A 72,089-nucleotide genomic window follows, 5' to 3' on the forward strand; every position below is an offset into this window, starting at 1 on the left:
TCCACTCTTCAGCTAATTTCTTCCACTGCAGCCAATACATTTATTTGCATGTAAACACTCCTCAAAAAGTGGCCTCCGGAATACACCGTCCCTGCTATTTTTTAAGTAATTAGGAGCCAACTTAGTAGACAAGAAGCTGTTCATCCTACACACAATGGTGCCAGAAAGTCAGCCCATCGCTTTACAAAGTCAACAAAATGTCTGTCCACAATGCCGCTCTGTCACTGTCACGGAATGCTAAACTCCTTACCTGTTACTGACTTCCCGTCGCAAAGTATTCTCAGAAAACGCAATCAGTGGCACAAAAAAGTTGAAAGATATTATGGCCTGATGGCGCGCTTGTAAAAATTAAAACTCTACCCTAGCTTAGGGCGTTCGTCATGCTACAATACACGACTTCGGTGAATGTGGGACTGGACCCCATTTTGCGCAGGGCATATTGTGCGGAAAACTGCACGAACGCGACTCTGGCGGCCATGATAAAACTGCATAAGCCAATTTGTGTTACTACCACGGGCGGTCAGTTTGCTCCATCCCTTCACTGTCTCCTTTGAAAGGCGAGATACAAGTCCCAGAGGAATCCGGCCTGGGTCATCACAAACCCAGCTTAACTGCAGAGAATATTAAATGCAAAATAGCCACTTGGAAACAGAATGAATTACTACGAAAGTAGAGCGCTTAATCCTAGGTATCAGTTACGAATAATACATGAGACGTCTCCGAGCGGCAACGGACTGTTACGTATCAAACGCAGACAATTACTTTTGTCTCTCCTCGACCTAACACTAATATCAGCAACGGTTACGCTGAAACAACAGATTCTTCCAGAGCAAGGAAGTTTCCCACCAAACAACAGTTATCACTGAATTATTGTCGGCTGCCAGAGCCTTAATCCGGAATAAATTAGCTCATTGTATCAGAAAATGTATCATATCTTTCGCTTCAAAAGAATGTTAATGACCTACATCCTAACAAACCAATAATATCTCCCCTTTGCCTCAGTTCCAAAAGCCGCTTGATTGCTTTCCTACACTGCTGGCCACCCAAAATGCGCCACCCTGAAGGAAGCATGCAAATCAGATAAAATTTTCAGTATCCGTTAGCGGTAACGACGCGAGAGTCACATGACCAGCATTTCAGCGCAGGCGCACATCACGGGCGCCAGTGGAGCCACCCGCAAGCACTGAATAAGGGAGGAGCAGACGGCCGTGTGGACGTATTGGAGTTATTCTTTCGTGCGGTTGTTTTCCGCAAGCAGCTTCAGTAAGTGTCGTAGAACGCAGCGAACGTCTTTCGAACAGGTTTCGAAGTTTGACCGACGAAGAATAGTTACCCATAGAAATTGCGGACTATTCTTCAGAGAAATCGGTGATAATGTCGTACGTAACCAAGCAATTGTGATGCGGATCTGTAATTGCTGGCAGCAGGAGGTAAAGACGGACTGGCGGAGCCGATTGCACCCACCTCGTTGCACCGCTACACGTAATGACAGGCATGTTGTGAACATGGCAGTAATGGATTGCTCTGCTTCACGAACTAGATCACAACAAATTCGGTCAATTGCGCAACAAGCAGTGTCTGCGTGAACCGTGTGATCGACGACGAACATGGACAACACAATGGAACAACATTGTTTTTACCGACTAGTTCCTATTCTGCCCACTCCACCACGATGGTCGGATTAGAGTTTGCATACACCGTGGTGAGGTAGTGTTGGATTGATGCCCGGTCCTGCACCGGGTATTATGGTTTGGGGTGGTACTTGATTCCACTCCCGCATCCTCCTAGTACACTTTCTCACTACACAAACCGGCCAGCGTTACATCTCCGAAGTGTCGGAGCCTGTTGTCTTCCCACACCTTTGGAGCTTACCGACGGACACGTAGCAACAGGATAATGCGCCACCACACGTGGCACGCAGTGTTCAAGACTTCTTCGTCGCCTTTTGGGTTGTACTACTGCCTTGACCTCCCTGTTCTTCTGGTCTCTCGACACCACAAATGTCAGGCCGATGACTGTAGAACGACTGGTCCGGGATACACACAAGATCAACTGAAGCAATACGTGGAAGCAGCATGGACTGTTATACCAGCCTCTTTGACTCAATACCGAGACGTCTAGTAGTGATTACAGACAGCAATGGTGACCACACTCACTAGTGAATTCATAGTCTTCTTCACACAACAACTTAAGTAGCGTGTTAGCCTAGGGACCGATGACCTCAGCAGTTTGGTCCCATAGGATCTTACCACAAATTTTCAGTTTCACTTCACATGGAATCTTTGTAGAACGTGTTATCTCCAAAATCAGTTTGGCTGTGGTATCTCCGGTCCTTCTTCGTGCTGCATTCTGGATGCATAGCAGTGTATTTGTTGGGAAGCACTATGCCGTAATAACTCAGTTCTCTGCTATTACATAAAACTACGTTAGCTTTTTCTATACGCGCTGTTATTAATTATTCCGTTACTTCATCTATTTTGTTAGTCCACCACAAAGTGAATACTATAACTTACATTAATTACAGTATTGTCCTCTTTTCTTTCGTTCGAGCCGATTCTTTTAGCAATTCACTGTATCTACCAAACAATTCATTAGACAACTGGGCACCATTTTTCCGACTTCTGTTTGGTAAGTCCCGACTGTCATTATAGACGTTTTGCAAATGGTTCGTTTTATGTCTTAAACTGTACAATTATTGTACACTGCCGTTCATGTGCCAGGACACTGTTCTTTCTGCTTTCGAATCGAAGGTCACGAACTTGTTTTTCGTCCATTAGGATTAATTCATTCGTCTAATGCGGCCACAAAAGTGAACTCTAGAGTTTCTTATTGTGTTCCTGTGGTCTTCTTTTAAATAAATTTTTTCTGGCTTCCGTTTCTTTTTATTGAGGTCAATTTTGGTTACAATTTGGGCATGATATATCTGCAAAAGCTAAACAGTCCATTTCAACGCCATTCTTCTTCATCCCAACCACTAGAGATTTGAACCGGTCCAGAAAATACAATTCTGTCTCCATTCATGTATTACACTTTACAATACGCAGTTGAACAAATACGGGGAGATTAATATTCTCTCTCCAACATCTGCTTTCATTTCTTAAGGTCAAAATCAACAAACTTTCGAATGTTACGTTCGATTAGACTAGATATACTTTTTCCCGTAGATCTATAGAGAGAAGATCCCCAAGGCTGCAGGATATTTCGTAAAACAAAAATAAATAACCCATACTTATAGTATAAACACAGATATGCTAATAAACCACCCACGATGAGTGAAATGGTCCTCATGGATGTCGAATAGGTAAAATAACTTTAAACGTATTTTCATTTACGAGATAATAAGAAACTTGTAAGGATACATGTAAATTTAAAACGTGCTAACGTACCTGATTATTCATAGGTTGCTGAAGTCACTTATCATCATACACGAAATATGTTCACAGTATTTCAAAATACTGATCATATTAGTGTACAAGTCAGTTTTTACGTATTCATCATGTTCTCTGTCATTATTAACAACATGTGATTATCAAATGGTACTACTAAGAAATCTGTCGGATGAACAGAAGGAGATGACAATCACTGAATCATTTACGTGCGTTTTAAAGTGAGCTTCATTACTAGCTATATACTCGTCTAGATTTAAATGAATGTTACTGTTTTTATTATAACTACTCTTTCCTTTCTCAGACGTTATGTCTGGTTAAAAATGGAAAGTGACGCGGACCTTGATCAAGTATGGCTTCCTTTTAACTGTACGGTATATGTTACATTGCATTTAGGAACGTTCGGGTAACTGAACATGTATTAATAATTACAGATTTCTGTAGTTGTATATATACATTTGGATGTAGCTGTATTGCGTTGATGTACTGGTGGATATTGTGTGGTATGACTCCTGTAGTTGATAGTATAATTGGTATAATGTCAACTTTATCCTGATGCCACATGTCCTTGACTTCCTCAGCCAGTTGGAGGTATTTTTCAATTTTTTCTCCTGTTTTCTTTTGTATATTTGTTGTATTGGATAGGGATATTTCGATTAGTTGTGTTAATTTCTTCTTTTTATTGGTGAGTGTGATGTCAGGTTTATTATGTGGTGTCGTTTTATCTGTTATAATGGTTCTGTTCCAGTATAATTTGTATTCACCATTCTCCAGTACATTTTGTGGTGCAAACTTGTATGTGCGAACGTGTTGTTTTATTAGTTTATGTTGTATGGCAAGTTGTTAATGTATTATTTTTGCTACATTGTCATGTCTTTTGGTGTATTCTGTATTTGCTAGTATTGTACATCCGTTTGTGATGTGATCTACAGTTTCTATTTGTTGTTTGCAAAGTCTGCATTTATCTGTTGTGTTATTGGGATCTTTAATAATATTCTTGCTGTAATATCTGGTGTTTATTGTTTGATCTTGTATTGCAATCATGAATCCTTCCGTCTCGCTGTATATATTGCCTTTTCTTAGCCATGTGTTGGATGCGTCTTGATTGATATGTGGGTGTGTCAGATGATGTGGGTGCTTGCCATGTACTGTTTTCTTTTTCCAATTTACTTTCTTTGTACATGTTGATGTTATGTGATCTAAAGGGTTGTAGAAGTGGTTATGAAATTGCAGTGGTGTAACTGATGTATTTATATGAGTGATTGCTTTGTGTATTTTGCTAGTTTCTGCTCGTTCTATAAAAGAATTTTCTTAAATTGTCTACCTGTCCATAATGTAGGTTTTTTATGTCTATAAATCCCCTTCCTCCTTCCTTTCTGCTTAATGTGAATCTTTCTGTTGCTGAATGTATGTGATGTATTCTATATTTGTGGCATTGTGATCGTGTACGTGTATTGAGTGCTTCTAGGTCTGTGTTACTCCATTTCACTACACCAAATGAGTAGGTCAATATTGGTATAGCATAAGTATTTATAGCTTTTGTCTTGTTTCTTCCTGTCAATTCTGTTTTCAGCATTTTTGGTAGTCTTTGGCTATTTTTTTCTTTCAGTTCTTCTTTAATATTTGTATTATCTGTTCCTATTTTTTGCATGTATCCTAGATATTTATAGGCATCCGTTTTTTCCATCACTTCTATGCAGTCGCTGTGGTTATCCAATAAGTAATCTTCTTGTTTAGAGTGTTTTCCCTTGACTATGCTATTTTTCTTACATTTGTCTGTGCCAAAAGCCATATTTATATCATTGCTGAATACTTCTATTATCTTTAGTAATTGATTGAGTTGTTAATTTGTTGCTGCCAGTAGTTTTAGATCAGCAATATGTAGCAAACGTGTGATTTTGTGTTGGTATGTTCCAGTGATATTATATCCATAATTTGTATTATTTAGCATGTTGGATAGTGGGTTCAGAGCAAGGCAGAACGAGAAAGGACTTAATGGGTTTCCTTGGTATATTCCACGCTTAATCTGTATTAGCTGTGTTGTGATATTATTTGAATTTGTTTGGATATTAAGTGTGCTTTTCCAATTTTTCATTACTATGTTTAGGAACTGTATCAATTTAGGATCTACTTTATATGTTTCCAATATTTGTAATAACCATGAGTGGGGTACAGTATCAAAAGCTTTTTGGTAATCAATGTATGCGTAGTGTAGCGACCTTTGTTTAGTTTTAGCTTGATATGTCACCTCTGCATCTGTTATCAGTTACTCTTTACATCGTCTTGCTCCTTTGCAGCAGCCTTTATGTTCTTCACTTATAGTTTTGTGTATGTGTCATTAATTTTTATGTAATGACTGAAGTTAATATTTTGTATATTGTTGGTAGGCGTGTTATGGGGCGATATTTTGCTGGGTTTTCTGTGTCTGCTTGATCTTTAGGTTTCATATAAGTTATTCCACGTGTAAGTGTATCAGGGACTGTGTATGGGTCTGCAATGTAACTGTTAAATAATTTAGTCAGATGTGAATGTGTTGAGGTGAACTTATTTAGCCAGAAATTTGCTATTTTATCTTTTCCAGGGGCTTTCCAATTGTGCATAGAATTAATTGCTCGGATGACTTCACGTTGCAAAATTATCACTTTAGGCATTTGTGGTATCATCTTGTATGTGTCTGTTTCTGCTTGTATCCACCGTGCATGTCTGTTGTGTTGTACTGGGCTTGACCATATGTTGCTCCAGAAGTGTTTCACGTCTGTTATGTTTGGTGGATTGTCTATTTTAATGTGTGTCTTATCTATTGTCTGGTAAAATTTCTTTTGGTTTGTGTTGAATGTTTGGTTTTGTTTCCTTCTATTTTCACTTTTTTTGTATCATCTAAGTCGTTTGGCCAATGCTTGTAATTTCTGCTTCATTTCATCTAATTGCTCTTTCGCTTCTTGTTGTGAGATTTTACCTAACCTTTTTCGTTTTTTGTCTGATATTTCATTTCCTATAAATTGTGTTAGCTGTCCGATGTCTTTTCTCAGTTTTCCTATTCTGATCTGTAGCCTGTGTTGCAATGCTGGTTTTATGGGTTTCTTCTGTGTGTTGGTTGGTTCTGATCTCTGCCTAGTGTGTATATTTAGTGCAGTGAGTGCTCTTATATAAACCAGTAGTTGTAACTCTTGCATAGTTGTATTTTCATTTATTTTGTTGTGTATGATTGTGTTGATAGTAGTTATTGTTGTTTCGACTTGTGGGTTATTTGGGGGTCTATTCAAGAATGGTCTAAGATCTGTATTTGTGTCTTTGTATTCTATATGTGTCAGCTAAAATTTTGCTTCTATATCTAACATGCGTGTCCCTTCATGTTCTATTTGTGCTTGTTCTGGTGGCTGTCTTAAATTTCGTTTTCCTCTGATTGCTTAATTGATGTGTGTTGTTCTTTGTTTGTTTGCTCTGGGATGTTTGAGTCTTATTACTGTATTTTCTTCTTCTTCTGATTGCACATTATTTTGTTCCAGTATTTGTTGTACTTGTTGTTTGATGTTTTCTAATTCTGACTGGGGTATCCTGTTATTTTTGATTACTACACGGATCTGATCAGCTAGTCGTTGTTCTGTTAAAAATTTTAATTCTGGGTACCTGGTAATAAATGTTGTGTATACTTGTGATCTGTATCCGGTTGTGTTGGTTCCTAACTTTGTTGCTGGGTAATAACAGAACAAGAGGTGTCAGTTAACGTCATTTGACCAACTCATCCTCTGTCTTTGTTTTCCTTCTAGGGTGGTTGCAGGAAGCATATCCTGCAAAACACCTCTATTTGGATTTTAATCATTTTCCGTGTGGCTAGCAATGTCGTTACCACTGTGGACGGGAATAGGGTTCAAGCGTCGTCCCCGACCATGACAGCGTTTGTCCGACGCTTCATTAGTTCTGTCCTGAACCAACTAATCACACTAAAAGGGGGGTTAGCCCTATTAGTGGTTTGTTCTTTTCGTCACCTTTTACGACTGGCGAACATACCGGAGGCCTATTCTTTTCCCGGGCCTCCACAGGAATTATTATTATTATTATTATTATTATTATTATTGCTCGTAGTAGCAGTGGCAGTAGTCGTAGGAGTTGTAATGTTGGTGTTGTTATTAGATCTTAGTAAGTACTGTAACTCCAAATATTAATTTTTACACTAATATTGACATTGCTAATATTGCTTCTTCGTTAGAAACACACAGATATTGTTCATAACGTCGTTTCACTATTGTTGTCATTATTAATGATATTTACAATACAGCAGCAATTATGTGCACAAACAAAAGTGAAAGAGGGTACTGGAATATAGTTGAATTAAATCAGATAATGCAACTGTGTTACAAAATGCCAGAATTCCTATTTGGGTATTAAAATAACTGATGAAGTCCGAAGTAGAGAGGATACAAAATTCAAACAGGTGATAGAAATAGAAGAAATTGGTTAAAGGAGCAATCTATTAACATCTAATATAAATATAAGTGTTAATACGTCCTTTGCGGAGGTATTTGTGAGTAGTTTATCCTTGTGTGTATGTGTGTGTGTGTGTGTGTGTGTGTGTGTGTGTGTGTGTGTGTGTGTGTGTGTATAAAACTAGACTGAAAGAAGAGACTGGTTGGTGGAATACGTTCTGAGGCGTGAAGGATCACCAGTTACCCGCTGGAAGGAAGAGTGTTGGTTAAAATTGTAGAGAAAGAGTAAACGCAAGCAGGTCTAAATGAATGTACATTGCAGTAGTCAGTCAGAGATCTAGATTCCTGAGCGGCATATAGCAACATGAAAGCTGCAGCAAAGTATTCTTTGTACTATAGAGAACACCGAACTATAATCATATACAGGGTATTCGGAAATATCGATACAATCTTCTAGGAATAGTAGAATGCCCAGAGTACATAGTATTTTGAATAGGGACCCATGTCCGGAAAGGCGCCACTTCCGTTGTTCCACAGTTTCACGTCAGGTGTAGAATGCCTCCACTCCTCTTGAGGGAAAGAGAAAAATCTGAGACTTGCTTGACGTGGTATGCAATAAGGTAGAGCAGATGACGTGTACTATGCCAGTCACCTTGTGTCACTTAATGTTGTATGCAAGGTTAATTTTCGAGACTCATAAAGAGACTGAGGAAGAACTGCTGGGACGAGTTCTGGCTGTTGCACTAGAAACTGAAGAGATGGCAGGTAGGATGCAGAATGTGTACCAGAAAATGGTTAGTACGTACAATGTCTGTAACAACATTGGTGGTTATCACGTCGAGCTGCTGTTGTAGTGCATCAGCACTGTTCTGTGCATGCTGTATGCTGGGTTCTTCTTTACTTTGGAATAATGTAAATATGTGTTATTTAAGTGTTAGTAAAAAAATGTGCGTAATTGATAAGTGGGTGTTATGTTATGTTTCCGTTCGTATTGTCACCTAATAAATGTAGTTTCAAGCCCAATTCAGCTCCTCAAGCAGAACTGGATGAGTTAAACATCTGAACAGAAACCGTTGTAGAACAGGAACTGTAAGTTTACGTCCATTGGTTCCTCTTCATAATGACATATAGTTATTACCCTCTACAAGTCCTAGAAATTTGTTACGGGAATTTCCAAGTACCTTGTATTTTAATTACATGCAGCGTAAAAAGTCGCATGATGGAACCGATGACGTGGCCGGTGAAGGTGCAGTTAAGAAACGTCGTAAGTAATCAAGTTATCAGATACCATAGGTAAAGGGTAGTATTTATCAGTTGTTTGAATCTTCGACGTCTCGGGTGAAAAACTAGGTCATAGAACATTGAGGGTTTCTTTTCCCATCTCTGCATCCTCGGCTAAGATACTAACGTCCGAATGCTCCCCCGCGGACCTTCCGCAGCTTATCCGATACGGCCCACACTCATGGCCTCTCCACCTCATCCATCCGTTTATAGTTAGTCAGCCATGCGGCGCCGAGATATCTTGGGCGTAGAAGCTACGAAGGGGTTGGGTACGAGGGGGTTTGTAAGGCAGTGGAGGTGGGGCGCGGGGCAGTGTAAAGGTGAGCCCCCACGACCACCCGCGCTGTAACAGCGCCGTCATCGCTCAGGGCCACATTTCTCCCGGGCAGCCGTGAAAAGGGCCGGAGAGCCATCGGCGGGTTACACACCCCCCGCCCGGACACCGCTGTCGGCTTTTATGATTACTGCTGCCTACCGGGGAGGAATCGGGGGAAGGGCAAATTTGTCCCCGCCGAGGCGAGGCACGGAGCGGCGCAGTGAGCCGCCTGCGGGTAATTGGCTGGCTTTGACGGCTGCGCCCGCGGAACGGCGAAAAGTGATTCCATTTAGTGGCGCCGCCATTCATCCATCTGCAGTCGCACCGGAGGCCTGTGTCGGCGCGGCCGGCATTAATCGCCAAAGATGGAAAGCGGCTGCGGCTGAATAAATGGCTCTTCTCCGATATGAGAAATATTTCGACCAATAATTTTATATGTGCAGCATAAAACATTTTTTCGGCCCTTCGGTTCCTATAAGTACTTTATGCGAGGAAGTTCGATTAGGAACTTCGTTACTGGCGGATACTCATTTGGTAATAATGATATTATTTGTTGGTAAATCCCAAGGAAAATTTGGCGAGTGCTTGTTGGACTCATGTGACCAATCATTGTCATTGAGCTATTTTTGACATCATTACGAAACACAGCGATCATACTAGATATCTTAATAAAAGTAGCAGTACACGTTATGAAAAAATTTTATTTTTAATTGTGGCTCTCGGCCTCTGCCCTTTATGTCATTCGCAGAACAGGTCTCCGAAGCATATAACATTAACAAAGGATTACGTATGACACAAGAGTGAAAAATGCTTCTATCATAACAAAAAAAACGGCCAATATGTCCTGAGCAGAGAATGGAATGCAAAAGGACGAAACAAGGACTTCGACTTGTCTGGTAGTTTCAAATACATTTAAATCAAAACAATTTGGCATATCCACACATTTTAATATATTTTTTTGTAACATAATGCATCATGTCAAGAGAAGTAAAATAATGCATGATGTTAGGTCGTATAGCATGACATATGCCATCATGTCATTCAAAATTTGTCGTGTCGTGCAGTATGACATAACATATCATTAAAGCTTAGCACACATGCATCCCTACTCTGGAATACTTCCTTTTACAGATCCAACGCCCAGTCAGATTCTTCTTATTGTAGGGGCTGCACACTCTCTAGAACCACATTAATTTGTTTCTAAGTGTTCTTACACACCTCACCATACGTGTAACAGGGAGTAGGTTTGAGAAGAAATAGTCCCTCGCGGAAATAATCAACCTCCCGCAGCCAGGAATTAAAAAAAATGCATTAGACTCCCACCAGAAACCAATTCATCACCACAAATTTTATCCCCCCCCCCCCCCCAGAAAAACTTTTCTAGATGCTGAATTCTTAACAGCAATATGATGTTACGTATAGTTTTCTATGGTTGGCGAATCATCTGAATTTTGGGCAGGAAAATTGCAAGATGCAGGTGTGCCAATTCATTGTATCTAAGAGAGCTCATTGCGCTGGGAAAGAAGAGTTAATTCATAAAAAAGCGCAAATGTATCAAGGTATTTTGTTTTACATGTCTTTGTTTCTTTATGAAGATGATGTGCAGTCCGCTTACGGTTTCTCTACTTCTTGTTCATATATTCGGCAAATCTCTGCTTTTTCCTTCGTTTTAGGAGAGGTATAGATAGAAGGAAGCTTGGTTGCACATTCACAATTGGAAATTTTCTCAGTTTTGTAACAACTCTTTTGACGCTGCATTGGCATTATTTTCACTTCAGATCACATTGTAGACCTTCCCAACAGAAACAGAAACGCAGTTACATGAGTTCTGCACTCGCATTAAGCGTTGCCAACCAGTGAATACAGTTGTTTTTATACTTGCGTGTGCGTGTGTGTATGTGCGCGCTTGCGTGTGTGCGAAAGAGAGAGAGAGAGAGAGAGAGAGCCGGCCGAAGTGACCGTGCGGTTAAAGGCGCTGCAGTCTGGAACCGCAAGACCGCTACGGTCGCAGGTTCGAATCCTGCCTCGGGCATGGATGTTTGTGATGTCCTTAGGTTAGTTAGGTTTAACTAGTTCTAAGTTCTAGGGGACTAATGACCTCAGCAGTTGAGTCCCATAGTGCTCAGAGCCATTTGAACCATTTGCGAGAGAGAGAGAGAGATAGAGATTAGAATGAGACGAAGACAGAGAGAAAAAAGGAAAGACATCTCTGCTGATCGTACGACTATACGACAAGTTCACTAATTTCCACTCACTCACTCACACCTGTATTTACACACACACACACACACACACACACACACACACACACACACACACACACAAAAACCATGCATTCATAGGATGGTAATGTTGACAACCGACGTGGAAAGCAAATGAATAAGCATATACACTGTGCTAGGTGCGGAACATGCGCAACTACAATGTGAGGTGAAGGGGTAATAACGTCATTGCATCATAAGGAAAAAATGTTTCAAAAAAGAAAAAGAACCAAGATTGAATGTCCAACCAATCTTGTTTCGACCCCCAACCTCAGCAAACAAAGAAGGACGAAGCACTGATTTGAATATTACGTAAACAAGAGGCGTAAACACAGTTACATAAATGCTCGCCAACTTTATAAAGAAATACTGTTTTTAACTTACAAAACCAAAAATATAAAAGCCTATTATGTACCAATGTTTACAGAATAACCGTAGAATATGCTTCGTAAATAAAAGCGAAACGCATCTGGTAAAAAATACTCGTTAAATAATTGTAGTACACTTAAGATGAAATAAACAATATTAAAAGAGTTACGATGTTTTTGGTATTTGTAATAAGAAGACTGCCGACGTTTGCTAATGGACGGGTTTGTGACTAGACACTGCTTAATGCCAAGTAATGTGCGAAACACATCAGTACGTGACAGTCCCACTAGCTGAAGAAGGTACAGCAGGGACAACTATATAAGCTGACTTGCGTCTCCATGGCGACCGTTGGCTAGTTAGTTACATCTCGCATGGGCCATTTTGAGCGACAGTTCGTACTGATGCGGAACGAGTCACTTTACATTCAAACAGCGAATCAGTTTGTGCATTTGGCTACGTTACGAACATTTATAATGGTGTATTTTCTTTTTTACATAAATAATATATATGTACGGATGGAAGATACTGGTTTCTAGCTACAATATTTTGCACATAACAATGACAGAAATTTTTCGTCGGGATAGAAGGAACTTTCAAGGAGAATCTTTCTGTTTCTCACAAAATTTTACTCTGCTATCAGACATTTTATACCACCGGATAAGTGATCAAAAAATTTTGTTGCAACATTGTCCACCCCTTTTTGTGCTAAAGATAACGTTAATTTGGAGTAATGAGTGTCATTTTTCCTTCTCGTATTGTAGTTATGTACATAATTGATACTTTTGAACTGAGGTTGATTACTTATAACAAATTTCATGAGGAAATAAATATACTGTAAAGCAGTAGTCAGAATGCCCAACTCCTTAAACAGATATTTAGAAGATAATAATAGGTGAAATTCTTTTTGGAAATTTGTGGTAAGTACCTAAGGGACCAAACCGCTGTGGTCATCGGTCCCTAAGCTTGCAAACAACTTAATCTTCAGAATGAGATTTTCACTCTGCAGCGGAGTGTGCGCTGATATGAAACTTCCTGGCAGATTAAAACTGCACTTGCCCGCGAAAGGCAAATTTCCCGAGTTCGAGTCTCGGTCGGGCACACAGTTTTAATCTGCCAGGAAGTTTCAACTTAATCTTACTTAAACTAACTTACACTAAGGACAAAACACGCAAACACACACACACACACACACACACACGCGCGCGCGCCCGACACGGGTAGCCGCGCGAGCCGTAGAAAGGCGTCTAAGACAGCGCGGCCATCCAGAGCGGTGATAGTAGGCAATCACCACATAATTTTGTGCAATGAACACTTTCTTTCTTCAAGATGAATTACCGCTAATCATTATTCCTTATTGAACGAAAATGTGCAAAGCATGTAAGCTTACCGATTTGTCTCTGCCCAAGATTTGCAATGATTCTAAGTGGGGCTGAACTCAGTTGTTTTGAATTGTAAAATGTGTTTTTTTTTCAGTGTAAATGTTCATCAATACGGGCCCTAAGGACTTTGAAATTTCCACCCTGTTTATTATTTCCTCGCTGTAGTACCTCTAGATATACAGAAATGAATATGTTGTGTCTTTTTAAAATTTGGGGTGAGACCATTCGCAGAAAACCAGTCAATGATACTTATAAGAATTTGTTTACCATTTCTTCTGTTTCAGCACATATGCTTGGGTTCACTACAATACTCATGTAATCTGCAAAAGAACGAAATCTGCTTGTTGTAAACTAGACGGAAGATCGTTTACATAAATGAAGAACAGTAGTGGGTCTAAGATTGAGCCGTGGGGTATCCCACACTTGATATCGCCCAAATCAGAATTATTGCTTGAATTACGTGGTACAATTTTCTGCATTCATTTGGTCAGATATTAACCACTGGTTGACTGTACCATCAGTTCCATAAAACGTCAATTTATCACGGAGAATAGCGGTATCCGCAGAGTAAAAGCCTCAGAGAGGTCGCAGAAAATACCACCCGGTGCTATTTTATTACTTAATGCTTGTAAAATTTGATGAGTGAACGTCTAAATTGAATTCACAGTAGATCAACCCTTCTGAAACCCAAACTGTGATTTACTAATAATACCAGAAAGAAGAAATACTTACACTATCCTTTACTCAACCTGTCTTTGGCACAGAAAGGGGTAAAATATGCTGCCATAAAAATTTTCGACAAGTTACTGATGAAATAAAATGTCTGACAGACAGCAATAATAGCTTCAAAAACAAACATAAATCATATCTCCTTGACAACTCCTTCCATATAATAGATTAATCCGTAAACAGGAATAAAAAAATATATAAATATAGTATATGCATTTTGTCCCATTTACAGGAATGGGGTAAATAATAGAAATATTTATCTTTAATTCTGTATGATTATATATATATATATATATATATATATATATATATATATATATATACTAAAAAGTCTTGTTTCATATGTGCATTGCTTGTGCACTTGACACGATCCACATCGTAACGCCCACCGTACGGTGCGATTGATCAATGGAACGCGCAACCAACTAACTAACTAACTACTGTTGCTGTCGATGTGAGATACTATTCTAGACTACATCATCTCGATAACTTTGGAGGATGATATCAGCAGTGAAATAGGTTGGTAGTTATTAACATCTCTCCAAAATGTGCTTTTCCTATTTACATTCTCATCAACATTGGACGTAATAATTTTTTTAAGTTTCGTCCTATGTAATGTTTCCTTATCATGTGTTACACTTATCATTGGTGTATACCCTTAGATGTGGAGAAATAAATACGGTGTGTCTTTTTATGACTGGGGATGGGACCACTTGCAGAAAACAAGTCAATAATACTTTTTGTTTACCATTTTTTCTGTTTCTGTCTGTGTGCTTGGACTGAGAACAAACTAGTGTCCTCTGCAAAAGTAACTAATTCAGCTTATTGTATGTCAGATGGAAGATCGTTTACATATATGAGGAACAATAGTGGACCTAAGATTGAAATCTGGGGAACCCCATACGTGATTTTCTCCAGTCGGAACTGTCTCCCTAGACTAAAATGGCTGAATTACTAAGTACAGCTTTCTGCATTCTTTTAGTCAGATATGACATTATTCATTAGTCGGCGATACCATCAGTTCCGCAGAACTTTAATTTATCTAGGGAAACACTGCGATTCACACAGTAAAATGCCTAAGGGAGCTAGCAGAAAATACCAACAGGGTCTTTTGTATTACTTAATGTCCGTAAAATCTGATGCATGAACATGTGAATGGGAGTCTCAGTAGAGCAACCGTCCTGAAACTCAACCTGTGATTTGCAGAGAATATTATTGTTGCTAAGGTAAGGTACTACTGCAGAATACATTACTTTCTCAAAAATTTTGGAAACTAATTTCAGCAGATAAACAGGTTGGTAGATATTGACATCTCTCTTATCATCTTCCTTATAGGTCATTTTAACAAAGGCACATTTCAGTCTCTCTGGAAAAATACTTTGAGTAAGTGATGATTTCGTCTTCCGTATAATACTGGGCTTATTATATGCGAACAGATCACTAATACTGTACTGAAAACCCCATTAAAACCAGATGAGCTTTTATTTTTGATCCATAGAATGCATAATTTTCTTGATTTTGGAAGGAGAAGCTGGTGATACCTTCATGTTACTGAATTTTATGAAACCTACATTTTCAACATACTGCTGTGATTTTGCTCTTCGTCCGTTTGTCTTGCATGCTTGCTACTATGTTTAAGAGCTATTTATTAAATGCATTGTCTACGTGTGACTCACTTCATCTTACATACTAGAACTTATCAACAGAAATAGAACTGTAGTTGAATGTGTTCAGCATTTAGCAGAACATATGTGTGGTATATATATACATATGTGTGGATATATATACATATATAGATATAGATAGATAGATAGAATTTGGATCTTATGCGGGACTTGCAAGGGTAGCCGTGCAGTTGTGATGATCACAGTGTTTAGGATGGCTTAGTGGTAGCCGGCACGGCCCCTCAGCGTGTTCGGGCAGAGGGTTAGCTGCCCTCTGTAAAAATAAAAAATAAAAAAACTGAGTTAATGGATCAACGACGAACTTAAACGGATGTCTTACAACGTCCGCACCGAACAGATGAAACGAACCAAATGAGATTGGAAAAAAAATTAAAAAAGTGGTCAGTGCCTCTGCCTGGTAAGCAGAAGACTCAGGTTCGAATCCTCATCCGTCAATAATTTTCAGTTTTTGCTCCATTGACGTCAATCAATTCCCACTCGCAGTAAAAGTCTCTAATTAGTTTGTGTCTTAGTTCATCGTAGCTACTGGATGAAGTAAGGGTTTCTGATCTTTCGTACATGTCCGAAACAACAGACGTTACATATGAACTGGGTGAGTGTTAATAAAACCGACACACTGGAGGGACGTATTCCCACTGGGAATGGGGGGAGAAACGCATTATGAATATGTATCTGGAAATGCGTCATTACCACGGTGTATGGTGCTGATGAATGAAAGTTCCCCTGACGAAGTGCATTGACTGTAGCCCACGGAAGACGATTATGCAGTTTGATGATGCAAATTCTGGAAAAGGTTGCTTTGTCGGTAAAGAGGTCTGATAGGCATCTCATCATTGTGATAGTCTGGCGCGAAAACCATCCTTCCCGTAGAGGAAAATCCGCAACTGGTTATCCTTGCACTCGTTTCACATGGCCCGCATCTCGTGGTCGTGCGGTAGCGTTCTCGCTTCCCACGCCCGGGTTCCCGGGTTCGATTCCCGGCGGGGTCAGGGATTTTCTCTGACTCGTGATGGCTGGGTGTTGTGTGATGTCCTTAGGTTAGTTAGGTTTAAGTAGCTCTAAGTTCTAGGGGACTGATGACCATAGATGTTAAGTCCCATAGTGCTCAGAGCCATTTGAACCATTTTTTGTTTTTGTTTTTTGTTTCACATGATGGGGATAGTAGTTGCTGTCATACGGGATACACATAATCGCACTTGGGCTCACACCATCTTGTCATACTTGCCTGAAGCTTGTACTGCGCATCGTCTCAATATCCAGTAGAATGCGGTCCTCCATCTGTGACGTAAGAACAGTCCGACGCCTCCCTGCACTTTCGTCTGTGTGTAAGGGCCTGTGATCAAACAAACGCCGAAAAGGACTTGAAACGTTGTGTAATGTTGTAGGTATCTGTGAGGACACTTCTTTTGGTATAGGTGTGCTGCCTCTTGACCGTTTCCACCTGCTTGGTCGTACACAAACACCATCTCGTCTTATTTCCGACATGAATACTGGACCATTCTGCTGCTTACAGTACGCTACGTCAGTCACACAGCCTGAAACACGCATTAAACACACCGCACGTGGCAACAGGAACTTTAATTCGTCGGCACAATTTACTGTGGTTATGATGCATTTCCGGACACATTTTGATAGGACACTTTCTATTCCATTTACAGTCAGGAATCAATCCTTGCTGTTTGCCGGTTTTATTAATATTCAGCCAGTGCAATTAAGGCGACAATAGCCTGTGATCTCTTCAGTGCAGATTCACAACCGTCTCGAACCTTAACGGGATCCGCGACATGCCGCAAACAATGAGGATAGCGAGCAAGGGGCACTACATTTGTAGGGTGTGGATGAGGTGATAATTTGGCTCTGACGGGAGCAGTGCCAGGATAGTTCGTTGAGCTGCGATGACCACTGTGTCCGGATAGCTTAGTGGTCCGAGCATCTGTATAGTAAGCGGGAGGATGGATTTTGTTTCCCGGCCCGGCACAAATTTTCGGCTATCCCCACTGATTTAAATCAACGCCCAGTCGTACCCCATGTCTTTAATTCTCTTGTGCCTTAATTCATAGTGGCTCTTGGATAAAAATATGGTGTCTGTTCATTAGGACGTTTCCGAAATAATGGATACCACGTATACACAGTTATGGTTGTGTTTCAACCCTACGTCGCAGAATCACTACCGACACCTAACGGTAAATCATGACACTAACGCCTTTCACAAATCCTGCAGCGCACAGTCTGAACACAATTCTTATGAAGTTGGGTACTCACACGGTAAATAATTTTCAGACTACACTGGCTCAGGTACCGAAAGGTTCATTATAAACACTCTGTATGTTAGCGATCAGATAGAACATTATTTCAAACGAATGAAGTTCTTTGTCTTTAATTCTACATCTACATCTACATCCATACTCCGCAAGCCACCTGACGGTGTGTGGCGGAGGGTACCTTGAGTACCTCTATCGGTTCTCCCTTCTATTCCAGTCTCGTATTGTTCGTGGAAAGAAGGATTGTCGGTACGCCTCTGTGTGGGCTCTAATCTCTCTGATTTTATCCTCATGGTCTCTTCGCGAGATATACGTAGGAGGGAGCAATATACTGCTTGACTCTTCGGTGAAGGTATGTTCTCGAAACTTTCACAGAAGCACGTACCGAGCTACTGAGCGTCTCTTCTGCAGAGTCTTCCACTGGAGTTTATCTATCATTTCCGTAACGCTTTCGCGATTACTAAATGATCCTGTAACGAAACGTGCTGCTCCGCGTTGGATCTTCTCTATATCTTCTATCTAGCCTATCTGGTACGGATCCCACACTGCTGAGCAGTATTCAAGCAGGGGGCGAACAAGCGTACTGTAACCTACTTCCTTTGTTTTCGGATTGCATTTCCTTAGGATTCTTCCAATGAATCTCAGTCTGGCATCTGCTTTACTGATGATCAACATTATATGATCATTCCATTTTAAATCACTCCTAATGCGTACTCCCCCCCCCCCCCCCCCCATGAACCATGGACCTTGCCGTTGGTGGGGAGGCTTGCGTGCCTCAGCGATACAGATGGCCGTACCGTAGGTGCAACCACAACGGAGGGGTATCTGTTGAGAGGCCAGACAAACATGTGGTTCCTGAAGAGGGGCAGCAGCCTTTTTAGTAGTTGCAGGGGCAACAGTCTGGATGATTGACTGATCTGGCCTTGTAACATTAACCAAAACGGCCTTTCTGTGCTGGTACTGCGAACGGCTGAAAGCAAGGGGAAACTACAGCCGTAATTTTTCCCGAGGACATGCAGCTTTACTGTATGATTAAATGATGATGGCGTCCTCTTGGGTAAAATATTCCGGAGGTAAAATAGTCCCCCATTCGGATCTCCGGGCGGGGACTACTCAAGAGGACGTCGTTATCAGGAGAAAGAAAACTGGCGTTCTACGGATCAGAGCGTGGAATGTCAGATCACTTAATCGGGCAGGTAGGTTAGAAAATTTAAAAAGGGAAATGGATAGGCTAAAGTTAGATATAGTGGGAATTAGTGAAGTTCGGTGGCAGGAGGAACAAGACTTTTGGGCAGGTGATTACAGGGTTATAAATACAAAATCAAATTCGGGTAATGCAGGAGTAGGTTTAATAATGAATAAAAAAAATAGGAGTGTTGGTTAGCTACTGCAAACAGCATAGTGAACGCATTATTGTGGCCAAGATAGATACAAAGCCCATGCCTACTACAGTAGTACAAGTTTATATGCCAACTAGCTCTGCAGATGATGAAGAAATAGATGAAATGTATGACGAGATAAAAGAAATTATTCAGGTAGTGAAGGGAGACGAAAATTCAATAGTCATGGGTGACTGGAATTCATCAGTAGGAAAAGGGATAGAAGGAAACATAGTAGGTGAATATGGATTGGGGGAAGAAATGAAAGAGGAAGCCGCCTTGTAGAATTTTGCACAGAGCATACCTTAATCATAGCTAACACTTGGTTCAAGAATCATAAAAGAAGGTTGTACACCTGGAAGAATCCTGGAAATACTAAAAGGTATCAGATAGATTATATAATGGTAAGACAGAGATTTAGGAACCAGGTTTTAAATTGTAAGACATTTCCTGGGGCAGATGTGGATTCTGACCACAATCTATTGGTTATGAACTGCAGATTAAAACTGAAGAAACTGCAAAAAGGTGGGAACTTAAGGAGATGGGACCTGGATAAACTGAAAGAACCAGAGGTCGTACAGAGTTTCAGGGAGAGCATAAGGGAACAATTGACAGGAATGGGGGAAAGAAATACAGTGGAAGAAGAATGGGCAGCTCTGAGGGATGAAGTAGTGAAGGCAGCAGACGATCAAGTAGGTAAAAAGACGAGGGCTAATAGAAATCCTTGGGTAACAGAAGAAATATTGAATTTAATTGATGAAAGGAGAAAATATAAAAATGCAGTAAATGAAGCAGGCAAAAAGGAATACAAACGTCTCAAAAATGACATCGACAGGAAGTGCAAAATGGCTAAGCAGGGATGGCTAGAGGACAAATGTAAGGATGTAGAGGCTTGTCTCACTAGGGGTAAGATAGATACTGCCTACAGAAAAATAAAAGAGACCTTTGGAGAGAAGAGATCCACTTGTATGAATATCAAGAGTTCAGATGGCAACCCAGTTCTAAGCAAAGAAGGGAAGGCAGAAAGGTGGCCCGCATCTCGTGGTCGTGCGGTAGCGTTCTCGCTTCCCACGCCCGGGTTCCCGGGTTCGATTCCCGGCGGGGTCAGGGATTTTCTCTGCCTCGTGATGGCTGGGTGTTGTGTGCTGTCCTTAGGTTAGTTAGGTTTAAGTAGTTCTAAGTTCTAGGGGACTGATGACCATAGATGTTAAGTCCCATAGTGCTCAGAGCCAGCCAGAAAGGTGGAAGGAGTATATAGAGGGTTTATACAAGGGCGGTGTACTTGAGGACAATATTATGGAAATGGAAGAGGAGGTAGATGAAGACGAAATGGCAGATAAGATACTGCGTGAAGAGTTTTACAGAGCACTGAAAGACCTGAGTCGAAACAAGGCCCCGGGAGTAGACAACATTCCATTAGAACTACTGATAGCCTCGGGAGAGCCAGTCCTGACAAAACTCTACCATCTGGTGAGCACGATGTATGAGACTGGCGAATTACCCTCAGACTACAAAAAGAATATAATAATTCCAATCCCAAAGAAAGCAGGTGTTGACAGATGTGAAAATTACCGAACTACCAGTTTAATAAGTCACAGCTGCAAAATACCAACGCGAATTCTTTACAGACGAATGGAAAAACTGGTAGAAGCCGACCTCGGGGAAGATCAGTTTGGATTCCGTAGAAATGCTGGAACACGTGAGGCAATACTGACCTTACGACTTATCTTAGAAGAAAGATTAAGAAAAGGCAAATCTACGTTTCTAGCATTTGTAGACTTAGAGAAAGCTTTTGACAATGTTAACTGGAATACTCTCTTTCAAATTCTGAAGGTGGCAGGGGTAAAATACAGGGAGCGAAAGGCTATTTACAATTTGTACAGAAACCAGATGGCAGTTATAAGAGTCGAGGGGCATGAAAGGGAAGCAGTGGTTGGGAAAGGAGTGAGACAGGGTTGTAGCCTCACCCCGATGTTATTCAATCTCTATATTGAGCAAGCAGTAATGGAAACAAAAGAAAATTTCGGAGTAGGTATTAAAATTCATGGAGAAGAAGTAAAAACTTTGAGGTTCGCCGATGACATTGTAATTCTGTCAGAGACAGCAAAGGACTTGGAAGAACAGTTGAACGGAATGGACAGTGTCTTGAAAGGAGGATATAAGATGAACATCAACAAAAGCAAAACGAGGATAATGGAATGTAGTCAAATTAAGTCGGGTGATGCTGAGGGAATTAGATTAGGAAATGAGACACTTAAAGTAGTGAAGGAGTTTTGCTATTTAGGGAGTAAAATAACTGATGATGGTCGAAGTAGAGAGGATATAAAATGTAGACTGGCAATGGCAAGGAAAGCGTTTCTCAAGAAGAGAAATTTGTTGACATCGAGTATTGATTTAAGTGTCAGGAAATCGTTTCTGAAAGTATTTGTATGGAGTGTAGCCATGTATGGAAGTGAAACATGGACGATAACTAGTTTGGACAAGAAGAGAATAGAAGCTTTCGAAATGTGGTGCTACAGAAGAATGCTGAAGATAAGATGGGTGGATCACGTAACTAATGAGGAGGTATTGAATAGGATTGGGGAGAAGAGAAGTTTGTGGCACAGCTTGACTAGAAGAAGGGGTCGGTTGGTAGGACATGTTTTGAGGCATCAAGGGATCACAAATTTAGCATTGGAGGGCAGCGTGGAGGGTAAAAATCGTAGAGGGAGACCAAGAGATGAATACACTAAGCAGATTCAGAAGGATGTAGGTTGCAGTAGGTACTGGGAGATGATGAAGCTTGCACAGGATAGAGTAGCATGGAAAGCTGCATCAAACCAGTCTCAGGACTGAAGACCACAACAACAACAATGCGTACTCCCAGTTAATGTATGGAATTAACTGCTTCCAGTTGCTGACCTGCTATTTTGTAGCTAAATGATAACGGATCTATCTTTCTGTGCATTCGCAGCACTTAACACTTGTCTACATTGAGATTCAATTGCCATTCCCTGCACCATGCGTCAATTCGCTGCAGATCCTCCTGCATTTCAGTACAATTTTCCATTGTTACAACCTCTCCATACACCACAGCATCATCTGCAAAAAACCTCATTGAACTTCCAATGTCATCCACAAGGTCATTTATGTATATTGTGAATAGCAACGGTTCTACGACACTCCCCTGCGGCACACCTGAAATCACTCTTACTTCGGAAGACTTCTCTCCATTGAGAATGACATGCTGCGTCCTGTTATCTAGGAACTCCTCAATCCAATCACACAATTGGTCTGATAGTCCATATGCTCTTACTTTGTTCATTAAACGACTGTGGGGAACTGTATCGAACGCCTTGCGGAAGTCAAGAAACACGGCATCTACCTGTGAACCCGTGTCTATGGCCCTCTGAGTCTCGTGGACGAATGGCGCGAGCTGGGTTTCACATGACCGTCTTTTTCGAAACCCATGCTGATTCCTACAGAGTAGATTTCTAGTCTCCAGAAAAGTCATTATACTCGAACACAATACGTGTTCCAAAATTCTACAACTGATCGACGTTAGAGATATAGGTCTATAGTTCTGCACATCTGCTCGACGTCCCTTCTTGAAAACGGGGATGACCTGTGCCCTTTTCCAATCCTTTGGAACGCTACGCTCTTCTAGAGACCTACGGTACACCGCTGCAAGAAGGGGGGCAAGTTCCTTCGCGTACTCTGTGTAAAATTGAACTGGTATCCCATCAGGTCCAGAGGCCTTTCCTCTTTTGAGCGATTTTAATTGTTTCTCTATCCCTCTGTCGTCTATTTCGATATCTACCATTTTGTCATCTGTGCGACAATCTAGAGAAGGAACTACAGTGCAATCTTCCTCTGTGAAACAACTTTGGAAAAAGACATTTAGTATTTCGGCCTTTAGTCTGTCATCCTCTGTTTCAGTACCATTTTGGTCACAGAGTGTCTGGACATTTTGTTTTGATCCACCTACTGCTTTGACATAAGACCAAAATTTCTTAGGATTTTCTGCCAAGTCAGTACATAGAACTTTACTTTCGAATTCATTGAACGCCTCTCGCATAGCCCTCCTCTCACTACATTTCGCTTCGCGTAATTTTTGTTTGTCTGCAAGGCTTTGGCTATGTTTATGTTTGCTGTGAAGTTCCCTTTGCTTCCGCAGCAGTTTTCTAACTCGGTTGTTGTACCACGGTGGCTCTTTTCCATCTCTTACGATCTTGCTTGGCACATACTCATCTAACGCATTATGTATGACGGTTTTGAACTTTGTCCACTGATCCTCAACACTATCTGTACTTGAGACAAAACTTTTGTGTTGAGCCAACAGGTACTCTGAAATCTGCTTTTTGTCACTTTTTCTAAACAGAAAAATCTTCCTACCCTTTTTAATATTCCTATTTACGGCTGAAATCATCGATGCCGTAACCGCTTTATGATCGCTGATTCCCTGTTCTGCGTTAACTTTTTCAAATAGTTCGGGTCTGTTTGTCACCAGAGGGTCCAATATGTTATCGCCTCGAGTCGGTTCTCTGTTTAACTGCTCAAGGTAGTTTTCAGATAAAGCACTTAAAAAATTTCACTGGATTCTTTGTCCCTGCCACCCGTTATGAACGTCTGAGTCTCCCAGTCTATATCCGGCAAATTAAAATCTCCACCCAGAACTATAACATAGTGGGGAAATCTACTCGAAATATTTTCCAAATTATCCTTCAGGTGCTCAGCCACAACAGCTGCTGAGCCAGGGGGCCTATAGAGACATCCAATTACCATGTGTGAGCATGCTTTAACAGAGACCTTCACCCAAATCATTTCACGTTTCGGATCTCCGTCAATTTCCTTCGATACTATTGCACTTCTTATCGCTATAAACACGCCTCCCCCTTCACTGTCCAGCCTGTCTCTGCGGTATACATTCCACTCTGAGTTTAGGATTTCATTACTATTTACGTCTGGTTTCAGCCAATTTTCTGTCCCTAGTACTATATGAGCGTTGTGACCGTTTATTAATGAGAGCAGTTCCGGGACCTTTCTGTAGACGCTCCTGCAGTTTACTATTAGCACATTAATATTGTTATTCCCTGTTGCATTTTGCCTACTCCTACCTTGCTGCGTCTCAGGAGGCGTCTTGTCGGGCCTAGGGAGGGGATTCTCTAACCTAGTTCAGTTTGGTCTTCAGCATAAGAACAGTTGCAGATTATTGTTCCATTTCATATTAACACTATGAGTTTTGGGTTAATTGATTTTAGTGATGAATTAAATAGAAACACCTAGGCGTCCAGCATACTTTTAGCAGAAGTTCCATCTGTAAATCGAAGAAAAGGTACGTAAAAGAGAATTAGTGCTTTTCACATTAATTTTGGCTTAATGTGTAACGGCCTGCATCTTACAAAATTAAGTTGATTTTAGAAAGAACCCAGCCACAAGCCTTTTCAGCTCCTGCGTTTTTCGACTGATAGACGATATGAAAACTGCTTCTGAATCGTAGATAAAGACAATCAGCTTGTTATGTATACAAATGTCTTCAAAGTATTTTGTCAAAAATAACACAGATTATAAATTTAAAATGCAGGAAATCGTTTCTGATAGTATTCGTCTTGTGTGTAGCCTTGTACGGAAATGAAACATAGTTGCTACGCAGTTCAGACAGCCAAAAATAGACCTTTTGAAAAATGGCGCTGTGGAAGTGGAGCGTGGTACAGGACCATAGGATAGAGAAAGGTGGACCGAATGATTGAGTTCAGTATTATTTATACAATTACACATGTCTCTTACCTCATGGGTTAGACTGGGGTAGGAAGTGGGTTCAAGTCTTTGAAATACAATTAAAATAAATACAAGGATGACCACTGAGATTTTTGCAAAGAGTTGAAGAGTGACTTAATCAAAATCAAAGGCAAGCTACCTCATGCCGAAGTTTTATCTTGAAGTTATTTAAAAACATCTTATTACTTTTAACCAGAGCAGGATCACATGTAAAACAATCAATTCCGACCTGCGCGTTTGGACTAACAGGTATTCACACAATGCTCAACACGCAATATTTAACAGGGGGCCACAGCCAATGGCTATAAGAAGCGGTTCCTTCCGTTGTTTGTCAATGGCCTTTACATCCATTCCTTTGGTATCTACCTCAGAGCTACTCTCAGTATGTCGCACATGAAGCAACCCAATGTTAGACGCAAGCAACACCCAACATACTAGCACAGGCACTCCCAGCAATAAATAATGACCCTGAAATCAAGTCAGCCATCACACTGTACATCAATGTCAAAATGGAACTTCACCACAACAGAAAGGGTAGAAAACAAGGAACGTATTAATAACACAACCACTTTCTGCCGATGTATGAGACTGGCGAAATACCCTCAGACTTCAAAAAGAATATAATAATTCCAATCCCAAAGAAAGCAGGTGTTGACAGATGTGAAAATTACCGAACAACCAGTTCAATAAGTCACAGCTGCAAAATACTAACGCGAATTCTTTACAGACGAATGGAAAAACTGGTAGAAGCCGACCTCGGGGAAGATCAGTTTGGATTCCGTAGAAATGTTGGAACACGTGAGGCAATACTGACCTTACGACTTAGCTCAGAAGAAAGATTAAGAAAAGGCAAATCTACGTTTCTAGCATTTGTAGACTTAGAGAAAGCATTTGACAATGGTGACTGGAATACTCTCTTTCAAATTCTAAAGGTGGCAGGGGTAAAGTACAGGGAGGGAAAGGCTATTTACAATTTATACAGAAACCAGATGGCATTTATAAGTGTCTAGGGACATGAAAGGGAAGCAGTGGTTGGGAAGAGAGTAAGACAGGGTTGAAGCCTCTCCATGATGTTATTCAATCTGTATATTGAGCAAGCAGTAAAGGAAACAACAGAAAAATTCGGAGTAGGTATTAAAATCCATGGAGAAGAAATAAAAACATTGAGGTTCGCCGATCGCATTGTAATTCTGTGAGAGACTGCAAAGGACTTGGAAGAACAGTTGAATGGAATGGAAATTGTCTTGAAAGGAGGATATAAGATGAACATCAACAAAAGCAAAACGAGGATAATGGAATGTAGTCGAATTAAGTCGGGTGATGCTGAGGGAATTAGATTAGGAAATGAGACTCTTAAAGTAGTAAAGGAGTTTTGGTATTTGGGGAGCAAAATAACTGATGATGGTCGAAGTAGAGAGGATATAAAATGTAGACTGGCAATGGCAAGGAAAGCGTTTCTGAAGAACAGAAATTTGTTAACATCGAGTATAGATTTAAGTGTCAGGAAGTCATTTCTGAAAGTATTTGCATGGAGTGTAGCCATGTATGGAAGTGAAACATGGACGATAAATATGTTTGGATGAAAAGAGAATAGAAGCTTTCGAAATGTGGTGCTACAGAGGAATGCTGAAGATTAGATCGGTATGTCACATAACTAATGAGGTAGTATTGAATAGGATTGGGGAGAAGAGAAGTTTGTGGCACAACTTGACCAGAAGAAGGGATCGGTTTGTAGGACATGTTCTGAGGCATCAAGGGATCACCAATTTAGTATTGGAGGGCAGCGTGGAGGGTAAAAATCGTAGAGGGAGACCAGGAGATGAATACACTAAGCAGATTCAGAAGGATGTAGGTTGCAGTAGGTACTGGGAGATGAAGAAGCTTGCATAGGATAGAGTAGCATGGAGAGCTGCATCAAACCAGTCTCAGGACTGAAGACAACAACAACAACATATGCATTGATGGCACGGTGAGTACCGAACGGTACACAAAGGTTTTGAAATATTATTTCATCCCCATTATCCAATGTGACCCTGACTTCGACAAGGCGTGGTTCATGCTAGACAGAACCTGACCTCCGCGAAGTGCTTGATGTCCTGGGGGAGCACTTTGGGGACCATATTGTGGTCTGGGGTACCCAGAGACCACTGGCATAGGCCGCAGTTGGCCGCCATATTTTCCGAATCAGAACACATGCGACAACTTATTGTGGGGATTATACCAAAGACGTGGTGTAGAGCAATAACCCCAGAACCATTGCTGAGCTGAAAACAGCCATTCAGGAGACCATCGACAGCTTCGATATTCCGACACTTCAGAGGGTCATGCAGAATTTCACTATTCGTATGCGCCACATTATCGCCAATGATGATAGGCATATCGAACGTATAACTAACTAAATCTGAATATCTGTAGTGACGTTTACATGTTGAATAAAGTGAGTGCACCCCATAGTTTGTAACTTATTTAAGTTCTTTTCCATATAGTTGGAAATAGTATATTTCTGTTTTTTGAACATACATTCTGCTGTACTCCTGTACTGAGGACGTGTAAAATACTACATCAGTTATAACTAAAAGTTCGCAACTTTTATCATTAAGGTAAATACATAAAATACTTAACTCCCTGCTGAAGAGCACCCATGTCAGGCAATTTTCAACTTTGTATCAATGTCGTAGTCAGATTAATTGCTATCACAGTAATAGATTATGTCACACTTCCAAGAAGTTCTAAGTCCGTTCGCTGAGCTATTTACGTAATGGGTGAGTGGTGATCGTCTTACTAGCTTAAAGGACATCGGTCCTGTCTCTCGAGTTCTCTCTCCACTACTCTGTCTGCACGGCAGGCCGTCCGCATACGCCTGCTGTGCTGCCAACCCCACAAACTTCTCTGTAACGCAGGGAGCCCCTGTGCACCCTCACAGCTTCCCGTTTGGGCCAACCCACTTGTTGCCAAGGTGGTTTCGAGTAGGCTGCAGATGGTCCTCTGAGAACCACTTACATATCCTCCATACAGTGCTGATATCCGACTTCCGTATTTTTGGAGCCCTCGAGATTGACATTGGTGGCCATCGATATGCTTCGGCAAAGACCTACAGTTATGTTAAGTATGCAACTGCAAGCGTTTTTCCTGTAACCCATTGACCATTTTGTCTCATAGTAGGATAAATGGATCAGCAGCTAAGATGACTACTTTTGAAATAATAAACAATTTACTGTCACAGTTCCGCATTCAGTAACGAGATCGTAACGAAAGCGACCCTTCCGTCTGAATCATCTTATCGCCTCTATTACATTCACATAATGAACAAAATGCATCAGTCAGTGAAACGAGTTTCATGTGAGCTTTCTTCTTTGCCGACAAATCGTGATCCCTCAAAATTCTCCCAATGAAACTCATTCTGGCATCTGCCTTCCTTACAGCTAGTTTCACACTGCCATTTCACTTTCAATCGCTCGGGACAAATGCTCCTAGATTGCAACCGAATGTGACTGTTTAATGATAAGTCACCAATCACCTAAGCAAAACAATGCTTATGCATAGTACTTTATATTTTTTATGTTGATGGTCAAAACTCAGTAAATGCGCAAACCAGTATTGCTGTGTAGTAAAATATCTTTCAGCATTCAAGATCGAATATAATATTTCTTTATTAAAGACAATCGGCTTCAACAGACTTAGCTGTCATCTTCAGCGTCTTATAATCTTTTTGTTGTGAAACATGTTCATTTTACGCTGAACCTCACACACAAGATGTCAAGTGGATAAAATCCAACATTTCTTGTGAGTGAGATTCAGCGTAAAATGTACATGTTTTACAGCGAAAAATTTTAAGGCCTTGAAGATAAGAGCAAAGGCTGTTGAAACCGGTTGCCTTCGATAAAGAAATATTTTACCCCATCTTGGCTGTTGAATAGGTTTTTACAGTTAAAACAGATCGCCCTTTAGTACATTCAAAATGATAAAATTCATTTACCCCGCAGGGCTGCATGTATTTCGGTATAGTTATCTGATTCTAAAATTTCAGGTAGTCAGTAGCATAAATCTCAAACAACGGCATGCAATTTCCGATATTATCCATCAGATCATTTACACAAGTTAACATGAATTCCAGAATGGAAAACAGTACTGAAGAATCTGTTGGACGAGGACTTCGTAAGCTACTATCACCATGGATAAATTCCGCTTGATTACGACTCAAGTGACTCGGTGTGTGGTGACGGGGGCAGGGCAGGTTGTTACCCCATGACTAAAACGCTACATTCTTTCATTCCCTTCTCCTCAAGAAATAGTGTATGTGGTGCTTTTGATATTTAAATAGCATTTGCGTCGTGCCACTCGGTTGTTGTTGTCGCTGCTGCTGCTGCTGCTGTTAGTATTGTGACTGTTGCCATCATCCCGTTGGTGTTATACAACCCTCCACGCTAGGCTGTCAGAATTCTGCAGAAATATTATATCCTTCATTTTCTCCATTGTTTTTCAGTGTTTCGTCCGCGACTGTTTCACTTTCGTAAAATGAAGAACAAACCGCCTTCACTCACAAGTTGCGTTTATTTACTGCACTATGCATTTCGAGCCCTGGGGGCTCATCTTCAGGTGCTTTTTAGTGATTTACATCAGGTTTTTCTAGTTGTTTGCTTGTTGATATTACATTTTTGTGTTACAACATGGTATATTGTAGATATAAGTTTAACAGCGTTAGTAATATGAAACTAACTTACAGTTTAACATTGTATAATGTCTGCGTCTGTTGTGCAGTTGGTATACACAGTACACATCTTTAATTTTGCAGTACATACTGGGATATATACATAGTCGCACACTTATTCGCACATTGTAGTAGCAGAACGTAAACATGCCAAAGATTCTCGTTCATACAGATGTTCTACTTCTAAATATAATCGATTTTCGTGTTTCTGTCGATTATATTTAGAAGTAGAACATCTGTATGACGGGAGGACGATGGTTCAATCCCGTCTCCAACCATCATGAATTAGGTTTTCCGTGATTTCCCTAAATCGTTTCAGGCAAATGCCGGGATGGTTCCTTTGAAAGGGCACGGCCGATTTCCTTCCCAATCCTTCCCTAACCCGAGCTTGCGCTCGGTCTCTAATGACCTCGTTGTCGACGGGACGTTAAACACTAACCACCACCACCATCTGTATGAACAAGAATCTTTGGCATGTTTACGTTGTGCTACTACAATGTGCGAATAAGTGTGTGACTATGTATATATCCCAGTATGTACTGCAAAATTGAAGAAGTGTATTGTGTATACCAACTGCACATGACAAGCAGACATCATACAATGTTTCATATTATTAACGCTGTTAAACTTATATCTACAATATACCATGTCGTAACACAGAAATGTAATATCAACAGGCAAACAACTAAAAAACCTGATATAAATCACTAAAAAGCACCTGAAGATGAGCCTCCATGGCTCGAAATGCATAGTGCAGTAAATAAACGCAACTTGTGAGTGAAGGCGGTTTGTTCTTCATTTTACGAATATTATATCTATTGAAACCTACAGCCTTCACTCATATTTTAGTTTGTCTCTACAATTTTGACCACCCCTCCCTCCTTCCACAGATCACACAGGTACCCTTCCTTTCATTACAGAAAGATACGTAAAGATTTTTTTATCGGCTGATATCTTGTTTTAGAGAAGTTTTGCATGAACTTCTACGTCCTTCCATAAGATTCAGTACTATCTCACTAGTTATCTGATCCACCTACATAGCCTTTAGCATTCTACTGTAGCAAGTTAATTCAAAGACTTTAATGCTCTTCTTGCCTGAAGTGTTTTAGTTGTTTCACTTCTGTACAAGAGCCCAAAGAAATGTCTTCGGTAAAGCCATTTAACAGTTACAACTATATGCGACTTTAAAAAACTTCCCTTCTTCACATATGTGTTTCTTACTTTCGGCAGCCTGCATTTATGTTACGAATGCAAAGGGTACGATGATTCCAGTACTCAGTTAAACTGCACGTTCCCCTATAGCTGGCAGGGCTAGTTAGTTCATTGAGCGAAGGGAGACGGAGACTTAAAACTTCCAGTGAGCTGGTAACCAGTGTTATTGCTAAAACCACCTCACAACCGTGTGTTTCGTCTGCCTTTAGGGTGATTTCAGTGTATCTCGGTAACAGAGACCAAAGACGGATAAAGTGAAACACAGTCGCTGCTGCACCTTGAAAAAAGGCCGTAGGTGTTAAGCAGGGTGATCAGGATAAGCTGCACATCGTAGCGAGTGTCGCTGGCTGTCATTTTCCGTCGATGGCAGGGCGGACCAGATCGACGCAGAGACCTGCAGCAGGCTGCGCCGAAGGGCTCCGCAGATATCGGCGAGCGGCGCGCGGCACTTGGCGCCCTGCCGGCGCATGGCCCTCTGCCCACTTGCCTCGCGGCAAGGACACACGCTGCCCGCGGGCCTGCGGAGCTCCGCGGCAGTGCAGACCCCCATCGATCCAGGCTGATGACCGCCCTAGTCCCCTGCCCCTCCCTTGCTATGCTGTTTCCTTTCCACAGGAACCACCAGCAGCAGTAACCTAATTACTCAGTTCCGTTATGTTCATCGCTGCAGCAACGCAAACGGGGCCTTTGTCACTTCCATGTGTTAAGAAGTCACTTTATCAAGTATTGTACAGATGGCAAGTGCGACGTCGATGGAATGGAAGAGATGGTTTTCTGGTTTTCTGAGACGGTTCGAAAGCATAAATACGAAGAAGAAACGGTTGTGTTTGTTGTAGTTTTGGTTTACCATGGTAAGTTCGAGTTAGCGGAATGCATGCGACTGCATGCGTACATGATATCTTCCAAAACGCAGCGCTTGGGGTCTTATTGATAATACGGTAAGGTCAAATGTTCTGGATAGCCCTTGGGCTACGGACCATTTGTACACCCAACAGAATGATCGTCTTGGAATCATTATTCTACGGTACAGGGTCAACATATCAATATTACACACTACCTCCTGATTAGGCAAAGGAACAAATCGGTTGGTTCTCCTCGTATTTTATATGGTCTACCGTGGGCTTGATGGGACTTAGACAGGCACCATTACTTCATGGGCGGTTCCTCGGGAAACACCACATAAATGTACACTCCTGGAAATGGAAATAAGAACACCTTGACACCGGTGTGTCTGACCCACCATACTTGCTCCGGACACTGCGAGAGGGCTGTACAAGCAATGATCACACGCACGGCACAGCGGACACACCAGGAACCGCGGTGTTGGCCGTCGAATGGCGCTAGCTGCGCAGCATTTGTGCACCGCCGCCGTCAGTGTCAGCCAGTTTGCCGTGGCATACGGAGCTCCATCGCAGTCTTTAACACTGGTAGCATGCCGCAACAGCGTGGACGTGAACCGTATGTGCAGTTGACGGACTTTGAGCGAGGGCGTATAGTGGGCATGCGGGAGGCCGGGTGGACGTACCGCCGAATTGCTCAACACGTGGGGCGTGAGGTCTCCACAGTACATCGATGTTGTCGCCAGTGGTCGGCGGAAGGTGCACGTGCCCGTCGACCTGGGACCGGACCGCAGCGACGCACGGATGCACGCCAAGACCGTAGGATCCTACGCAGTGCCGTAGGAGACCGCTCCGCCACTTCCCAGCAAATTAGGGACACTGTTGCTCCTGGGGTATCGGCGAGGACCATTCGCAACCGTCTCCATGAAGCTGGGCTACGGTCCCGCACACCGTTAGGCCGTCTTCCGCTCACGCCCCAACATCATGCAGCCCGCCTCAAGTGGTGTCGCGACAGGCGTGAATGGAGGGACGAATGGAGACGTGTCGTCTTCAGCGATGAGAGTCGCTTCTGCCTTGGTGCCAATGATGGTCGTATGCGTGTTTGGCGCCGTGCAGGTGAGCACCACAATCAGGACTACATACGACCGAGGCACACAGGGCCAACACCCGGCATCATGGTGTGGGGAGCGATCTCCTACACTGGCCGTACACCACTGGTGATCGTCGAGGGGACACTGAATAGTGCACGGTACATCCAAACCGTCATCGAACCCATCGTTCTACCATTCCTAGACCGGCAAGGGAACTTGCTGTTCCAACAGGACAATGCACGTCCGCATGTATCCTGTGCCACCCAACGTGCTCTAGAAGGTGTAAGTCAACTACCCTGGCCAGCAAGATCTCCGGATCTGTCCCCCATTGAGCATGTTTGGAACTGGATGAAGCGTCGTCTCACGCGGTCTGCACGTCCAGCACGAACGCTGGTCCAACTGAGGCGCCAGGTGGAAATGGCATGGCAAGCCGTTCCACAGGACTACATCCAGCATCTCTACGATCGTCTCCATGGTAGAATAGAAGCCTGCATTGCTGCGAAAGGTGGATATACACTGTACTAGTGCCGACATTGTGCATGCTCTGTTGCCTGTGTCTATGTGCCTGTGGTTCTGTCAGTGTGATCATGTGATGTATCTGACCCCAGGAATGTGTCAATAAAGTTTCCCCTTCCTGGGACAATGAATTCACGGTGTTCTTATTTCAATTTCCAGGAGTGTATATGTCAAAAATCCGCCTCAGTTGCGATATGTTACTGGTCTTTACCCAGGTTTCAGTAGAGTAGTCTAGCATTCTTCAGAAGCATAAAATAAACTAATACATTCCAGAATAAGGCTCGGTCAAACATCAAAAGCTAAAATATCCTGGTAGCACGTCAAGTTACGTTACTTAGCTGAGGAACAGCCCCGGCCCCACTTCGTGGAAAGCGGTCGGTTAGCCCCGGACGCTACGTTGGAACTGATTGTTAAAAATTCTTACCACATAAGTAGTTCTTTTACTGTATTTTCGCCATCATTAACGGACCAGAACCCAGCTTAGAATACCAAGACGGCTACATGCAGTAAATGGCTGAGGTTTTTACTATGTATTCGCAAGACCCCAATCTCGAAGAGTCTGGAAAATTTTCTTATCTTCATCCGTTTCCGAGATTCATAGGTTCAGAGTTATCCTACTTCTACAAATAAAATCCAATATGACGCGAAATCTAAATAATAAATAACAGCACAAATTTGCTACAGCGTTAACGGCATATTCTCTAGGCATTTATCTAGACGAATAATCTTCACGTTTTCTAAAATATTTATCCCTTATTGACAAACACCCCAAATAACTTATTTTTGGGGTACCAAAACACAGCTGCGCATTCCTAGACGTCTACGCGCAGCAAATGGTTATAATTCTTACGATATATTCCCAAAATCCCCTTTTCGAAAAACCCTGAAAATTTTCTCCATATCTTTATTGCTTTCCGAGATACAGAGGATCAAAGTTATCCTACTTGTACACGTAAAATCAGATGTGGGGAGAAAACATCGTATATGAAGTAACGTAGATCGGAGCAACTTGCTATAAAATGTTTCCATTATATCTAAGAACCCCACCTTCTAGTACTGAATTACATGTAAATCTTTTTTACACCTGTAATCCCATCTGAGGTACGAATTGCATGCCCTGCTGCAACAGGGGAAAGAAGGGAATAAGCAGAAAAATGCTCTCACCGGAACACAAAAAATACTGGTATGTTCCTGCCTATTCCAAAGACTGACTGAAAAGTGGGGTTCCAGCTGCCTCACACTACCTTCCTCAATGCCTTCAAAAATATACCCAAAAATTTTGGCATGCGAACATGTTCGCGCTTTTTTATGGTGTGAGAGATGAAAGTCGAAGTGGCAGAGAGTCGAAAAGCAATAAATAGTGGAAGATAGTAGAGAGTGGCTGTGTTGCAGAAAGAGCGAAGGAGACAATGGCACTGTGAGAGAAAGAGAGAGACACAGTAACTGCGGTAAATAACTGATAGTGACAGTACAGTGCATGATAATAAGGGAAGGAGGCGTGCCAGGAGGGAGAAGTGGAGGAATAAAGAGAAAGAGGAAGTGGAAATATGTGCGAACCAGTGATAATGGAAACAGAGTGTAGCCAACTAGGAAGAGAGTGATAGTGACACTGAGAAAAGATAGCAGCAATAGGAAGGAAGAAACAGGATATTGACAGTAAGAGACAAAGAGAGCAAGAGAGAAACAGTGACAGAAAGAGGAGAGTAGTAGTAGGGCAGAACGAAGGGGACTAGGGCTGTGCGACACAGAAAGAATAATAACTAAATGACTTGATATTAGCTATTAAGGTTATGAGACGTAACAGACAAGCATGGAGGAGAAGAAGATTAAACTGTGTCACTAATGAGAACGTACTGAATCGGATTGGGGAGAAAACATCTTTATGATACAACTTGAATAATCTAAGGGATGACTTCATAGAATATCTCTGAGGAATAGTTGATTTGTTAATGAAGGACAGTATGTGTATGAGGGTAGTGGATAGGGAGGGGGGAAGGGGGTTCAAATTGTAGAGACCAGGCTTTCACTACAACCAACCATGCAAGTAGCTAGCATTAGTTACGTGAAGATTAAGAGGCTAGCGTGGAGAGCCGCTCCAAATCAACCTTCAAACTGAAGGCGACAGCAACAACGACGTTGACAAGAGATCATACGGTCAGATTTTGTTCGTCGGTTCGTCCCCCCCCCCCCCCTCCCCCCGCAGCATGAAGACAACATGCTATTTCAGATAAACAACGCACCTCTCTCAATTATTTCAGATGGGTGACAGGAACGCTCAACGCACATAAGTCCTCCTACCCCTCCGCCTTCAGGACCACTGATCTGCGTCCTGTATGGAACAGCTGTTGAGTGGGATGGGCTCGCCTTGGACTCTAAACTGGGTTACAGACCGCGGCTGAGCGGTAGTTCATAGTCTCTTTTTTTTATGCCTAGCGAGGATTTGTAACTGCGTGACTTCGCAGTTAACGATGCGGATCGGGCTGCTATACACTGCCACACACCTGCCTGTAATTCATTTGGTAACGTGTGTTGTTTGTACTGGTGACACTACATAGGCCTTGTGCTACCCAGAGACGGCGACTATGCATGCTGGTGTGGTGACGAGACAGCCATACTTCTAGGGGTCCGGCAATGATCTACAGCAGTGTGCGATAGTTGCCGGCCGAAGTGGCCGTGCGGTTAAAGGCGCTGCAGTCTGGAACCGCAAGACCGCTACGGTCGCAGGTTCGAATCCTGCCTCGGGCATGGATGTTTGTGATGTCCTTAGGTTAGTTAGGTTTAACTAGTTCTAAGTTCTAGGGGACTAATAACCTCAGCAGTTGAGTCCCATAGTGCTCAGAGCCGTTTTTTGTGCGATAGTTAAAGACGAAAGCAAATGTTACATGATGTATCACTGCCAAATAACGTAGCCTGACGAAACTAGATCATACACAGGAAGGCGTGCTACAGTATAACACAGAAAGTAGCTAAAAGAATTAAATTGGATTCACACTTAGAAAGAACTGCTATATTACAGTACAGTATAGAAGGTAACTGAAAAAAGTACTCCATCAGAAGAACAGAAATAACACTTTCATTCAAAGAAAAGTCACAGCGATTTATGAGGGTCCGGTGGACATCGCAAAAGGTGTACGATTACCGGTTGTTAATGGGTGTGTGATCACCAAGGTCTACAAAGCATGCTCCTCAGCGTGGTCACATACTGGCTACAAGCTCGGTAAACAGTTCTTCTGGCAGGGTGTTCCATTCCTACAAGAGCTCGGGTGACAACTACTGAATGGTCATGATGCATATTGACGTACAGCAATACGTCTACCGAACGCTTCCAACATTTGAGATTTGAGTAAGAGGAATGGAAATCCAGCCCATTCGCCAAATACCTTCTCGTTTCAAGAGCTCCTGCACCTGCAATGTTCGATGCGGTCACGCGTTGTCATCCATAAAAATGAAGTTAAGCTCGACTGCATCCCTCAAAAGACATCCACGGTGAAAAGTAGTGTGTTACAATAACGTTGGCAGGAGCGTTCAAATATATACACTACTGGCCATTAAAATTACTAAATCAAGAAGAAATGCAGATGATAAACGGGTACTCATTGGAGAAGTATATTATACTAGATCCGACATGTGATTACATTTTCACGTCATTTGGGTGCATAGAGCCTGAGAAATCGGTACCCAGAACAACCACCTCTGGCCGTAATAACGGCCGTGATACGACTGGGCATTGAGTCAAACAGAGCTTGGATGGCGTGTACAGGTACAGCTGCCCATGCAGCTTCAACACGATACCACAGGTCATCAAGAGTAGTGACTGGCGTATTGTGACAATCCAGTTGCTCGGCCACCATTGACCAGACGTTTTCGATTGGTGAGAGATCGGGAGAATGTGCTGGCAAGGGCAGCAGTCGAACACATCTTAAATGTAACGTCCACTGTTCAAAGTGCCGTCAATGCGAACAAGAGGTGACCGAGACTTGTAACCAATGGCACCCCATACCATCACGCCGGGTGATACGCCAGTATGGCGACGACGAATACACGCATCCAATATGCGTTCACCGCGATGTTGCCAAACACGGATGCAACCATTATGACAACAGAACCTGGATTCATCCGAAAAAATGACGTTTTGCCATTCCTGCACCCAGGTTCGTCGTTGAGTACATCATCGCAGGCGCTCCTGTCTGTGATGCAGCGTCATGGGTAACCGCAGCCATGGTCTCCGAGCTGATAGTCCATGCTGCTGCAAACGAGTCCGAAGCAGAAATCCATTCCAGTACGATTATGCCATAGGTGGTAAATCATTGGAAGCGGTAACGACCGTAAAATACTTAGGAGTTACTATCCGGAGCGATCTGAAGTGGAATGATCACATAAAACAAATAGTGGGAAAAGCAGGCGCCAGGTTGAGATTCATAGGAAGAATTCTAAGAAAATGTGACTCATCGACGAAAGAAGTAGCTTACAAAACGCTTGTTCGTCCGATTCTTGAGTATTGCTCATCAGTATGGGACCCTTACCAGGTTGGATTAATAGAAGAGATAGACATGATCCAGCGAAAAGCAGCGCGATTCGTCATGGGGACATTTAGTCAGCGCGAGAGCGTTACGGAGATGCTGAACAAGCTCCAGTGGCGGACACTTCAAGAAAGGCGTTACGCAATACGGAGAGTTTTATTATCGAAATTACGAGAGAGCACATTCCGGGAAGAGATGGGCAACATATTACTACCGCCCACATATATCTCGCGTAATGATCACAACGAAAAGATCCGAGAAATTAGAGCAAATACGGAGACTTACAAGCAGTCGTTCTTCCCACGCACAATTCGTGAATGGAACAGGGAAGGGGGGATCAGATAGTGGTACAATAAGTACCCTCCGCCACACACCGTAAGGTGGCTCGCGGAGTATAGATGTAGATGTAGAAGCTCGTGGTCGTGCGGTAGCGTTCTCGCTTCCCACGCCCGGGACTGATGACCATAGCTGTTAAGTCCCATAGTGCTCAGAGCCATTTGAACCATTTTTTGCTGCAAACGTCGTCGAACTGTTCGTGCAGATGGTTGTTGTCTTGCAAACGTCCCCATCTGTTGTCTCAGGGATCGAGACGTGGCTGCACGATCTGTTACAACCATGCGGATAAGATGCCTGTCATCTCGACTGCTAGTGATACGAGGCCGTAGGGATCCAGCGCGGCGTTCCTTATTACCCTCCTGAACTCACCGATTCCATATTCTGAAGACAGTAATTGGATCTCGACCAACGCGATCAGCAATGTCGCGATACGATAAACCGCAATCGCGATAGGCTACAATTCGACCTATATCAAAGTCGGAAACGTGATAGTACGCATTTCTCCTCCTTACACGAGGCATGACAACAACTTTTCACCAGGCAACGCCGGTCAACTGCCATTTGTGTATGAGAAATCGGTTGGAAACTTTCCTCATGTCAGCACGTTGTAGGTATTGCCACTGGTGCCAACCCTGTGTGAATGCTCTGAAAAGCTAATCATTTGCATATCACAGCATCTTCTTCGTGTCGGTTAAATTTCACGTCTGTAGCACGTCATCTTCGTGGTGTAGCAATTTTAATGGCCAGTAGTGTAGAAGTCAGTATGTCCATGCGACATTATGGCTCCGCCCCCTCACCCACCCACCCACTGTAACACCTGGACCACCAAAACAATAGTGATCGACTATGTTCCTGGGTGCATTGACTTTCCCACCTCTCCCTGTACGTCCAGCTTTGTCGAGCATGTTCGTTTTGGGAAATCACGTATTATGGAGTGCACGCCTATATGTCGCATGGGTTACCGATCTCTAAATCTTTCGCTACAATACACTCACTTGTCAATGTTATAGTGACACTCATTCCCAACATGCGTCTTTTCAGAGAAAGATTTGGCCGTGACTTGATTTTTGTGGATGAGAATGCGTGACTGCATCGAACATTAGCCCTGTAGGGATACAAATGCCCATTTACATGAATTATCTGTTCGTTTCTGAAGCTGTAATGCCCTGACACATCCAATGTACTTTTAAAGGAGATCCACGAACAAACAAAAACACTGAAAGATGGCAGTGGACCTACACAATGTAAATATATTTCTTGATTGTAAGAAAAAGCATATTGTTACAGTAACCATAGGAAATGATTAAAAATAAATAGCCGAAACAGTTAACTACACTCTCAGCGACGATTTATCTAGATATGAAAGTGACAAAATAAAAACACCTACAGCCGTCCGTATGGTTTATTTTATTTTTTCGCTACCAGTTTCAGCGCTTCATTGCGTCATCTTCAGGCCGTTTCTGATGCGGTACAGGTTGATATGACCCCTATGCATAACACACCAGTTGCCAGCATTACTGGATACGCAGATAATGTGTCAGCCATCCAGCCATCAACCAGCAACTGCCAACTGACACGAGAACCATTGAAATACGACATCCAAAGATCTTTGGATGTCGTATTTGAATGGTTCTCGTGTCAGTTGGCAGTTGATGATTGGAGGGCTGACACATTATTATTTTCTTCTGGCGTAATAGAACTATTTCTTAATCTTGTAAGATGCTTTCATAGGCTTAATGCCAACAGTTCAACAACAGTCAATGTATATATGTGTATTGCCTATTATCGCCGTTTTGGGATTAAACCTATGAAAGCAGCTTAAAATTTTTAGGAAGTAGTTTTATTATGCAAGAAGAAAATAAGGGAATAACATACTACACGGCAGTTGGATAAAAATAGTTTTCTAATTACACGAGTAGGCAATAAATTTCTCTCATAGTAACTGCTTTTTAGAAGTGAAATCCTCCGTCCCCTCACAAAGATTTACAGAATTTGCTTAGAATGGAAGAAGAGAGCTGTTTTCGTGTCCTATCGTTGATCGTTGCTTTACGTAAAAAAAAAATGCAACTGTCTTAGTAGTCATTGCTCTCTCTCAGTTTGAAGGAAAGGAAAAGTGAACTACAATGAACAAATGTATGTAGTGATATGAAATGTAAGACAATAAAAGCGTTACTTGAAGAACATCAAAACGTGGTCTGGTTGGCAAGCGCTCCTCATGTGATCGACCCTTACCATCGCTTTTCATATTTCTTATTTATTATCGTTGGGGGGGTATTTGGAGGATTTGGGAGGATTTGTTTGTTATCACCACTATTCATAAATGCATCACCTGTCATACCATTAGCGTCACTCCCCTTCGCTGCAATTAAAGTGTTTCATCTCTCTCTGTTTTCAGTCCCACAATGACATTATTTTTCAGTGCTATTAAAACGTTTCATATCTGTTCTGTTTTCATTTCCGCTATGATAATATTTAATCGTTCCCGGCCACACTTCCGGCTTGCTTTTTCACGCTTTTGTAAATCTCAGATTTTGTCGACTATTTACACTTCTGTATCGGCCCCAGGTTCGGAACGTAAATGAATCGTTGCAGGCATGGATCTCAACGTTATGCTTGATAAGGCACATTGATCGTATTCACTCGACGATTCCTGATGATAAGTGGACATTTCACTTCTTGTAGTGACCAGCGTGTACTGTTTCCACCATAGCTCCAATCGTTGCAATGAGCTGCTTCACCGTAATAAGTTCTCCTTTATTTTCATTATGAAGTTAATCTACATCCACATCTACATCCATACTCCACAAGTCACCTGACGGTGTGTGGCGGAAGGTACTTTGAGTACCTCTATCGGTTCTCCCTTCCGTTCCAGTCTCGTATCGTTCGTGGAAAGAAAGATTGTCGGTATGCCTTTGTGTGGGCTCTAATCTCTCTGATTTTATTCTCATGGTCTCCTCGCGAGATACACGTAGGAGGGAGCAATATACTGCTTGACTCCTCGGTGAAAGTATGTTCTCGAAACTTCAACAAAAGCCCGTACCGAGCTACTGAGCGTCTCTCCTGCAAAGTCTTCCACTGGAGTTTGTCATCTCCGTAACGCTTTCGCGATTACTAAATGAACCTGTTACGAAGCGCTCTGCTCTCCGTTGGATCTTCTCTATCTCTTCTATCAACCCTATCAGGTACGGATCACACACTGGTGAGCAATATTCAAGCGGTGGGCGAACAAGTGTACTGTAACCTACTTCCTTTGTTTTCGGATTGCGTTTCCTTAGGATTCTTCCAATGAATCTCAGTCTGGCATCTGCTTTACCGACGCTTAACTTTATATGATCATTCCATTTCCTAATGCCTACTCTCAGATAATTTATGGAATTAACTGCTTCCAGTTGCTGACCTGCTATTTTGTAGCTAAATGATAAAGGAGCTTTCTTTCTATGTATTCGCAGCACATTACAATCCAGAATGTTCCCTAAATCTGCTGTCAATGTCTATATCAAAGTCCATTGTGACAAAGTAACAACCCTTTTATCCTGAACGGCTCTGTTAAAGAACTATGAAGTATACTAGACGCATCCTAGACACAGAAAATCGGAAAGAAGCAATCACCTCTCTAACAAGTTTTTGCTGCCAGGAGAGATCAGGCGAGCTTCGCAGCCACTCGTGTGGTGGTAGCAGTCCGGTACTGTCAGCGAAGATACGCCCATCTGTTGCTCCACAGGTGGTTGCTACGTGCAACTGCTCCGGTGTAGCGGATAAATCACGCACCACTTCCCTGCTCGCTTCTCCGAAAAGCGGCTTTAAACGAGCAGTTGGTTCACCAGCGATAGATACCTGCGTTACCTTGATAGAATGAAGAGACGCACTCGATGATCGCACCAAATCCTTTTGTAGGTAACAACTGTGATCCTAAGAATAAACTATTGTTCCATTTCTCCATTGGAGCAATGGAAGTAATTCTATTGTACAGTATTCAGCAATGTACAGAGTTCCTTTCTTAATTACATGCTCCACATGTAATTTGTATGATTACGAAGAGTGACAGTTCGAAAATATTTTTTACACAAACGACCCGTCGTTCAGCGGCACTCTGGCACCTCTCGTAGCTTGGCGCCTCGAGTAGCAGCTCATATCGCTTGGATCTTAAACCGGCCCGGGTTAAGAGTGAAGTTGTGTGAAACGACTCATTTTCCATGGCATGCGTAGTTTGTTTGCGTGGACGGCAGAATGCTAATCACACACAGAATAGACTTACACTTAGTTCCTCCTATGCTAAGCGGCATATCAAGTAGCAAGTCTGCTCCAGAGAAAAAGATGAGCTGCCAGGTTTTCAGCTTTATCCCAGCTGATGCTCGTGCACTGAAGGTTCTTTGCAAGATTTCGTTTCCAGGCGTTACAAGGTCTTCCTCTACTTCTGTATCAATCTGTTAATTTCCAAAACAGCGCTGCTTTGAGAATTCTTCCATCTTTCATGCTTAGAACGTACCACGCTAGCTTCAGTCCTCTGATTCCATAGAGGCTGCGTAGGCCATCTCTTCTCAGAAATTCATAATTTTAAAGGTGGTAGTGGTAACTGATCTCAAAAGTTCGTCTCGAGCATCGTTGGTGAATAGCATTGAGCATGTGAACCATTTTAGTGGCTTTTTCTATGTCTCACATGTGTACATGTCCATCAGGAGGATGAGTGGAGTATAGCCGAAGCTTTCTGGAGTCTAATTGTCATGTGCACCGCATTCACTGGAAGAATGCAGAATGTTCCCTAGTTCTGCTGTCAATGTCTATATCGAAGTCCATGCTATTACAGATAAGGCAGTCAAGGTATGGAAGTCGGTCAACGTTTTGTAGCTCCTTCTGTTGCACAATAATTGAAGTAGATACATTTCCACTTTCCTATCGACAATGTTTTGTCTTATCACTATTTATTTATAACCTGCAGAACTGGGAATTTCATCTGGCTCGTTAGTTATTAATTGTAAACAGTGTGGCTTTGCAGCTGGGTGAATAATGTCATCAGCAAAATACAGATCTTTAAGCCTATATTGCTCGCCTCCAATGTACGCTTATGTTCGACTTGTCCACAGTTCTTCTCATTATAGAAATTATGATTAATGCGAAAAGGATTGATGATCATTTTCAGAATAATGTGGTTTAAATTTCATAAAAGTTCTACAGATCTTTATCGCTTCTTGATACAGAAGTGAAATATAAATTTAACGTGAATGTAGACATACACTGCGAATTCCACCAGTAATTGTTTACTACTTCCTGCAGTATAGTGTACTTATTTCCGAACCTGTGACCCCTTAAATAATGAGATAATTGCATTCAACATCGACAGTAGCTATGTGTATTACTACTCACAAATGTATACAAAAGTCACGTAAAGCTCAGATGCCGGTGGCAGGTTGCGGATTAGAATGTTATAAATCCAAATAACACCACCTGAGCTTCTGTATAGGAAAATCCTTACAGTATATTAATTTGTGTGTATGATGCTGGTGTTACTTCAGTTTGGTTAAGTTTTTGTGAATGACATTTCCAAGAAACTATCTTGCTTCTTCAAGTTTACTTTTAAATCTGTTTTCGCCGCTTGACTGATTACAGTGATTGTTGAAAACATTTTCTCCATTGAATTAAAAGTTTTGTACAATTTCAAAATTTTCTTTAAAGTTTTAAATTCTGTTTTCACCATTATTAATATCGCTAATTATATGGGTGCTGATCCACCTTTAAATAACTTTTCTTGACAAATTATGGTATTTTTCGTATAATTCTAGTAGTGAACGATCTTTATTTGCTCTCTATGTAATGTTAATTCATTAGTACCCCGTACAAGATGGGTTAATCGTCTTAGTTCTTCATGTTTTACTTGGTTTTAATGCAAATTCTCCGTATTTTTAAGAAAGCGCTTTTCCAATATTAACGCATGTTTCTTAGTAAATACACTCAATGTATTAATAACATCATATCAAGTATAATTCATCCCTGTCTTCCCTTTCTAGTACATTATTAAACTGTTATATTTTAGAAATATTAATCGTCTTTACTGTTGTGTTTGGATATGTTCAGAAGCATGAATCGCTACATGGATCATTTTGGTTCTTTATCCATCACTGTCAGGCAGGGCACAAAGACTAGTCTATACATTGCTTTTTTTACTAGAACATTGTTCTTCAAAACGTCATTGATCAGAGTTTGGTCATCCCAATGTATTTCAGTCGAGAAAGTCGCTGCTGAAATTTGATCTTAACAGAAAAGTAATGTTTAATTCTCATTTTTGTCAATCAGAATCCCTTAAAAAGTGTAAACTGACATTTTCAAAAGCTATTATCGAATTGTAGCAACACGTGATGATTTACAAGATATCCTCACATTACTTGTTTGCATGTCTATATGTTGGCCATTTCCGAGGAGCCGGATGTGCTATGAACTCAACCTCCACCTCAAAAGGTGTTCCTTGGTTATGCATCTTACAGTCACTATCAGCTCTACCACTTCATATCATATAACAGGTTAGATTACCTACCATGAAGTAAACAGACTACAAGAAAAATCACTGCCGTGCACATTGGAAACGAGAGAAAATAAGTTCATGAACGTATCAGGGGTCTCGCCTATTGCTTGTGGTTGGAGGACCTGAGCCCTCAGTTGGATAAATTACGTTGTTAGTTACAGAATCAAATAGTGTGACCTGGTAAACATGATATCTGTTCAGAAGCTATTGGAATTAATCAAAATACACTTAAGGTGAGATTAACAAACGTTTTACGACTTTACTTCAACAGAATAAAGGAATTTTCAAAAATAGATACTTATTTGTGTAGTCACCAGCATAATGCTGGGCAATTAAGTTTGAAGTTTTCCCCAGACACAGAAAGGACACAAACTTTGACTTCAGACTGTGATACAAAAAATAAGAAAAGGTTAAAAACTGTTGGAATCAAAATAAAGCGCACAACAGATTAAGAAATAATGAAAGGACTAGAAAGATCAGCAAAAGACACATGAACTCCTGTGAATTAACGCCAACAACGAATCGAAACTTGAGTGGTTACCTAAACACAGAAAAAGATCCCCTTGAAACAGAAAATTAAACTGTAGAAAATGTGAATGTAAGTGCGTGAAGGGCGTACAGCGATTGATGCAACAGCTGACACCCTAAATCTGAAATGAATTTCTGTGCCCTCACTCTGCCGCCACTTCCGAAGTTCATCCTTGAACTTCGAAGAATGCCCGGAAGACTGATGTCAAGAAAATATGGAAGATCGCGGGTCCATAAGTCGCTCCTGGACCCAGAGTCCCTCTCGAATTTTCGATCATTTTTCTTCAGACCTTGCAAAGGCTTTCAGGAAAATCTTACTAGTCAGACACAGAAAAGACCTAACTACTCCTCCAAGGAGTAATCTGGAAGCTCGTTTACTAGCTCCCACTAACATGTTAATAATATATCGGCCAATGAGCTTCATGACTTCGAAAACGAGAACAAAGTGTAGCAACATTCGGACGGCTGAACTTTCTCGTGGGATATTCTGGAAATTTTTGTCTGAGCTTCTCACTGTGTTCCCACGGAAAGGCAGGGACAGGGAATATTAAAGATGCGCATGGGGCCATGTATGTAGCTTGTGAACGGAGTCTGAAGACCAACTACCACGGGATATCAGCAGGTGGTTAGCTGAAGACACCACTGAAAGTTTACTCACTCAACTATTGAAAGCGCTCGACCTCCCTTCGACCATCCTTACGTCCCACTACCTACGATACCAGCAGAATATGCGCTGAAAGGCTCGGTCGGCTGTGTTTCTGGTCTGCTACCACGAAAACTGCGTATTGAATAACGACTAGTTCCCAGAAATCCCGAAAATCGATTCACAGTAGCCCGTCCCAAGTGAAGGGACTTCCCGTAGCCTCAAAGGCATATACATTATAGAAAAATAGTTACTATAAGTATCTACATCAAATTAGGTATTTAATTCAATTTACGTCCTTTAGATTTCTTTGATTGGTCGTGTAATCTAAGTTCAAATGGTTCAAATGGCTCTGAGCACTATGGGACTTAACACTTAACTGCTGAGGTCATCAGCCCCTAGAACTTAGAACTACTTAAACCTAACTAACCTAAGGACATCACACACATCCACGCCCTAGGCGTGTGACCGTAGCGGTCGCGCGGTTCCAGACTGTAGTGCCTAGAACCGCTCGGCCACTCGGAGTAACCTAAGTTTAACGGATTCCTTTTAGCACTCATGTAGATGACCGCACACTTGTCATTATTTAGGGTTAATTGCCAATTTTTGCACCATTCAGATATCTTATCTAATATCGTTTTCCAATCTGTTTTGATCTCCTCCTGACTTTAGTAGACAATAAAGAACAGCATCATCTGTAAACAAATTAAGACGGCTGCTCAGGCTGTCTCCCAAATCGTGTGTACAGGGTGGTCCATTGAAAGTGACCGGGCCAAATATCTCACGAAATAAGCATCAAACGTAAAAACTACAAGGAACGAAACTCGTCTTGCTTGAAAAGAGAAACCAGATGGTGCTATTGTTGGCTCGCTAGCTGCCGCTGCCATAAGTCCAACGGATATCAACTGCGTTTTTTGAAAATAGGAACCCCCATTTTTTATACATATTCTTGTAGTACGTAAAGAAATATGAATGTTTTAGTTGGACCACTTTTTTCGCTTTGTGATAATGGCGCTGTAATAAGTATAGTACGTGGTATCACGTAAAATTCCGCCAGTGCGGACGGTATTTGCTTCGTGATACATTACCTGTGTTAAAATGGACCATTTCCGAACTGCGGGAAAGGTCGATATCGTGTTGATGTACGGCTATTGTGATCAAAATGCCAACGGGCGTGCGCTATGTATGCTGCTCGGTATCCTGGCAGACATCATCCAAGTGTCCGGGCCGTCTGTCAGATAGTTACGTTATTTACGGAAACAGGAAGTGTTCAGCCACATGTGAAAAGTCAGCCATGGCCTGAAATAAATGATGATGCCCAAGTCGGTGTTATAGCTGCTGTCGCGGCTAATCCGCACATCAGTAGCAGACAAACTGAGCGAGAATCGGGAATCTCAAAAACGTCGGTGTTGAGAATGCTTCATCAACATCGATTGCACCCGTACCATATTTCTATGCACCAGGAATTGCATGGCGACGACTTTTAACGTCGTGTACAGTTCTGCCACTGGGCACAAGAGAAATTACGGGACGATGACAGATTTTTTGCACTCGTTCTATTTAGCGACGAAGCGTCATTCACCAACAGCGGTAACGTAAACCGGCATAATATGCACTATTGGACAACGGAAATTCCACGATGGCTGCGACAAGTGGAACATCAGCGACCTTGGCGGGTTGACGTATGGTGCGCGGCATTATGGAAGGAAGGATAATTGGCCCCCATTTTATCGATGGCAATCTAAATGGTGCGATGTATGTTGATTTCCTACGTAATGTTCTACCGATGTTACAACAAGATGTCTCACTGCATGACAGAACGGCGATGTACTTCCAACATGATGGATGTCCGGCATATAGCTCGGGTGTGGTTGAAGCGGATTTCTTTCTGTGGGAAAAGTTGAAGGATATTTGCTATCGTGATCCACCGACAACGCCTGACAACATGCGCCAGCGCATTGTTAATCCATGTGCGAACATTACGGAAGGTGAACTACTCGCTGTTGAGAGGAATGTCGTTACACGTATTGCCGAGCGCATTGTGGTTGACGGACATCATTTTGAGCATTTATTGCATGAATGTGGTATTTACAGGTAATCACGCTGTAACAGCAAGCGTTCTCATAAATGGTAAGTTCACAAAGGTACTTGTATCACATTGCAACAACCGAAATAAAATGTTCAAACGTACCTACGTTCTGTATTTTAACTTAAAAATACCTGCCTGTTACCAGCTGTTCGCCTAAAATTGTGAGCCATATTTGTGTGACTGTTACAGCGCCATCTATCACAAAGCGAAAAAGGTGGTCCAACTAAAACATTCATAGCTCCATCTGGATTCCCCCTTCAAGTTTCGTTCGTTGTAGTTTTTTCGTTTGACGCTTATTTCATGAGATATTTGGCCCGGTCGCAATCAATAGACCACCCTGTATACACTCCATCGGTAATGCTGGAATTTAATATGGTGTTGACCCACCATTAGCCTTGATGACAGCTTCCACTCTCGCAAGCATACGTTCAGTCAGGTGCTGGAAAGTTTCTTGGGGCATGGTAGCCCATTCTTGACGGAGTGCTGCAATGAGAAATGTATCGATGTCGCTCGATGAGGCCAGGCACTAAGTCACAGGTCGTGCCTTATGAGTACGTGCTCGATCGCGTTGAAAGATGCAATCGCCATCCCCGAATTGTTCTTCATATCACTCGTCGCTCCATACAGCGTATTTCCACTGTTCAATCGTCCAGTGTTTACTCGTGTTACACTAAGCTAGGCGTTGTTTGGCATTTACGGCGTGATGTGTGGCTTATGAGCAGCCGCTCGACCATGAAATCCAAGTTTTCTCATCTCCCGCCTAACTGTTATAGTACTTGCAATGGATACTGATGCAGTTAGAATTCCTAGGGGATGGTCTAGATAGGTGTCTGTCTGTTACACATTACAACCCTCTTCAACTGTCGGTGGTCTCTATCAGTCAACAGACGATGTCGGCTTGTACGCTTTTGTGCTGTACATGTCCCTTCACGCTTCCACTTCACTATTGCATCGGAAACAGTGGATCTAGAGATGTTTAGGAGAATGGAAATCTCGCGTACAGACGTATGACCCAAGTGACACCTAATGACCTGACCACGTTCGACGTTCGTGACTTCCGCGGAGCGCCCCATTGTGCTCTCTCTGGATGTCTAATGACTACTGAGGTTGCTGATATGGAGTACCTGACAATAGGTGGCAGCACAATGCACCTAATATGAAAAACGTATGTTTTTGGGTGTATACGGATAGTTTTAATCATATAGTGTACATAAGAAACAGCATAGGGGCTATAACACTTCCTTGGGGATCGTCAGAAACCACTTCCGTTTTACTCGATGACCTTCCTCCAGTTAATACGAACTGTGACCTCCATGACAGAAAACACGAGTGCAGTCGCAAAACTGAGACGGTATTCCATAAGCACGCAATTTCATTACAAGCCGCTTACGAGGTACGGTGTCAACAGCCTTCTGGAAATCGGTAAATCGGAAACATTTTGAAATCCCTTGTCGGTAGCACTCAAAACTTCGTGTAAATAAAGAGCTAATTGTGTTTCACCGGAATTCTGTGTTAAATGTGTGTCAGTAGACCGTTCTCTTTGAGGTAATTCATATTGTTCGAATACAATATATGTTTCAAAACCCTACCGCAGATCGGCGATACTGATATGGGCCCGTAAGTTGGTGGATTACGCCTACTGCCTTTCTTGAATTTTCGTTTGACCTGTGCAACTTCTCAGTCTTTCGGTAGGGATATTCCGTCGAGCGAGTGGTTGTATATGGCTGTTAAGTATGTAGCTATTGCATCAGCATACTCTGATAGGAACTGGTATAAAATCTGGACCGGAAGACTTGTTTTTATTAATTGATTTAAGTTACTTTTCTCCTCGGAGGACATTTACTTCTGAATTAATCATTCTGGCAGCTGTTCTTGATCCAAATTCTGGATTATTTATTTCGTCTATCTCGGCGAAGGAATTTCGGACGTCTGTGTTTAATAATGCTGCACCTGCGTTGATAATATTTCCATTCCTATCGCGCATAGAAGACCCTTATTGTGTCCTCCACTAGCTTACCTTATATACGTGGCACGGCCCCAATATCTCTGGATTTTCTGCCAAGTTTCGAGACAAAGTTTCGTTGTGGAAACAATTATAAGTATCTCGCACTGAAATCCGTGCTAAATCTCGAGCTTCTATAAGTGATCACGAGTCTTGGGGGGTTTGCGCTCGTTTAAACTTGGCATTCTACTTTTATTATTTGTGCAACAGTGCTCTGGCGTGATTTTTTAATTCATTTGGTATAAGATTCTCAACTGCTCTCGATACTATCCCTGTGAACTCAAACCAACCTGGTCTACATCGACACTGTTAAGTTGGAAGGATTCGAAATTGTCTCTCAAGAAGGCGTTACGAAAATTTTTATCTCATTTTTTAAATAGATATATATTTTGGTGGATTTGGCAGTGCGTGAAATTAGACTCAAGTCTTTCATCAGTCGTATCATCTCAGTTGGGAATTCGCGGGAGGAAATGAATTATAAAAGACTTGCCAGGAATATGCTCTACCCGTACTAACTCGCAGGAACTGCCTACTTCAAATTCACTACAAGATGAACTACTTCTATCAGCAACAAAAACGCCACCGCGAACTGTATTTAGGCTATCCTTTCTGAACACCGTGAGGTCCTTCGCAAACTTTCGGTTGAGCTTATATCCTGCTTTAGCCAGATTTCGGTGCCTATAACGATTTGAGCATGCGTGTGTTCTACCAGCACTTGGAGCTCTGGTAATTTCCCAACCCAAGTATGATAATTTACTGCTGTTATACCGATGGTTCCTAGGTCTACATTCTTCCTGTGTTCCCACATACAGTCTTTAAGATATTAGTCATTTTAGTGGTTGCCCCGAGTCTCCAAAAAAGTGTGGAATATTCAATGAAGAGCAGAGAGATTAGTTACCTATATTGCTACAAGATATCCCCGAATCACTCATGTAATCAGTGCGCAACGCAAGCGACATGTCGGTAAATAAAAACTGAATCTGAAAGGAAATGAAGTAAGAAAAACCTCATATGCAAATGAAGTATGGAAATAAGATAAAAATGTGAGAAGAAGTCATGAAACAGGCTGCCCTCTCACACATTTATAGATTGCTAAAGAGCATAAAGGCTTAATTTTTAAAAAAGGAAATGGTACAAGTCCGACTTCACTAGTGAAATATAAATTTGATGAAACGCTCTTGTATCTCCAGCTATGTTGCAGTGTTCAGATATCGTGATCTTTCGACGAGAATGTGAACACTGCTACCCGGCAGTAGTATGTGTGACGCGCGCTTAAATTTTCTGACGAAAGCAAACATCTCTATCTTCTACACATGAAATGTAATACAATGAATTTGAAGTGTTCTTGTATATATATATCATTCGGCAAATGATCGAAAAAATTATGGCTGCAATCTGAAAACTGCTCTCTACAACAGGCAACTCCAACTGAGGGGCAGTAAATACATTGATTCTACAAACATCAGAAAAAGTTTCGCATCACCCCGGTTCCCAGAACTCCTGAAGATAGACTTCAATTGTGGTTATTCTATCACAGACAAAGTCCCTTTGACTGTTCAGAGATGACACTAAACCCACCCAAAGATGTAAGCAACCATGCATGAGCAGCGCCTATTAGACCTAGGTGGTCCGACAGCCGGACAGTTCCAGTCATTCCACCAGGAAGGAGGTACACGGCTCATGTTGTCTTTAGTTCAACCATGCCTAGACGGTCAATACCGCGGCTTAGTCACGTCCGCATTGTTACTTTGTGCCAGGAAGGACTGTCAACAAGGGAAGTGTCCAGGAGTCTCAGAGAGAACCAAAGCGAAGTTTTTGGGACATGGAGAAGATAGAGAGGGACGGGAACTGTCAATGACATGCCTCGCTCAGGCCGCCCAAGGGCTACTATTGCAGTGGATGGCCGCTACCTACATATTATGGCTCGGAGGAACCCTGACAGCAACCCCACCATGTTGAATAATGCTTTTCTTGCAGTCACAGGACGTCGTGTTACGACTCAAACTGTGCGCAATAAGCTGCATGATGTGCTACTTCATTCCGGACGTCATGTCGAGGCCCATCTTTGCAACCACGACACCATGTAGCGCGGTACAGATCGGCCCAACAACATGCCAAATGGACCGCTCAGGATTGGCATCACGTTCGCATCACCGATGAGTGTCGTATATGCCTTCAACCAGACAATCGCTGGAGACGTGTTTGGAGGCAACCCTGTCAGGCTGAACACCTTAGACACACTGTCCAGCGAGTACCGCAAGGGGAAGGTTCCCTGATGGTTTGGGGTGGCATTAGTTGGGGCGACGTACGTTTCTGGTGGTCATGGAAGGCACTGTAACGGCTGTACGATACGTGAAAGCCATCCTCCGACCAATAGTGCAACCATATCGGCTTCATGGACGACAATTCGAGCCCCCATCGTGCACGTCTTATCCTTTAGGACAACGACATCGCTCAACTAGAGTGGCCAGCATGTTCTCCAGCCATGAAACCTTTCAAACATGCCTGGGATAGACTGAAAAGGGCTGTTTAGGGAAGACGTGACCCACCAACTACTCTGATGGATCTACGCTGAATCGCCGTTCCGGAGTGGGACAATCTGGACCAACAGTACCTTGAAGAACTTGTGGATAGTATGACACGAGGAATACAGGCATGCAATAATGGAAGAGAACGTGCTACTGAATATTAGTGCTACCAGTGTGTACAGCAGTCTGGAGCACCACCGCTGTAGGTCTCGCTGTATAGTGGAACAGCACGCAATGTGTAGTTTTCATGACCAATAAAAAGGGAGAAAATGATATTTGTCTTGTTCTCTACTCAAATTTTCTGTACAGATTTCGGAACTCTCGGAACGAAGGTGAAGCAAAACTTTTATTGATGTGTGTATATTGAGTGAATTTCTTCATGTTGGTCATGTGTTGAAGGTTACAAGAGCAACTTAGCTCAAAAATACGTCGAACAAATTCGTCACAGTCACTATCAAGATTTTTTTTCACGTGACCATCTGATGTTATGTAGATCATTAACTTTCACAGCTAAAATTTACGATGTGATTCAGTACATCTGGATGTTATTTTATTTTATCTTTATTTCTTAATTTTTTTAACTTCTAGCCCCACAGCTCACTGTATCTGCGAAAATTGCTTGATAAGTGTGTTCTTTGTTTACAGGTGAGTGCTGCGCGGCAAGCTTCAGCTGCAGGAGTGGGGCAGCGGTAATTCGACCGTGGAGAAAGGCTGAGCTGTTGCTGGTTTTAATTTTGCTGTCGGGACAGGTAATGTGATTCAGTTGCCACAGTGGTGAACCGTCGTTGCCATTTGTGACGAGATTTAGGTATCACCGACCGCTTGTAATAACAAGAAGATACTAGTCACTTATGCGTGTAGTGTTAACAATAGTTTTACTCTGCGAGACTGTAAGAACCATTGCTCTTTTGAGGAAACTGCGATGTTGAGATTCGGTAACATACTAACGAGAATGAAGTTTTCACTCTGCAGCGGAGTATGCGCTGATATGAAACTTCCAGGCAGATTGAAACTTCGAGACTCGAACTCGGTACCTGTGTCTTTCGCGGGCAAGTGCTATATTATCCGAGCCACCCAAGCACGACTCACGCCCCGTCCTCACTGCTGTACTTCTGCCAGTATCTCGTCTCCTACTTTCCAAACTTCACGGAAGCTCTCCTGTGGAAGTTTGGAAGGTAGGAGCCGAGCTACTGACAGAAGTACAGCATTTAAGACGGGGCGCGAGTCGTGCTTGGATAGCTCAGATTGATAGGGTTAGCTGCGCTCTGTGATAAAAAAAACTGAGTGATTGGATCAACTAAGAACTTCAGCGGGCGTCAGGGGACGTCTGCCACGAACACATACAACGAACTATGACGAGCAAAAAAAAAAAAAAAAAATTAAATAAAATAAAATAAAAATAAAATAAAATAAAAAAAGATGGTATAGTACTTGCCCGCGAAAGGCAAAGGTGCCCAGTTTACGTATCGGTCCGGCACACAGTTTTAATCTGCCAGGAAGTTTCAACATACTAACGATTTTACGTCTTTTGTAATTGAAAGGATATCTCCTTCATCAATTTGAGGTGCATTTCAGTCAAAATGGAAAAGTGCTCTTTAATAGTTTCTCAACATTGGGAAATTGCGGTCATCAAAATGTGACACAAGTCCTTAAATCTATAAGGGATTATACCAACTTCCTGCTTCAAACTAGAATAATCATAGTACTACAGTTTTCATTCAGTAGTGCGTACTACCATTCAATACGAACAAAGAATGCAATTCCGTCTTATTCATTGCTAAACTAATCATGAAATAATATTATCACTGTTTTTGACAAACAATCCCAGTGACTCATTGTTTCTACACATACTTTTAGTTTTCACTGTAACGTCGATTCGTACGTTCGATGTGACATTCTGGAAGATTTCCACATACTGTTCTAAACTAAAACGAGAAAATAGACCGTCTTCCAGATTTCGGATTGATGTACATCATTTATTTAAGCTTTAAATCCAAATAACGACTGGTAACGTGTTTCAACCTCCGCTGTAAACTAAAACGTTTTGTATTCTCCTGAGACCTGTAGTATTAATAATTAATTCACATTTGCCCCTTATTGTATTTGCAATAGGTTCTGATGCTAATGTGCGGAACATTTGAGGTTATCCTCTGCCATACATTTCAGAGTGGTTTGCATAGTATCTATGAAGATGTCTGTCGTTACTGCCTAGGTATCATCTTCCAAGTCTGTCCTAGTGACGGAGACTGTAACGGTTTCACTGGACTTTTTGAAGACCACAAAAGAGCTTATTACATCTGAACCAGCGAATTCCAGCTGACCACAGTTCATGTCCACGAAATGCCTGTGGAAGGGTGAGGGTATGGGTGCAGCGAGAATCTGTAATACTTTCTGAGGAATGTAGAAACTAGTGTAGACAGAATGAAATACGTCAGACAGTGAAATATAGCGTTGAGCTGCATAACGATTGATAACCGCGTTTCTTGCACGGCTTTTAATGCAACTTCCATTAAGTATCATTTCCTCCCTTTTTATTGCTCATGAAAATGGAATGGGGGCAATGTTCACTTCGATGCAATGGTTAGTTGATTATTGGCAGCTGTCTTAAGTGATGAGTGCCGAATGGTTCTCAGTAATAGATAAAGACACATTTCGTGTATTAGCAAAATATTTTTATTCGACAATGCCACCGCGTCGTGATTGAAAACTAGCTGTGAAAAGTTCACAGAGACTTCGCACCAGCGCTGAATCCTGTTTATTACAGTATAAGTGAAATTATGGGCATTTCAGATCTAGAATATGGTTCTACCAAATTCACGGCATTGCGATCGGCATCGCATTTATAGTTCTGGGACTGTTGACATACTAGACATCTTACATGATAAATGATATTTTTACGAATACATACACTATGTGATCAAAAGTATCCGGACACCCCTAAAATCATAGGTTTTTCGTATTAGGTGCATTGTGTTGCTACCTACTGCCAGGTACTCCATATAAGCTACCTCAGTAGTCATTAGACATTGTGAGAGAGCAGAATGGGATGCTCCGCTGAACTTATGGACTTCGAACGTGGTCAGGTGATTGTGTGTCACGTGTGTCATACGTCTGTACTCGAGATTTCTACACTTCGAAACCTCCCTAGGTCCACTGTTCGCGATGTGATAGTGAAATGGAAGCATGAAGGGACACGTACAGAACAAAAGCGTATAGGCCTACCTTCTCTGTTGACTAACGGAGACCGCCGACAGTTGAGGAGGGTCCTAATGTGTAATAGGCAGACATCTATCCAGACCATCACAAAGGAATTCCAGACTGCATCAGGATCCACTGGAAGTACTATGACAGTCAGGAGGGAGATGAGAAAACTTGGATATCATAGTCAAGCGGCTGCTCATTAGCCACACATCACGCCGGTAAATGCCAAACGACGCGTTGCGTAAACATTGGACGATTGAACAGTGGAAAAACGTTGTGTGAAGTGACGAATCAAGGTACACAATGTGGCGATCCGATGGCAGGGTGTGGGTATGGCGAACGTCCGGTGAGCATCATCTGCCAGCGTGTTTAATGCCAGCAGTGAAATTCAAAGGCGGTGGTGTTATGGTGTGGTCGTGTTTTTCATGGCGGTGACTTGCAACCCTTGTTGTTTCACGTGGCACTACCACAGCACTGGCCTGCATTGATGTTTAAACACCTTATTGCTTCTTACTGCTGAAGAGGAATCCGGGGGTGGTGATTGCATCTTTCAAGACTATGGTGCACCCGTTCATAACGCACGGCCTATGGCGGAGTGGTTACATGACAATAACATCCCTGTAATGGACTAGCCTGCACAGAGACCTGACCTGAATCCTTGGATGTTTTGGAATGCCGACGTCGTGCCAGGCCTCACCGATCGACATCGATAGCTCTCCTCAGTGCAGCACTGCGTGAAAAATGGGCTGCCATTCCCCAAGAAACCTTACAGCACGTGACTGAACGTATACCTGCGAGAGTGGAAGCTGTCATCAAGGCTAAAGGTGGGCCAACACCATACTGAATTCCCACATTACAGATGGAAGGTGCCCCGAACTTTTAAGTCATTTTCAGCCAGGTGTCCGGATACTTTTGATCACATAGTATATGCTTTCTTATTGTCTCTCAGATTTAACTTCGACATTTACACAATAACGAACACATGACTTCCAAAGTTAACTTCTGTTTATCAGGTCCCACCACCGTTAAATATATACTGCAAGCACTACGAGATGATAGTAAGCTTTCTACTAGTGCTGTTCACCGCATCCTTCTCTTACAATACCAGCTTTATCATAGTACTGCCCTGATTACAGTTTTCATTGTAGTACCAGAATTCTCTCCTTTCTAATTTATGTTCTGTAATTCATTACGTATTCATTAGATGGCTGTTAAGTGTCATAGTTGCCGAAGCCAAACCAGCGAGCGAAACATAAGTACAATGTCACTCGGTGCCCGCCGCGAACGTTACGGTCAGAGGAACCCGGACTGTCCTACCCGCACTGCGTCACTGTGGGAACACAACAGCCGCATATACAGCTGACGTTTCTCTCTTGCCACCGTGCCTCACTCGCCTAATGGGAGACTACGGTCGGAATTAACTTTACTCCCATGGTAAATCAACCGAACATGTCCGTAGTTAAGAGATATTTATTTTCAGTCTCATTAGCAAACACAGAATATACGGAAAATATTTATTCTGTTTCTCAACACTGTGACTTCTAAATGAATGCAGACAGGAAGTTGTTGTGAATTTTATCTGACGAACTGGACTACAAAGCTGTATTTTCAAAAGAATTATTCGACTTTATAAGGATATCTTAACATGCGTGCACATACAACCACGTGGCGCTGTTTACAATTACTTTTAGTATCGAATGTTTCATTAGCCCTTCACAAATGCGCAATGTACCCTCCGCCAGAAACACGACAGAGGTCCAGACCAGAGAGATACTAGTCCCCTATTTGACGATGCCGTTGTTACATGACGTCGTAATTCAACTCTGCTGGAAGGGGAGTTACATAGTTACTTTCATAAAACTTACTTTACTTTCATAAAACCTGAAATATTACTGTATCTCATTGCCCTATCAGAACCCCTCGGAGAGCATTAAAGATAAACACCAGTCCTCATTGCCCGATTGTAAAGTGACCTGTTTCCAAATTACATACAAAAAAACCACTATTTCAGTATACATATAATTCGAGAATGAAGCTTTGCTGATTAACATTGTTCTTATGTGAAAAACACAATATAAATGTGAAATTAATACTGTAACTAATCGAAAGAAATGTAGCACATGGTCAGGATGTACCAGTAAACCTATCATTATAAAATTACTACAGCAAATTAAATAGAACATATAAATAAAGCATGTTAATTGAATCTCCGATATATGTTAGCATTAAAATTCAGGCACTAGTATATTTGTTATAAACAAATTTAGAAATGTAATTGTTACCTGTAACATAATTAGTCAGAAAATGTTATATTAACTCGTAACTAAGTTGAAAATAGGTTCACCTTGTTCAGCTCTGAGATTGTAAATTTTTAGCAATGTGTATCTCATATTCGGTTTAACTTTTAATTGTGATTTTACATAAAATTGTAATTTTCATTGTAGGTAATTGTTAGCAAAAGTATAAATAGAGGTCACGCAGGTGCCTTGGGGCACTCGTTTTTGGCTAGGGTTGCGAGAAAATGTATTGTAGGCTCAGTCGTTTGTTGATTGTTGTGAACTCTGTGTCGTTTGATGTCAACTTTGTGTACATGTGATGTAACCGGTACAGTTCACCGCGCTCGGACACCAGAGTCCTGGAAATATATTGGTCTTAAAACTGCACTGTACTTTGGAATTTATGTGGGAGTCTTCCGCAATCCTTTTTGATAGGCTGCACAGCGACGAGACGAATCCAGGAATTTTACAACACCCCGAGAACTAAACAACTCTCACTGTTGGTAGAATTGACGTGAAAACAACAGCACATCGACTTGGCATTTCACTCAAATGTCAAAACATTAGCAGCGCGGAGGTGGGAAAATACAAACATCTCAAACCCCACAAAAAATTGCACACCACGTGTCGAAGTAGCCTTTGAGGTCAGTGGTGCAATATTATATACGTAAGCGTTTGCGACTGCTCCAACATAAAGACAGTTCGTTGTTACTAAATGCTCTTATGTCCAGGAGCCAATGCGATGGTGCTTTGTCCTCTTCCAAAAATGAAACTTTAGGCATCTTATCGCAACTGTGCAAAAAACCGACCTCTAACATATCTAGATAAGTGATTCTGGAAACTGTCTTTTCCACTTAAAATAACGAGGTGTAAATACTTTTCTCGTTATACGGTGAGAAAACACACAAAGCTTTGGATTGCAGTTGTGCAACAATGTTTTTTGTTGTGGTGGTTCACTTTTTCACTTGAATGGAACATTAAACGTGAAAGTAAACTATTAACTTCCATCTCCACGCCCAGAATAAGTTAATAAATCTTTACATACTGTTGTCTACCAACATCATGAAGGTCTTTCAGCAAATGAGTCCTGTTTGGTTTGAAACACTGTCGCCGCAAAACACGTCACAGACATTAGAGGATTGGCTATTTCTTGGCTATCATATCGAACAGACTTCTGTGACTAGGTGCAAAGCGCTGCCGGATGACACCTACGCCTTGAATGGGCGTACGGGACGACCCGTCGATTTTCCTTACGTTTTCACACATTTGGTACCATCGTCGAATGTTTCGAACTATAGGAGGCACAGTGCCTTATTCTCGAAGAATTGCACGATACGAAGTTGTAACTGAACTGCATCTGCTGAATTGTAAACCCCCAGTTGTTAACGCGAACTAGACCCAGCGCACATTGCATAATCGGTGAGCGAAGGAGTGAGATAGCAGATCCTCTAAGATGTCAATCGGAAACAACATAAAGTAGCAACTTACAGCCGGCACCAAGTAAACTCTTAGTTCCGTTGCGTAATTAAAACTTCATCCAGAGTGACAATGCTCCTCAGGTGGTAGCTGGGATAGATACCGGGGAAATCAGACAACACCCGAAGGCCAATACCGTGAATACGTGGAAGTTGTGGGGAGTACGGGTAGGCACCGTTTCTCTAGTAATTTTTTTATGTTTGAAATTTTACAATTTACCACTTTATTAACTTGATTTTAAAATAGTAAGTTAACATTCGTGTTCATGAACAGCAAGATCCTCAGTGTTGTTTCTTAATGAAAGTTCCTGAAGCGTTATTTAACTAACAATAATAACTGACAAAAGAACAGCTGTTAGAATCAAATTACAACGCTTAAAATTCAAAACATATATAAATTGCATAACGGAAAGTTAAATAAAAGTTTCTGCGCCACATGGCAATACCAAAATTTTCCTGGATATCACCTGTGATCTCTAAAGGCAATAAAATATTGACCACAAAATTTTAATTAAAATTAAAACTTAAATGCAATAAAATATGATAACTATCAATGTACACTCAAACCCTGTAGCCTCTACGATGCGCACCGTATCACAAAATATTTTTCTTCCTTTTAAACACTTTACACCATAAAACTCCCTACATGTGATGCATACGACACCCGACGAATTATGACAAATAATTGAGAATAGATCTTATAATTAACTAGGTATGTAAATCTTTTTCTTTCAAAATAAATCAAAAAACATACAAATCAACTTTTAAGCTCAGTGACTACATCCGTTAAAAAATAATATACAATACATATCGCCGTGGTCATGCGCTGTTGTGCACCGTGCTGTCCTTCAGGATAACATGAGATTTTCCACGATGTACAAAACGTTGACAGGAAGCAACTTACCTACACAACTTGTATCTTGAGATTATACGTCGATATAGATGAGGCTCGCAAATCTTAAAACGGGCGAGGGAGTAGATGCGGTAATACTGAACATTTCGACTATACGGCAACGCACAAATAAAAGTCCAAACGTGAATGAATTCCTAAGGGACCGAACTGCTTAGGTCATCGGTCGCTAGACTTACACACTACTTAAACGCAGTAAGAAAATATTTGGGACTTTAAACTGTTAGGAGGGCCACACCAAACCTCAGAATGACGCCCCAAGCTAAATTATTAAAATACTATCGGCCATTTCGCCACGACTAATAGAACCATAAAATACTATAAGAAGTGAACTGCAATTAACATGATTCATAAGCGTCCGACTGAAAAGCTCCACAGTCGATCTTTCCATTACTAAAAACACTTAACAGTACCTTCAAAGTTCACTCGTGGACACTACCAGAGCGTCAAATTACTCGTTATAAATGTAGATAAGAGAGTTTAACACGCTGGGGGGTCGACCTAGGTTTCTTGATAAGACAAGCAGTGATTCGGTCCGTAGGTTCCAAAACAGTCATTTACTTTAAAGCAGCTTAATAAACGGCAATGCCGATATCAACGCTCTCCTCCCAAGCAGCGCTCTAACTGGAGACTGCAGTACCTAAGCAAAGCTTACACCACTCACAAGTCTGATATACGCGCCACCAACGTGCACCTTCTTAGAATCCTCAACTCATACGCCGATCTTGCCGTAATTCTTCTTCGGAATCCAAGGACAGAACCAATAAATCACTCCTCGGCCATTGAATGCACACACGATGACCGCCATCGGGTCAACACCGGCCCTTCACACTAGGATCTTCGAGCCCACGACGTTCCGTCCCCAACCGACAGCTTCCGCGGGTCCCACCGACCAAGCGGCCTTGCCCTCCGACACACGCACAGTCCACAGCTAACTCTCAGCAACCCCCTTATTCCTCGTTCTGTCGCCTCGCGACGCGCGGGAAGCCAACTCGCCAAAGATATTCGGCGACCAGAGACTCCAATCCGATCTCGATATTGACACCGCGGCGAGTACTGAGAAGACGGGTGATTTAAAAAACAAGACAAAAAACTAAATAGTAAGCCATACCGGCTCACAAATTATCTTCCATCATTCGGAAGCCAATGTCCTGTTAAATTTGATCTACCTTTTTGAAACACCAAGTACTTTATATTTTGACTAGTTTCGATAATTCAGTGATTATCTCAAACTCTGAACAGCGATTAGTCAAAATCTTTGACTCATACCCAAAAATGACCATTATATGATCGGTACCAGTCAGCATTTATAGCACATGCAACTGAGACAGTTGATTCAGTGAAAATAAAAAATTGCTGAAATGTTCATTCACTGTATGCTTCGCTACGAAATTTCGGTCCACTGTCTTGAGATTACCGAAAGATAAATAGAAAATAGAAATTCTTTTACACAGAGTAAGGTGTATGTCTCATGAGTGCCAGCTCATCGTAGTAGTCTCTTCACCAACTACGGACTGGTTATGTATCAGTCTGTAGTTGGTGAAGAGTGTGGTATGAAGTTAAGTGCTAACTGTTCCCGGTGAAATACGACTCATACCTGCAATTTTTTCCGTACGAGGCTACCAGCGTGAGCTGGCTAATAGCCACAGTCTTAACCCTGTGTAAATGAAGCGATATGGTAGCTGTTAAGTATCACAGCTACTATTGCACTTGACAGAGACTGCAGGTGAAATATTTTTTTTCGTAAAGCACCGGATGGACCGTCACTTTGATACCGATGTTTACTACAGGCACTTCTAACTACGGTAATTTGATGTATTGTTGTGTGAAAGGTTCGGTTGTCCACGATAACAGCAAATTTAGAAACAAGTAATTTCTATGTAATGTTCATTGTGGCACAGACGTATTTGAATTACCATGGTGGTAGGTGCATCTCATTTGTGTTGCAAATACACTGTCGTATGTGAGCATTAAAACATGAAGATGTACACGTGGGAATGAAATGAGCTATTTACGGCAAATTATATACAAGGAAAAAGAAAACTATCTGATAACGCAGAACTGAATCTGATTTATTACGTATCCCCAACGTGTCGCAATCAGAGCAGCTACGCTTCATCTGGAATCGAAGAGGCTGTGAATACTTCCTGTGGAACCTCCCATCCAGCAGTTTGTATCCGATTCAGTTAGCAACAACCTTTCAGCGCTGGGAGACCGTTGTGAACAGGCGACTGACCACACAAATCTAAGGCATGTTGTATAAGCGGTACGTGAGGCTAACGATCAGTCCTGAGAAGTAGTAATACTTTTCGTTTTTCCTGCGGACTTTACGCACTGTGTGACCCTTGTACCTGTTACGATAAGCTTGGTGCTGAAATTATGGACTCCGCTAGTCATATTACCTCCTGTCTCTGGACAGTACACCAGATCTTAATTGGGCGGTGTGGGACGGAGGATGGGTGACAACTCATTTTAGATTCATGGAAAATGGAGGTAAGTGGGATAGGTACGAAATTTCATCCAAAATTGAATTCAGAGTTGTAGAAGAACAGTATTTATTATTTATTAACACCCAACGATTATAAGACTCCCATTTTGTAGTAGTCAGCTGCTACTTGAAGCGTTCTTAGCTCATAGCGACTAGTTATCGAGAAATGAATGTCCAAGTGCTACTTGAAGCCTTTAGTAACTAGATCCGTCTAGTATTTGAAGTCATGGGGGGAGTGGTGACCGTAGGAAAATGTTTTTGAAATTTCAGATAATTAGTTCTGGAGCACTTGCAACTAGTAAGTATTCTTTACATCCTCTGGCTCTCATCAAACTCATACAGAAGTTACACTTCTGTCTGTGTAGTGGTTTAGAATGTGACCTGCCTTCACTGTGAAGCTTTCTATGTGGGAATGACCAGCAACAAACTGTCCATTAGCATGAATGGACACAGGCAGACAGTGTTTGTTGGTATTGAGGATCACCCTGTGGCTAAACATTCCTTGGAGCACGGCCAGCACATCTTGGCACAGTGTTACACCGTCCGGGTTATCTGGATACTTCCCACTAACACCAACCTGTCAGAACTCCGGAGATGGGAACTTGCCCTTCAGTATATCCTCTCTTCTCGTTATCCGCCAGGCCTCAATCTCCGCTAATTTCAATTTGCCGCCGCTCATACCTCACCTGTCTTTCAACAACATCTTTGCCTCTGTACTTCCGCCTCGACTGACATCTCTGCCCAAACTCTTTGCCTTTACAAATGTCTACTTGTGTCTGTGTATGTACGGATGGATATGTGTGTGTGTGTGTGTGTGTGTGTGTGTGTCTGTGTGCGATCGCGAGTGTATACCTGTCCTTTTTCCCCCTAAGGTAAGTCTTCCCGCTCCCGGGATTGGAATGACTCCTTACCCTCTCCCTTAAATCCCACTTCCTTTCATCTTTCCCTCTCCTTCCCTCTTTCCTGATGAAGCAACCGTTTGTTGCGAATGCTTGAATTTTGTGTGTATGTCTGTGTTTGTTTGTGTGTCTATCGACCTGCCAGCACTTTCGTTTGGTAAGTCACATCATCTTTGTTTCTATATATATATATATATATATATATATATATATATATATATATATATAATAGCACGCAGGTCTGCCGCATGCGCGTTTTACGATGTCCCGTAACTAGGATTTTCTCATGAGAAGCTTGGAAGAATGGAATCCAATTTCATACCTCAAATGTTCATCGAATATATTGCAACAATAACAGATTAGCATTAGTGTCAGATTACCGGATTATCGTTTCCTGCTTACCAGACAGAGGAATACCACAGGAAGCAATATATATCACTGAAATTGTCTAAAATATGAAATAAAAACTCTTTTACCGAAAACTATAAATTTTGCCTCTGTATCCTCCATAATGAGTTAGGGGTAAGTCCTGTGCCATACCGTTGAAAAAAGCGTGCCACTCCTCGTCTATGGTCGCAGGATCGAATCCTGCCTCGGGCATGGATGTGTGTGGTGTCCTTAGGTTAGTTTGGTTTAAGTAGTTCTAAGTTCTAGGGGACTGATGACCTCTGATGTTAAGTCCCATAGTGCTCAGAGCCATTTGAACCATCTGAACTCCTCGTCTTAATAATCGCGTTATCGTTTTGTTTGAAAGCACTTATCTCACGTACGGAACTTTTTGACCTTAGCAGACCCGCCCGCATTGTTTGGTCGTCGCAATATCATTTTACGAGATGTCATTTTGCTAATTGCGGTGAAGAGGTCATTCAATAATAGCAGATACTTATTTCCTCCGCCTGGGTGATCGTAGGATTAGGAGTACAGTGCGACAATCTCCAACTTTTACAGTGTCTTACTTGTTATATACTGTGGCAGTGGCATGTGGTTTTCGTTTGATTTCAGTTTCCATAACGTGTTGTTGCACTCCTTCGGAAAACATGCGACCATGCGACTATTAATACACAAATGTCGAAGTATTGTGTCACATACATAGTGCAACATTTCGTTTGAGAATCATCATGTTAGCAAATGCATGGCGCTGTCCTGAACTCACTGTTGAGGGGTTTTATCAGTGGCAGTAAGATATCTCCAGTGTCATGACAGGACCATGGGACGTACGCCAGATCAGAGCCATAGTTCGGCGTGTCACCAGTTTAGGTTAGAAACGGTAGGAAGTAAAAGGGGTGAAATCAGCAAGTGCTGGCGACTGGATTTGTGTGTAGAAATCTTTTGTCTTCTGTCAGAGAATGGGGACTGATCTATCCCTAATCGGCCTATCTAGAGAGCGTTCTTCCAGATAAATTAGTATTTCAAAAGATTAAGAAGTCCCTCAAACTTAGGAGAAAGGCGCTTTCCACCGCAACAGAAATAGGAGACGGTGGCCTGACATCACATGGGGCGATTGTTTGTAGCAAGTCGTCGCCAGCTTCCATGTGTAAGGTAAGGTTTTAGTGGCCATCGACACTAGCGTCGGGTAATGGCTATTGTAAAGCACGAGTAACCCATAGTATTACTTTCGTAGGAATTGTGATATTGGGTTCGTCGTGGCTAATAAACCGAGGTTAAGTACCCTCTCACGTTTATTTCAGCATGGCGTTCCAATTAAATCCGTCTTCTGCTAGAGGGAAGAGCAGAGCTGGACGCTCTGGTACATTAACCTACCCGCTCGCTAGAAACTTCGAAGGCAGGAGCTTTGTATTGTAGTGTCGAGCACGTTCAGCTTTGGCAAATGGAAGACGGTATAAACACCGGCTGCGTGGTGTTAACAAAGCCACATTGTGGCGATACGACCGCTCAACAGAAGAAATGTTATCTGCACGTTCTTAGACCGCCGTGATACAGGGAGGATGGTGGTGCGGCGCAAAACTCTTCTCCCGCCGCTGAACAAGTGTTGGGCGGAACAGTTTTCTCTGCCACTCTGCGCCTCTCCAGGTAACCGATCAGCAAAATTAAGACAAGCAGAATACATTCGCACTTATTGCACATGGGTCTGAATGAAGTTTTGTTTTAAATAATATTTAATGGCGACGTGCATGACAAAAGTGGAACAACAGAAGTCATGAAATAAAGAGCCAAAGCGTTGTGAATATTCAATAGTTTCAGATTAACACTGTGCTCCGTCGTCATGGCCGTTCCTGAAGCATACTGCATTAAATGTGTCCCCACTTTCCGCCAGTGGTTGTTTACACAAAAAAGAGGTAATCTAGCGATCTATTATCCTAATTTCTAAATTAATACCATCACGGAAAGGAAGGATGAGAATTCTCAATACAAGTTATGTAGATTCAATAACTAAGGGTACCACGTATTTTCTACCCAACTGATTACAGCACCAGTCAGAAAGAATATAAAGATTTAGTTAACAACGGAAGAGCAAAAACTCACAACGATCCACGGAAGATTTGCAAGGGATTCCTTGTTCCGTACATCAAGAAGCACTTTGTGATAAATTATTAGACATGGAAGGCTTGATGGGACTGGTGGGAGGAACAGTTAATTTTTTGCAGCAAAAACGTGTTATCATATCGGCATTAGCATCAGGTTTCATTGAACTCAACCAAGAATATACAGACGTTATGTGTTGCTCCAAAGAACGTCGTTGAAGTCAAGAGGCATGCCTGAAATGATTTTTCGATTTATGACTCTCGGTTGTTGAGTTTCTGAAGGAAAAAGCTAAAAGAATTACAGGAATTGTCTTCTAAACTTTTGAGGATACTGCCAATCGTACATCTGTTTTTCAGCTGTTTTCGAAAACATTTGTCGCTTCAGTTGAAAGCACCCTGTATACGATGTATGTGCAGATGGGACCAATCGATCTGTAATGCTATTTAGGTTCAAAACGTAAATATTTTTACGATAAGACTGTGCAGAAGTTCTACGTTGTTTTCTTTGGGAGGAGTCTGCACCTCCGTAATGAACTGCAATAACAGTTACGGTTACGCGGAAATCCGACTGACGAAAACCTACGAAATGTTGTGTCTCCACCCTATATCAACAGTTTGTACCGGCGCGCAAAAATTAAGTAATACGGAAAATGTTTTGTTAGCGATGTATGTTGTTATAATATGTGAAACCGAGTAGTACGCAAGACGTTCAGTGTTCCTTGGGTGATTGCATTGCCATCTAAATCCGGTGCATTCACAGTTTCGTCCTCTTGCTGTTCTTCACGTTCAGACAGTGTACCGTGTAAGCTAAAAAGACATGCACCCGGAGGCCGAGTATCCGATGTTGAATATCCAATAATGTTATGTACTCATTCCATTTTTTTCAGTGTGGCGTGATTAGTTGGTGAAATGTACTGCCAAATGACGGAACTCTACACGTGACCGACAGTACTCCACACGAAAAGTATTCTTGGCAGTCCCTGATGTATACCGATTTATTCTATATAATGGCAGGGCCCATTTCGAAGTAAATTATGCCCCGTATGCGATTGACGTGTTCTTTCTTAACTTTTCCACTACAAGTAAATTCGTTTTATATCCAAGACCACAGTACGGTGACGGCAACTTATCATGCATCTTCTGCTATTTTCTTTTCTTTTCTTTTTCGGTGATTACTTTTGAAATAAGTTTCACTACCATTATTATAATGACTATTATCTTCAAATTTTCATATCGTTTATATTTTACTAGATTTTACAGTTAATTAGGTGTGTGACAAACACATCTCTTATTCAAAACGAAGAGTTCTTATTGCTCAAGTTGTTATTCGGTATAAAACTACCTTGTATATTCGAACTGAGATTGAATGTCAGGACTGGACATGATATTACTCAAACGCAAACTGACAATATTGTGCCTCAGTAAACAATTGAAAGATCCATTGCAGTATCCACACTAAGGACGAAAGACCTTGAGGGATAAAAAACACTGGTATGTCCTGACTGCTCTTTGCGTAGTCCGTAGTTTGTAGAAACAACTGCGGTTACTTTGCGAATCGACCTGCTGGCTGTAAGCACCACGAATTTGCTGATTTCGGCGAGACTCCATTTTTCTTGGTACACGTCTTGGTACGCCCATACAGTGCTTCCCTTTATAGACTCGCTATATGATTTTACAGTCGAATTTCTCTGAAGCTTTTCGTTTCATACCAAATAATAAGATTTATCTAATGTTGTTATGTGGAGACCACCACTAATACTACTTGCAATGAATAGTACCTGTCAATCGCACACGAGCATTCTGTGACTCATACTCTCGGTTCTCGCTTGGCCTTTAACAGTGCACTAATCTTAGTTTTTCGGACAATTTGTTGGTGCAGACGTGATATTTTTGTCATTTCTTTTGTGGCGTTGAGTTCAATAAACATAACCTACAGCGGTGGAGTATATTGTGGCTATCAGGAACGACTCGAAATTTAAAACGTTCCGAACAATAGCATCCAAAAAATATTGCAACCGCATCACGTATCTACGTTTCGAGGTCAAATTATTGTTTCGATCATTTGGAGTTCATTCAGTCGCAATGAATAAGCCCGTCGGACAATTTCGTACCAGACTATCGACAGCAGCCCAGAGGCAAATAAAAATATCCTCCAAAATTTTAGGGGTCATACATACAGAATATTTTCAGCTAATAATTATCAGATTGGTCTCTTGATTTTTTTCCATCTTATCAGCATATGAATTACCTTGTACAAAAAATTGTACCCATTGGCTGATTCGTTGGAAAATGATTGAAATTCGTATCATATGTGACTTACAATGATACAAATCAATTACCTACGATACTACATTTGTTCTATAAAATACGTGTTACGTAAAATCATTGTCAGCTAACGCAGAACGTGCTGAATTAGTATCGCGCTGAATGTATAACTGAGAAATTTAGTGTTGCGGTAATTTATGTTCCTATATTACATCACATAGACAGTCAACTTATCCCAAGGAACGAAGGGAAATCAGAGTCGACAACGAAGTCATTAGAGACGGTTGCATCAAGGAGAAACTTTTTTGTCTGTCTGAAGACGATATTAGAAATTTTGACTTTGTATTGAGTATAGCACACGTGATAGTAAGAAATTAATATGTAGCTTCAGTATGTTCATTATACTCCGAGTTCCGGCTTTTAGCCTCTTACATCGCTTTTGAAACATAACCTAATTCGATAACGCTACTGCTGATGCCCCTTCACCATCACACTGAGAAACACGGCACTCTAGTTGATAAATTAGAGTTCTGTGAAAAAATAACCCAGCAACCTATAATTACGGTTTTCGTCATGTCAGCTCCTGGATATGGAGACAAACAGGTTGCTTAGAAAACACTCTTGTGTTCCATCTCATAATATGTTCAAGTGTATGGGACAAGTACCAGATAGATCTAAGGGGGGCACTGAACATATAAGAGAAGAGAAGCACGAATGGTCGTAGTTTTGTTTGACTCTTTATGGAGCGTAATGGAGACGTCGAAGAAACTGAACTGGCAAACTCTTGAAGAGAGAAGCAAACTATCCAGTGATAGTAGCTTTTAAGACCTAACTTAAAGTGATAATTCTGGGAATATACTACAACGCCCTACGTACCGGTGCCAAATAAATCCCGAAGAGAAGATTAGACCAAATGAAAGGCGCAAAGAGATGTTGAAGCAATTATTGTTCTCGCACTCTATACAGGAATGAAGTAGGGGAAAAGTGCTAAGAAATAGTTCAGCGTGAAGCATCCTCTGCCATGCATTTCACAGCTGTTTCAGATTCTTGATGTAGACGCAGATGCAGATGTGCTCTTTATCCAACTACCGTTTAAAGTGCGGCTCGTCCGCGAATATACAGTTTGCCTTTACATCACGTTTCTCCCTCCTTCGCGCTTTCCGCAGTTCGCTGAAGATGAGTACCGGGATTGGTCATTTAGTAAAGGCATAACAGGTTTCTTTTCCCATCTTTGCCCACACCGAGCTTATACGTCGGATGGATTGACCTCACCGTCACTGGAGCGTCAACCACTCGTCTTCTTTCCTTTGCTTCCCAAGACATAGTGTTAAAACAGCATGTCTTTGGAAACCTTCGATTTTAATTAACATATTCATTATTTAATAAACAAAACTTTTGTGTACATAAATTAATGTTTAAAATTCGTACTGAGCTCTGTCCCATTTTATGTAGAAATTGGAAAGTGAAAGTGCTGTAAGAAAAGAAAATTATTTGAAAAAAAATAGTGCCCATCGGAAAATTTCACGAAATGTGCAATTGGCGGAAAGCAAAGTGAGCGACTTATGGGTGCCAAATCTACAGGAGGGAACATCACGGCAGCTTCATTAGCGTAACAACAAGAACAAGGAACCTGAGTGTGTCGAGAATAGAAGACGTGGAAGTAACGACAGCGAATGTTATGGGAGTGCTGCAGAAGTACTACGATAATCAATTATTTTGAAAAGAAATCTGAGGATATAAGAACACTGTCAAATAACTTTTAATTTCAACAAACAGAGTGAAATAATGTGGCGAAATAAATGGTAATGTTGTATAATTAAAGTTGGTGCCGAAATAAAGTTGGATACAATTGGTGAGTAATCAAAAGGATTATTTGCAGGTCTATTATTCCATTTAATGACTTCCTTACGAATCAACTTCCTCAGACACTGACGAAATCAACCTGAGCTCAGCATTTTCCTAAAGGTAACAGAGCAGACTATACTTACGTGCAGCAAAATACTTCTTCAAAGAAAACTGTTTCAAGATAAAGAAAAAGATCAAATAGAACTCTGTGCAAATCAAATTTATTCACTAACAATCCGTAGCAGTAAGATGACATCATATGCACACACGAAAAAATCAGTTTCACAAGTAACTGTGATAGAGAGGAGTGGAGGTGTAGCCATCAATTTCTAAGAGGTGGCAAGATGGAGAGGAGAATCTCGCGTTTGATGCCAAACCCTATTCATAAAAATATTGTAGACTAACTAATGCCCAGCGTTTCAAATAACGATTTCTTTTAATTTTAATCAAATAAAGTTCTGTTGCCAGCTTCGCATTTGATATACTTTTTTTGTATATAACCGACTTCACCAGATCAAGCTGTCGTCTTCGGAAGTTTACAAAACTCTGGAAAACATAAATCATAAGAAGATACCCATACATTTATATAAAGTACAACAAGCATACTACGAGGAACTTATTCAATATTGGGTGCTAACACTGAAAAACAGCCCTCAGTACCTTCGTCAATGAAGCATAACATGCTGCAATATGGGCACAAAAAAGGGGCTCTGAGCACTATGCGACTTAACTTCTGAGGTCATCAGTCGCCTAGAACTTAGAACTAATTAAACCTAACTAACCTAAGGACATCACACACATCCATGCCCGAGGCAGGATTCGAACCTGCGACCGTAGCGGTCACGCGGTTCCAGACTGAAGCGCCTTTAACCGCACTGCCACACCGGCCGGCAATATGGGCACAATGTACGCGATAATTATAACCACATATTGATAAGTAAGTGGCAGTTAGCCATACCTACTAGGAAGTCAAGGTTTAGCGCTGGAGGAAAGGTACGTCTATAAAAGCATATAAAAAGAATAAATATGGCATACAAAAGGGAAACAGAAAGAAGATCAACAGCCTTTTTTAAGAATTTTAACCCGAAATTCAATACAAATTCAACATACAATTGACTAGTGTCTGAGCCTTTTTGACTAATGAGTAACTTCGACTTTTGGTTACACGTTTTATATGCTTTTATACATCTTTCTGCTAGCGCATCAACGTAGCTGTACAGGGGATGATTAAAAAAGAAATAACAGATTTTAATTGTTTATTACAGACAGATTGTAAAAGATGGAAACACATTGTGGATGTCACTAGATAGAGGAAAGTTCAAAATTTTATTTTCGCACATACAGTATACAACACGCTCAACATGAGCACCACGCGTTGCTGGATAAACATCGAAATGGTAGTCCATTTCATTCCACACGCGCATCAACATTTTCCCGTTTATTGAATCGGGAGTTTCAACCAATCGACTTGCCAGATCATGAAGAGTAGAGGCC

Source organism: Schistocerca serialis, chromosome 5, assembly GCF_023864345.2.
Source record: "Schistocerca serialis cubense isolate TAMUIC-IGC-003099 chromosome 5, iqSchSeri2.2, whole genome shotgun sequence".
In the NCBI taxonomy this organism is placed as follows: Eukaryota; Metazoa; Arthropoda; class Insecta; order Orthoptera; family Acrididae; genus Schistocerca; species Schistocerca serialis.